The 71,805-nt window shown below is 40.4% G+C and overlaps 2 protein-coding genes across 2 annotated transcripts in view; one reads left to right on the forward strand and one right to left on the reverse strand.

The window, feature by feature from the left end:
- The first annotated feature begins 2,313 nt into the window (after positions 1 to 2,313).
- LOC122159778 (amyloid beta precursor protein binding family B member 1 interacting protein) lies at positions 2,314 to 60,147 on the forward strand. The gene is made up of 14 exons (XM_042817635.1): positions 2,314 to 2,370; positions 14,101 to 14,172; positions 17,181 to 17,268; positions 19,043 to 19,335; positions 23,545 to 23,622; positions 24,396 to 24,555; positions 27,736 to 27,857; positions 35,033 to 35,107; positions 36,360 to 36,503; positions 39,270 to 39,380; positions 51,160 to 51,258; positions 52,189 to 52,306; positions 55,323 to 55,420; positions 59,168 to 60,147. The coding sequence occupies exons 2-14, from the start codon at positions 14,101 to 14,103 to the stop codon at positions 59,699 to 59,701; spliced, it is 1,992 nt and encodes a 663-aa protein (XP_042673569.1). The 5' UTR covers positions 2,314 to 2,370; the 3' UTR covers positions 59,702 to 60,147.
- Positions 60,148 to 63,041: 2,894 nt separating this feature from the next.
- Positions 63,042 to 71,805, reverse strand: part of LOC122159779 (protein adenylyltransferase SelO-like) — a 23,345-nt gene continuing 14,581 nt past the window's right edge. The window contains exons 13-19 of the mRNA XM_042817636.1: positions 71,184 to 71,228; positions 71,018 to 71,099; positions 70,834 to 70,926; positions 68,816 to 68,895; positions 67,900 to 67,943; positions 63,926 to 64,005; positions 63,042 to 63,311 (exon numbers count right to left, since the gene is read on the reverse strand). Coding sequence (XP_042673570.1) covers positions 63,189 to 63,311; positions 63,926 to 64,005; positions 67,900 to 67,943; positions 68,816 to 68,895; positions 70,834 to 70,926; positions 71,018 to 71,099; positions 71,184 to 71,228 — 547 coding nt within the window. The 3' untranslated portion in view covers positions 63,042 to 63,188. The remainder of the gene's footprint in view (positions 63,312 to 63,925; positions 64,006 to 67,899; positions 67,944 to 68,815; positions 68,896 to 70,833; positions 70,927 to 71,017; positions 71,100 to 71,183; positions 71,229 to 71,805) is intronic.

Here is a 71,805-nt window from a genome sequence, read left to right on the forward strand (position 1 = left end):
ATGCCTTAAACTCTGTGATCAAAGTGTTCATTCTTCCAATTGTTTTGTTTCAATAATAACCATTAAAAAAATCTTGCTTTTCATGTGTTTTCGGATGACAAAAAATAAGATTCATAAACAGATCTTTTTTTTTTTTTTTTTTCTTTTTTAACTGTTGGCCAATGGCACAATAGCTTGGCTGTATTTTATGTATCTGCACCTTTCCATTCATAACAATGAGGCTAATTCTGCATTACTCACGGCAGGTAAAATCCCAGACATCATAGTGTCACATTTGCCCTGTGAGAAAATGAAGGTCAGCCTTAAAAGTCACATAGTTATTAGTGCATAAAGTGATGTCAAGAGGACTTAAGGATGTATATCTGTAGTAAAATATAACATTTTTGTCAATGGCATTTGGGTTTCACAGCATTAAAATTGTTTCTGTTCTCTTTCAAAAACAGATGTTCTGCCTTAACTCTAAATTATCCTCTCTTAATGGAAACTTACATTACAAAGAAATACAATCCACAAGAACTGTGCAGATCAAAAATGTCCCAAATCTGAGGGTATATAATGATAGCATATCTACCCAGTGATCTACTCTCCAGTGATAGGAAAAGAAAAGGAACAATTCGTGATTGCATGCATTAAATCTTGAGTCATGCAACTGCTGTGAAACACACTGTTGTTACGTGGGTGGGGAGCGTGGTTTGTCTTTCCATTAAGAAACAAAAAGCTTTTGGAGAAAAGCACAATGCAAGGCTGGAATTCAGGGGAATGATTCTGCTGTAAATTCATTTTAGCTGAGAACTGAGAAAACAAATTAGGAAACACAACATATTTCTACCTGCTCTTGCTAAAACACTGTATGTCACTAACATTAGGACACATTGTTAATCAGGTCCATATCTGCTACAGCATTTCTCTCACCACATTTCTTCCTTATGAATACATGATGGCCTCCACCCATCCCACTGAAGCACAGTGCTCTCATGCTCCTGAATACAGCCCAAAACCTCAGAGAGCATTCAAGCATTCAAGGTCTTCCGGGATTTCCACGATTTTCTCCTCATTTTCCAGATAGGTGCCTTTCCCATCTGCACTGTTCCATAGAGAGAAAGATGCCTACCTGTTACAACCAGGTATAAGGAGAGCAGGAAGATACTACCATTCAGCGTTCCTAGTTGTATTTCAGGACACTTGGAGAGGGCAGGAATGAGCAAAGCTAGACATAGGAAAAAAAAAAAAGGCTCATTTGCATCACCAGAATAAATGTTTTCTGCATTATTATATAAATGCCTCAGTCATGTATTATAAGAACAGCAAAATAAGTGAAAAACCATTGCTGTAACCAGGGTGGGGCCTTATTACTGGTAGATTACATGCAGAAGTGAACTAATGCTTTTTGGCAGCAAAATGCACTATCAAATGTAAGTCTTTAAACATGTGCAAAGCATTCACTGCGGAGTGCTGATTGCAAAATTGACCTTGGGATGGTTTAAAAAACCAATTAATTGACAATGAGCATTTTGAAATTACCTCTCTCATTAGTACCATAATGATCCCAAAAGGCAAAAGAGCAACTGCAAAGAATGTCAGCAGTGAGAATACGCAGTACCCTCGGAACCTGACTCCCAAACTGATGAGTTAATGTTTAGTAACTCTGTGATCAATCAAGAATCAAGAGATGAGGCATATCTCCTGCAGCACTCCAAATTTCATCTTTTTCTCTTGATGCAAACTCACTGAACTAACTGATGCTTGCCTTTTATAGTTTCAGGTGGAAGACCCAGACGTGATCAGGTCTTTTCTGTGCCCCTTTGGATGGAATTTAATACGATCTGTAGGTATTTTTACTCAGTGACTTAAATTTCAGCACACCTCAAACAGTGCTTCACAATGCCACAAAGCAACGGAGAAGTGGGATGCTATGAGGGCAACGTGCTGGCTTGAGATGGATTACAAATAAATACGCAAATAAATATATTTACAAAAAGTGCAGCCAGTCTCTCCAAGATCACTTTTCTGTCAGAAAACCAGCAGCCCGGCCTCGCTGAGGTGGCCAAGGGTCTGGGCGTGCCTCGGGCACCATTTCGCGGGCTCACCACAGCCTTCGGGGCGGCCTCGAGCCGGGGAGTCACCGCCACCAGAAGCGCCGGGGAACGCAGCGGACACCCGAGAGCGGCCGCCTGCCCTCGGGGCTGAAGGCGGAGGGCGTTGCTGCGAGCGCTGGGGCGGCTCCCGCATAGGCAGCCCGCGGGCCGGCCCCACTTCCCCGCAGGCGCAGGGCGGGAGGGTTACCGCCGCGAAGGGAGAGCCGCAGAGCCGCCCCGCCGCGCCTCCTGCTCGCAGCAGCGCCGGGAGCCTCCCGCCCTCCCGCCGGCCAAGGTGAGTCGGGGGAGAGGGAAGCGTCGGCCCCGAAGGAGCGGGCGGGAGGAGGTCTGGAGGCGCCCGGCTGCGGTGGGGTGCAACGATAGCGGTGCCGGAGCGGGGAGCAGCGGCGGGCCCCGTTCCGGCCGGGGGACTCCCGCCTGTCGGAGGGCGGGAGCCGGCTGAGGGGAGCGCGGCCGCCCCACCGTCAGGCGGGTCGCGCCCCGCGGGGCTTCCGACGGCGGGCGGGGCCGCGGAGGGTGGCGGCGGTACGTAGCGGTGGGGCCCCGCGTTCTCCTTGAGGAGGCCCGCACCGCGTGCTGTCTGCACGGGAATGCCGCGGACGTAACGTGTACAGACAGTCCCCACGAGGTCCAATCCAAAGGTTTCAGCTTTGGATGAAATTTGGACGCTGGAATGCCTCCTGCCAGCAAAATACGCAGGATGCCATCACACCGTGACACAGTTTGACTTACTGAGGACCGTTCCTGCCCCACATTGCTCCCATCTGGAATTGATGTGGCTCCTGCTTGTTCCCTCTTAACCTCAGCTTCTGATATTTTGGCACTCGTTTTTCCTCTTTGGTTCTAGCTCCCCTTTGTGAATGATGTGAAACCCATGTTTTGCCATCTGTCCCCAATCCAAAAAAATACCTGCTTCAAATCTGACCCCGTGAGCATCACTGTTAGCTGGTGTAGGTGTGGCATTAGCAAGGCTGGGCACAGTGCAGTGCTCCATCAGACCTTGCAGAAGGCTGTGCTGGGCGACCTGCTCCACCTGTACAGGCTCCCACTTGTTCACCTTCACTGACTTTACAAACTTGTTTTCTAGAAACTTGGTAAAGAATGTGAATTTGGGTTAAAACTTAGTTTAAAACAGAATGTTTAACTTCTTTCTTCTATTTCCCCTCGTGGGCTTGCTAAGGAGACTATTGCATTAAATTGTACCTCATTCTTTGTGCAAGCTTTGCTTAAAAATGGAGATAATGTGGTTAGAAATATGGATTACAAATATCTTTGGGACGTTTAGTCAACAGAATGTTGCAGAGAGCTGAGTAATCCTTGCTTTATGTTCTTAGAGAATTTGGGTCCATCTGGGACCATGGAAAATTGTACTGACTCTGAAAGGGTATTTTTAATCATTTCCCCTTCCTTATTTCTTTTTCAAATACCTCCTTGGGTACTGCAGATACTTCTGGCATTGGGAGAAAAATATGACTGAAGGCTCAAAATAATTATTGGGCAAATTGTGTTTAATTGCTCATGCTGGAATTTGTGATTATTTGCTGTGCATTATCTTCAAGCAGAATATGAGTCCTTTGAAGTACTGGTTTATTTAATTATCAAATATTTATTCCTGCTTAGTTTGATTTTTACTGGTTAAAAGACTAAATCCTACTACAATTGAGCAGTATCCAGTAGATCGCATACAATAACTCATGCATTTATGAGTCAGTGTAGAGACTTGATCTTTCTTAACAAGTAAAGCTTTAGAAACTAATACATTTGGGGGGGCAGGAACTTGCACAGGGAGGCAGCAGCATGAGCACAGGGGGCAGCTAGTTTAGCCATGGTCTGAGGTTTCTTAGGAAGTAACAAATTTCCCAAATTCACTAAGATTTTGTTTTGCTGTTTTTCACCTTTCCTGTTAGCAGAAAAGGAACTGATGTCTTACAGCTATAATTTAGTATGGAGTGAGGAGAGAGGTGAGGCTTGGTGCAGGGATCAGCAGTTGTATCTGATCTTGAAAGTATCTGAGAAGGCTACTGGTCTGGAGTGCTCCAGGAGCTGAGAGGAGGGACTGCTTCATTCAGGAGGGAACCTGTCTGTTTGCAGATCACAAATGTCCATCATTCAAGGAGGAATCTGGGAACATGGATTTTCTTGAAAGAGCAGTTCTATTTCAGAGGTTCTATTACAGGGATATACCTAAATTAGATTTTACTGCTTATCATTCAGGTCCTTTCCAGCTCACTCTGCAAACTATCGATATTTTTCTTTCTGGTAAATCTTTTCATCTTCCATTTCATAACATCTTGACTTGTTTTGTTTTATGCTTATCTGACCTGTAGTGACATTGACTTCACGTTGTCAGGTGCTCATCTGAGGCAAAAGTGAAACTCAGCTTTTTGGTTGCCTGCAACAGTATACTGTCCTTAGCTTGTTTCTTTTTGAAGACTTCTAGTGACAGTGACATGCATCCATACAGATGACACTTCCCACCTCCCAAAGTACTTGCTGGACTTTATAGGCAGGGTCCTCCTCACTCAACTTCAAACATTACCATGTTAGTCACCAGAGGTTTTAGTTACCTTTATGGTCGACTGAGAAAGAGAGAGATGCTTGTCAAATTTCTGAGTTTTGCTGCTCAGTTTTAGACAGCTACTCATCATGATCTGTTAAACTGCCTTTGTTTCTCTTCACTGACTGAAAAAAAAAAAAGTCTAGGATAACGAGATTGGATGCAAATAACGAGATTGGATGCAAATGTTGTAGAAACTCCACCATATGTCTTTTCATGATTAGGAGTGACCCGTTTCTCCTGAAAAAGCAAATTTTAGCCAGCTTTCCTTATCATCCTGCATATTGATTCCTGACTACCCTAGATATTTGTTCATCTGCTAGAGTTGAAGTCATTACACTGTGAAAGAAACCAAGGTGCCTGTGTCCTCCTCTCCTGTTAGGAGACGTTTGCACATTTGCATGAATACCCATTCCTCACCGCAGCTTAATATTAATTTGTAGCATTGCTAATGAGCTGTGAATGAAAAGGAAACAAGTAGTTTTTATCTGACTTACAACTTTAATGTGGGAATTCGCACACTGGTTTGGTAATGATTGTTGAAAAATGATTGTCTGTCATTAGTTTCTAAGCCTTTCTTTTGAAAATTGACCTTTTAGATTGGTGGCAAGCAGTCATAACTTTTGCTACCAGAAGCCACATCAGATGGCAAGCAGCACTTTTTCTTCTTGTTGAAAATTGATACAGCATGCCATGAGTTTAGCTTCAAATAAATCAGTGTAACAGTTATTAAGGTAAAAAGGAGTGTTTGGGGGAGTGGGTGCATTATGAATCCTAGAAGAAAAAGAAGACTCACTGCATATGAACTTTTTTTTTCTATGCAACTTTGTTTAGAAATATATCCAGAGGCATTACTAGTCTAAGTTTTGTATCCTCAGAGTACCTGCATTTTTTACTTTTACCCTGTGTATTTGCTTGCAGTCTAAAGCAGTAGCTGTAAAGCCATGACATGTAACACTAATATCTCACTGTGTATCTGCTATCAGTGATGAGCTGACCCTTTGTGGCTAACAACACTGGCCAAGGAAAGTTCTCAGTTATACTCAGACCATTTAACTGACATAATAAACACAAAATGTTTATTTGGTGAAATTTTTTTCATCTTACCCACACCTGCCAGGAAGAGGGGGAGAATACAGGGAACAAGTCTGCAAATAGCAACACTGCTAGTCCCTCGAGCTCAGAGAGATAAGAATCATAATCATAATGGCACTAACTGGGTGCCTTTACTAACGAGAGTTGCAAATGACTTTCTGAGTCTCCTGTTTTAGGCAAAATGGTGTCTGCTAGAAGGCAGTTTGCCAAGGGAGTAGGAAAGGTCCACAGAACAGTCCCTGTCAGCCACTTGCTGGCATGCAGTCCATAGCAAATGAAAAGTTGCTTCTCAGTGGCCTTTGTTGTTTGATTTTGGTGCTCGTCTTTGGTAGCCCAGGGTACAGACACGTTATTACTTTTCTTCTTCTGAGAAGGATTTTTGTAACCTTTCCAGCATTACAAGGCCTGCCCCATTCTCTTGCTTGGTGTGGGAATTTCACTGAAGCACAGAGTCAAGAAGGATGCATGGGCCCAATAAGTCCTTCTAAATGTGTTTTTGTGGAAATGTGTCAGGAAAGAAAAGAGTGAGGCAGTGGCATTTCCTTATCATGGAAGGAAAACCATACAGAAATGGAACAGTTATGGACATGTCACAAGATTCTTCTCTAGCTACATTTTCTTCCTGTTTCCTCTGTGTGGTTTAGGGCTTGCTGGTCTGTGGCAAGGCAGCCACAGCCATACCAATATAATACCCCATCTGGGTGACTCCAGGCTTCCTCCTAGCCTAGAAATCTTTGTCTGAAATCTATTACTTATTGCTGTTTCTGATCAGAGTGTGTTTTGGTGAAAAAAAAAATACTGTGCTTAAAGTTTGTATGGTAACTTTCATTCCTTTTATTCCCTTTCTAAATTTGTCATATTGTTTCCATTTTCTGATATTTGGCATTCCTTCATTCAGTAGAATATTGGGGGAGGTGGGCAGGTTTTCCCACATTGTGGATCCATCTATTGCTTTCTCTCTCATGTGTGGGCTTCCGTTTTATGGTGGTTAGTCAGTCTGTGAATGCAGGGTCAGTCTGCCTGTGGATTTGAAAGCTAAATATCAAAATATTTGTTTAGTAAGGAGCCACAAGACAAGCCACCTATCACTGGGTGACCTGGGGATGAGGGAATTCTGGGAGTAGCTTAATGATAGCAATTGGGAATGAAATCCTTAGCCATGTGCTCCATTGCTGGGCAGAGTGAGGCTAAGCATCCAGATACGCCGGATCCAGAATATACCAACAATTTAACTTTTTTTACTTGGTGGCAATTTTTAAAAATGCAAAACAGTGTTGCTTCATCGTGTTAGTTATGTACAGCTGTGTTGGATAACTGGGAAAAAAGTTAAAAAAAAGGAAGGAAAAAACAATCCCAACATCAGCAAACATAGATTATGGGAAGGAACATGGAAGGGGATAGATAGAAGTAATTTGTCCAGCTTGCTGCCCTTTCCAGAAGATAAATCGGGGCAGTGGACATCCTTTTGCTGTGTGCCAGAAATTTGGCTTAGAACTAGGAGTTGTTTCTCCAGCCAATTCTGCATGAAGATGGCTATCATTTAAAACTTGGTGGAGAGTTTGTGCCCTCTGTATAGCTCACAGTAGGAAAATCCCCAAGCTGGACCATTCTGCAGTAAATAATTGTGACAAAGGGAAAATGAGATTACAAAGTCTGTGGCTGTATAATATTTCTTTAATGCTGTTAGACCTAGGCCAGACTGAAGCATGTTGTCTGCTGAGAGGACACTATGTAAAGAACAGAAGTGGCACTGCTTCCTAGCTCCATAAAAGCAGTCCCCTTGTGGAGTTGACAGGAGACTCCGAAGTGAAGTCCTGGAAGATAAAAATGTCTATTTCAGGTGCGCAGTCAATTTAGTCAGCAAGTTGTCTCCACAGTGGTTAGCATCATGTATTTCAGAAGAAGGTATAAGAAATCCTTCGCTGAGAGGCACTTTGTTATCTGTCTTGAAACCTTTGCTCAGATTCCAGATTAGTAAAGCCTTTATTTTGGGCCATGAAGTATGAGATTCATCATTCATACCTGTGTTTCTGTGTTGACCTGTGTTGACCTCATTGCCTTTCAGTACCCAAAGGGAGCCTACAAATAGGAGGGAAATCAACTCTTTGAAAGAGTAGGTAACAGCAGGACAAGGGGAAATGGTTTTAAGTAGAGGGAGGGACCTGGGCAGCCTGGTCTATTATTAAATGTGGAGGTTGGTGGCCCAGTATGTGGCAGGGGTTGGAGATTCATGATCCTTGAGGTCCCTTCCAACCCTGGCCATTCTGTGATTCCGTTTCTCTAGAATACTAACACTTTTTCAGCTATAATTGTGTGTAGAGAAAACCAACTCAGCAACTTACTAACTCACTGGTTTTGGTGATAAATTTTGTGGGTACACTGTGCAAATTTCCTGGAAGAGTTGTGCAGAGTTTTGGTTTCATTTAATATGCCATTCTTTTTGTGTTATAAACCAGGGCAGTATGATGCCTCAGTACCTTCCTCTGGCTCTTCATGCACTTTTAATCACACTCCTCTCCTACTGATCTGTGATCTGGGCTACCTGTGGGTTTCAAAACACTGTAGAATTCATTCTGCTCCAAAAGGCATTTAAACATTAAGCATTCTGCTAGGAGAAGGTAGTGGTCACCTGGATAGTGAAACCGCTGGTGTTTATTTTGGTGGACTTAGAACTTTGACATTTGTGTGCTGTAGTGCAGGGACTAGGAGGTGAAGATGTAGTTTCAATCTTTTTATGTGACTTGTAAAAATACAGTTTTGTCTATTTTTATCCTTACTGTTTGCTTGTGTCACAGCTCAACAGTAACAGACAATTCTGTGTCTGTAACTTCTACCAGATGACTAAGTGGTTCCTGACATGGTTCCTCTCACAACTCTCCTGCATGTTTTGTCCTACTGATATCACACTGTTCCTTTATCCTCTTTGTTGTTGTGTAGCCCTTGGTTCATTAGACTGCATCAACTCAACTGAGACTGTGTTGCAGAGATGGTATTCTCATTTGTGATGCCGTTGGTGTTTCCTGTTCAGTATTACACAAGGGCTTCAAGCTTGTTTTCAGATTGCAAGTGCAGAACCTTGTTACCATGTGACTTAGACCACTTTTCCTGTTGAAAGGGGCTGGCTTTCAGTAGTTCTTGCAGAGGTGTTAGTAGCAACTCTAATTTTGCTTGGTACCATGCCTGAGCTGCACAGTATAATCAGTTAGCTTTCATGATTGGTTGGTTTTGTTTGTTTGTTTGTTTTGTTTTAATAGTCTCTTTTTTAAGATGAATTCTGTGCTGTTGTTCTATTGCTACTGTCAGCTTCCTGCCAAGGGATGATGATTCTATCCAACAATTCCACTCCCTGAGTATTGTTCATGGGCACTGTCCAGTTGTCTTATGTAAATGTACACATTAGTTGTGAACTCCAGTGACAGTGTTGGTGGATGAGGGAAGAGAAACAGATCTCATATGCCTTGTCTTGTGCAAGGCTTTTGACACAGTCCCACCCAAAATCCTTCCCTCTGAATCAGAGACACATGGATCTGATGGATGGACTGTTTGGTGGATAAGGAATTGGCCGGATAGCCACATCCAAAGAGTTGCAGACAATGGCTCGGTGTCAGAGTGGGGACCAGTGATGAGTGGTGTATTGAGACTGGTACTGTTTAATATCTTGATTAATAATGTGGGCAGTGGCGTCAAGCACAGTACAGTGGTGTCTGGATGACACCAAGGTGAGCAATGAAGTTGGTACACAGAAGGAAGGATGTCATCCACAGGGACCCTGGACAGGCTTGAGAAGTGGACCTGTGTGAACTTTATACAGTTCAGCAAGGCCTGGTGCAAGGTCCTGAATGTGGGCTGGAGCAATCCCAAGCATCAGTGCAGACTCAAGGATGAGTGGATAGAGAGCAGCCCTGCAATAATGGACTGTTGGATGAAAAACTGGATATGAGATGTGTGTTGTCAGCCCAGAAAGCCAATCCTAAGCTGCATCAAAAGAGGGTGGCCAGCAGGTTAAGGGAAGTGATTTCCCCACCTTCTGTTCTGTTGTGAAACCCCACCTCAGTACTGTGTTCAGCTTTGGGGCCCCCAGCTCAAGAAAGAAGATGGACCTATTAGAGCAGGTCTAGAGGAGGCCATGGGTATGCTCCAGAGGCTGGAGTACCTCTCCTATGAAGAGGGGCTGGGAGAATTAGGGTGGTTCAGCCTGGAGAAGAAAAGGCTTTGGAAAGAACTCATTGTGGCTTTCCAAGACTTGAAAGGACTACAAGAATGCTGGAGAGTGACTCTTTATCAGGGAGTAGAGAGATAGAGTAAGGGTAACTGTTTTAAACTGAAAGAGAGATTAGGATAAGATAGATAAAGGAAATTCTTTATTCAGAGGGCAGTGAGGCATGGCACTGCTGCCCAGATAAGCTGTGGATGCCCATTGCTGGAGTCATTCAAGGCCAGGTTGGGTGGGGCCTTGGGTGGTCTGATCTTGACGGTGACTGCCCTTGCCTTTCAACACAAGCCATTCTATAGAATTGCAAAACTTTCTTCATTCTTAAAATAAATAAAGCAGTGGGTGATTTTATTTTCTATAAAATCTGTGTGGTAAAAAAAAGGTGACCACAGTGCCTTCTAATGGGATACAAGAACTAAAGACCAATAGCAAGTAACAAAGAAGAAAACATGGCTCACACCCTCCAGTTACCAGCAACAGCACAAGTGCATTCTGTCCAGAAAGGTGCTGCTCCTTTGGCTGCTAACTTTAAATGAGGGTGAGGAGGGTCGGATCCAGGCTCCACCCCTTCCAGTCTCTCAGGTGCATTGGTTGCACCTGAGCTCCCTGGCTTAGCCATGCCTTCTTACCTGGTGCTCAACCGTTGGTTCCGGCCGTGACCTCACAAATCCTCTGTAAGCATCTTAACAAATCAAGGTGTTTACAACCATACAGAAATCACACTGGTTAGTGACAGAGTTTGTATTACAGACCATCAAAGGTAGTTCCTGTTCTGCATGTCAGTGCATGACACTGAATTATATTAATGAGGTTCTACTTAGCCTGTGTAGGATTGTGCACTGGGAGACTGAGTGCAAGGACTGTTTCTTCGTTCTTGTATCTTAGCAAGGAATTTCTTTTTGGTGCCCTGGAGTCCCAGATCAGCCTTGTGAGAACAGGATAATGCACTGCCCACAAAGTCTGTTTCTCATGCAAATACAGCAAGTTGGGTAGCTTTCCCTGCATCTGCTGAATTTCTCTGTGGTTGGAGGTTAGATAATTAAATTCCAACTTCCCACCCTATAGCTCAAGACATCTAGAAATTTTCTTTTCCTTTTAAAATAAAAGTATATAGGGAGTAGACATGCAGAAGCTGAAAGCTTTGTGTGGCTCTGTTGCCAAGTTTAGAAATGCAGCACACTGGAGTTCTGTGTTGTTGGACAGGGCTTCAGGCTGCTTCTTGTGGAAGAGTTGGAGGTCCCCTCAGAGGGTCACCTGAATGGATGTGTGTTTTTGGAAATGCCAGCAAAGCCTATGACAGAAGAAGTGTCCCTCAGACTCAAATGTTGAAGGAGAAGGCAGAGCAAATATGCTGAAATCAGACTTTTCTTGGGGTAAACTGAAACACAAAGATGTTAGCAGTGCAAAGAGCTCTGTTATGCACCAGTCTCTTACTTTAGATTTAAATGACTTTTAAGAGCCAAGTGGCTGCTAAATCTCCCATTGAGAAGGTAAAAAAAAAAAAAAATAGGACAAGAAGGTCTGAGGGGCTTGTAGTAAGTGGCAATATGAATAAATGTACTGATGAGTCAAAATGCAATTAGTTGATATTTCTGTTTTATATCAACCTTGTGAGAGTTTAATATGCGTGGAACACACAGTGAGACTTGGTGGTTAAAATAGAAAGCTGAAGAGAATATGCACAGTAGGTAAACAGTGTGAGAAATGTGGGAGTATTAAAAAAAAAAAAAAAAGGCAGCTTTCATCAGGAAATGAGAGCTCAGTGCAGATCTGAGGATGTGAAATTTGGGGGGAATAAACCAAGGGAATACCTTTTCCTGTTATTGGTGTCAATTCAAAAGGGGATAGAAGGCTCAGCTTAAATGTCAGTCACATTAAAAATACGTTTGATTCAGATGTTTGCCTTTCCAAATGCCCCTCCTAAATCTTCTTATTCTTTACTACCACTATTTCCTCTTTTTATTTTAATTCTCTTTTCTCTGCTTGAAGTCTTTTGCATAACATGGGAAACATGGTGAAAGTACTGACTTTTCAGTTTAGTTCATAGTGATTTTAAGAGTTGTTATTAGTAGTGCTATATACAGGATAGCTGCAGATATTTTAGAAGATACAAAGGAGGACTGAGTCTGTAACTCAGTATTCTCCTGGGAGCTTAGGTAATTTTTTTCCCCTTTTTTGTTAATAATAGCTTAATACAGCTGCAAGTTTCACTTTGAGTTTTTGGTTTGAATAACTTCAAGGCTATTTATAAGTAAGTTAAAAAAGAAAAAAAAAAAGATTCTTCTGGTCCTATATGCAGTAACATCTGCCTTGAATGGGCTAGTTCCCGTGTCTGGTTGTTGTTTTGTCTGTTTGTTCCTTCTGAAGCACGGAGAGAAAAGAAATGAGAATGGAGAGGAGTCCTGAATATGACGGAGCAAAGAAGAGAAGAGCAGACAGACACACTTGAGTTCCCCATTCTGGGCATTCATTTTACTGTCTTTTGTTTTTCTAGCTCATGACAAAATCTGCAATGAATTTTGAAAGTTCTTATATTAGTCTAAGAGATCATCCAATGTGTTTTCACATAAAAATATTTTCTTCACAGTTTGGTGATGGGGATGTTTAACTTTTCTTCCTGAAAGAATTTAAGAGAAAAAGACAGAAACAAGTAGGAGGAGTGGCTTGGTGATGGGTTGTCATGATAGATGTCAGCTCATGGGAGGTGACACTTGAAAGGGACGGACACTGACACATTTCCTTCCTAATGCAAGTGTTCTGGCCCATGTGCCTGAGGTGTAAAAAGCCCTAATGTTAAAATCTATATGATTGGATGAGAAAAAATCATTAGTGACTAACTCTGATGTTGAAATGTAAAATTCATAGTGAATTATTTGCACTTAACTTTTCCATACAATCATTTTATTTCCCCATGAATCAAATGAGTCTGAATGTTCAGAAAATCATATGCTTGCAAAGAAGATATGAATTTATTAGTACCTTTAAAAAAGAAACCAATATAATCTGGTTAAACTGTTCTGTAATACAGTATTCAGTGCTCTTTGTTGGTTTTTTTTTTCAGGAAAACAATTTCAGTTGGTTCATGGAACTAGTCTGATGTCTTGTTCCTGAAAGTAAAACTGAAACAGCTAAACACACAACAACATACAAACAGCTACAGCTGATAAGGTCCTCAAAAGTCAGAGAAAACAGAAAGGTGTAAAATATTTGTTACTTAACTACTGATGAGACACTATCAGTACAATACCAGTATGAGCTGCAGCTCCAGTTCTTGTCTTAAACAGATCCAACTTTAATCTATCTGATCAAATAATTGCCATTTGCCTATCTCTTTATTGAAAATTGATTCTCCATGTACCAGATAAGCTGCTACACAGTTATTGATTTGAATATATGAATTAAGATTTAGTAATTATGCACGCAACCAAAATACTGCTGGATCTACAAAAACTGACTTTTATAGAGAAAGCTCTGTAGGATTCATACAGTGAGCCATTCAGTGTGGGTTGGTCAGCTGGAAACGAAGCAGATGAGATGATTTCAGCTTTCCATTTGCTCGCTCATGTGTGACATGCTGTTAACAGCATTCAGTTCCCAAATCTGTAAGTCTTGGATTTGCAGGACCTAAGAGAACTGTGCAAATTCAAAGCCTTGCTTGCAATTGCCTTGCTTGCAGTTGCCTGCACCTCGTTCAAGTGACACTCTTTTACACTACTTCACTTCTTCCAAAGGAACTTCTATAGGAGAAAGAAGAAGGGGATGATAGCAGAAACATTATCTCCCTATGAATGTCATTTGGCACTGTCCTCAAATCCTGACTCATGCAGCAGAAGTCACCATTATCATGCAGCCCTCTACATGCTTTCCTTGTCTCAGTGCTCTCCCTCAGTTGCTTTGAGGTTGGATGAGATGGAAGTTCTCTGAGTCTACTAGTATTTGAAAAAAAATAGTGAAAAATACTGAGACAAAAAGTTGGTTATGTACTTAGTCGTAACCAGGTCCTGAACAAGATTACACCCAGTAAACTCCAGGGGTACTTGGCATCTCCAGTGGAATTCTGCATATCCTCTGGTTTTGACCATTGCTGGCTTTGGAATGAATTTGTGATGATTCATTGCCTGTGGATTTTTTTCTTTCAGATGGAGCAAACATGTGATGATATAGATGAAATGTTCAGCAATTTACTTGGGGAGATGGACATGCTGACCCAGGTAAATCATTTTTTTCCAATCAAAATTCTTCTGAGAAACCTTCAACTGAATTTCTCTGCCTGACATTTAAATCACGTGGCCTGTAGAAGAAGGGAATATCAGTGCAGGCTAGATAGTTATTGACATATAACTGCTTATGAAAGATTCTTTCTCAAAAACAAGCAAACAAATAAATAAGCAATTTATATCCTTCTTGGACTCAGTCCCAAGAAGGTGAAAGATTCGGAGTTTGAGTCAGAATTTTCAGTTATGAATGCTTTGCATACATGGGTAAATGAGATACAGCCTGCATATCATTGTACACTTTGGAAATAAAAACAACATTTAATATTATCTTGAGTGTATTCATGTAGCAATACAAGTCATCTTTAGATATGCCAAAATATTAAGTTACAGCTAGTAACAAGCAGTTCAAGGATTTATGGAGACATTATTTCCAGTGCAGAATACAGTCTTGAGAGGAAACTATAAAACAGCAGGAGCCTATTTCTAAACCTAAATACTTCCTGCAAAGCCTGATGAAAGAGAATTTTTATTTCTAAAAGATACAAGCTCTGTAAATTTGTTGTACTTTAATATATGCTTGTTTGAAAACACTTAAGCTGTTGTCTTAGATGTGATGTGTGAATTGCTTACAGCCCCTGTTTTGAGATATCTTTTCTACTGGTAATTCCCAATCTTGCCAAATTAAATACCAGTAATTGTGAGTCACATAATGGGGATTATGCTTAAATAAGTGGCTTTGTATGAAAGTCAGGATTCTGTATTACTTTCTTAGCTGTCAGATCCCAATACTTTGCTCCTTGATAGCTTTTCACCTTCTTAAGAGCTTTTTTGTGGTCATGTATACTCAATATTTGTGTGTGTATATAAAGAGAATTTCTTTTAGGGTGATTTCATTTCATTATTGTGTTTTGAAAACTGACAAAAGGCTGCTTGTGATAAATTTTACTTCCTCAGACAAGGCATGACATCATGTGTGCAGGGGGGGGAGTAAGAGTGTGAGCTTCTCCACTCAGTGGTGCAGATGGGACAGGATGTATTTCTAAAACCAAGACTGACTCTCCTCCTCCCTAATGTGCTGACATCACCCCTTCCCTAAACTCACATGTGCTTCATTCCTCCCTCTCCCCCTACTTACACCAAGTTGATTTTTATGAGAGTAAGTATTAACACAATAGCAGTGTTTAAAGTCATCAGTGGTTTCCAGCTTTGTACAGCTTGAGAAGAAACCAACATGTCTTGAGTGGGTAATAAGTGAAAAGAGTTCCAGGAAAAACATTTATATTAATTTTCATGAAAAATAGCTCTCAGTTTCAGGCAACTCAAAAATGCAAATGCCCCAGTACAAACTGACAATGAACAAAATGTCATACTGGAGCTTGTTGGATAAATGAAGTAATCCTTCCATTGTGTGCAGTGTTGCTAAGATCTCAACTGGGAAATTCTGTCCAGTGTTAGCAGTGCATTTTGAAGAGAAAGAGGGTCAACTTGAGAAAATCCAGAGGAAGGTAATGGGAATTATGAGTAAAAGAAATATGACTTATAAGAAAAGATTGCACAGGGGTTGTTTAGTCTAGAGGAGACTGCTAACAATCTTAAAATATATAGAAGTCAGCTTTCATAGCAGAAAATTTGTTTCCCCATGTCCACAGAGAGTAACAGTACAGGGAACAGCCTTCAGCTGCAGCACAGGAAGGTTAGCTTAACCTCTGAGGAAAGGTTTGATGACAGGGATAGCAGTCTCAGCAGAGAAGCAGTAGAACAGTGCAAGAAGAGATGCTGGATTTCATCTGATTGGAAACTTCAAAAATGAGGTTAACAGTACTTTTGTCAAATGTGTCCAAGGTATAACTGGCTGGTAGTGGGACAAGTCTAGACAGCTCCTTGAAATTCCTTCCAGTCTTGTCTATGGTGTTTGCTTGTTACAGCTATAATCTTAAAAAATGAGGAATAGAAGTGGAATTTATCTTCACTGTATGCACTTTTCCTAAAATTAAGAAAGTATTGCTTTTATGCTTGTTTCCTAAACTGCAAGCCACAGACTAGAAATTCTCTATTTAACTATGAAGATTTGCAGTTTCCATTGCAAACAGCAGCATGTTTTGCTGTTGGTTAGCTGGTGTTATTTGTTTTCAAACATCAGGAGAAGACAAAACCAAGATTTATATTAGTAAATATAATGCTGGAGGAAGTGGCACTGCACAGCTCAAATCTGTGCGCGTACGCAGCTAAATTTCACACACCTCCACCTCTCTTCCCAAAAAACTCAAAAAGCCTTTCAAAATGAGTCTGGCTTTTCAGTGTCTCTGTTGGAGGCCAAGAGAGTTGGGGTTGTTTGGTTTAGAGAAGGCTCTAGGGAGACCTTACAGTGGCCTTCCAGTACCTAAATTGATCTATAAAAAGCTGGAGAGGTACTTTTTATCAGAGAATGTAGTGATCGGATAAGGGGTGATGGCTTTAAAATGGAAGAGAGTAGATGTAGAGTAGACACTACAGAAGAAGTTGTTTACGATGAAGTTACTGAGACGCTGCAACAGGCAACCCAGAGGAGCTGTGGATGCCCCTGTTCCTGGAGGTGGTTGAGGCCAGGTTGCATGGAGCCCTGGGAAATCAGGTCTAGAGGGAGGTGTCCCTGCCTGTGGCAGGGGACCAGAACTAGGTGATCTTTAAGGTTCTTTTCAACCCAAACAGTTCCATGCAACAGCCCCAGCCTGTGCTTTTTCCCAAACCATGCCCAGCTGTTGCCTGACAAGAGTGGCGTTTGCATGGTTCGACATTGTACTGGGAAGTATGCAAACCACTGAACACCTGGTATGAGACAGTGCTTTGGTCTTGTCTGTCTTCAGTTTATCAGTCTAGGAATAATCTCAGAAACTAGTGCGTTCCATTCTGTTTCTTGAAAAAGAATTGAGTTAAACACATCTTGGTAACTAATTGACAGATGTTAATGTCTGTAATAGTAGTTATATCATTAAAACACTTTCCTTTTTCTTTTACCTTAACAGAGTTTAGGAGTGGAAAATGTACAAACTCCATCCCCCCAGGTGGCCAACAAGGAATTCAGCTTTACTGTAGGTTTTAAGGATTTAAATGGTAAGGAGTTGAATGGACTCTTTCATTTTTTTACTTATTTTAAATACCTCACAGCAACAAATGTGACGAAAAGCTTCAAACACCTCTGATCTAAAAGTATAGAAAAAAGAACTGCTTTGCTGGAGCAGTGGTATGTTTGTGTGTCTCAGTTTAGGAAACTTCAAAGGGACCAAGTGTTTTTAAAGGGACGTTGCTTGGTCTTACAGAAGAATCAGACTTTTTACTATGTCTGAGTGTAGAGGGAAAGCAAAAAAATAGAAGTCGTCTGAAGTATTTTCAAAAAGGCAACCTTTTGTGTAAAGATTAAACTTAATAGAAAACTATCTCAGTGTGAAGTCAGAGCTGCGGAAGCATTTATTTCTAGTGGAAGTACTGGCTTCAGTTTCTTCCAGTTTACATTATTTATTCTCATTTTGGCTTGGACTGTCACTTCTGCTGCTTGCTCCCCTGACAAACTGAGTCAAGGAATTGATCTGAGCTTAAAAATGTGCTCTTGTGCTTTTTTTTTCTTTTTTTCTTTTTGCTGGGGGGCTGCTTGTTTGCATGTTTCCATTTATTTCAGCTGATTTCAACTAGTGTTATTTTGTAGAATGAATTTGCCATTAAGCTACATTATGCCATAATATCTCTACCAGAAAAGTGGTTAGAAATATAAATAGAGGATTGTAAGGCAGCTTTTCCACTGTAAAAAAAAAGCTTATGAAAATACACTGTCAGCACAGCAGGTAAAGCAGAGGAAACTGAGATGGTCCAATGACACATTCACTTTGTTTGATGAATGATCTATTCTTTGTTGAAGTATTGTCATTTTTAATGTGTAGTTCAGAGCTTTCCATCTCTTTCCAAAATTCCACTTAAAATGCTACAATTTGTGATTCTTTTTTTGAACTGGCCTCTTCAAAGTGATTTAGATCACTGAATGCAGTGATTCTTATAGAACCCTTCTCTTCTAGAAAACTAAATTAACCTACAGGATGTTATTCCAAAGTATCTCTTACAACATGCCTAGTTCAAACAATCTAAGAACAAACTGCATATGAAGTTCCATAACGCAGTGTAAGATTTTGTCTTACACTCTGACAGAATAGCAGAAATACTGTAACAAAAGTTACAATATTTATATCTGTTTGATAAGATGATTTCAAAAAAGAGACTGTTTTGTTTGTTCTTTTCCTCAAAGAAAGGATCCTCAAAATCCTGCGTATTACATGAGGTATGACACAGAGGTTGATCACACAACTACAGATGTGCTGCAAACACATCTGGTGATTTTGGTTCATAATAATTTTAAATCTATAGAATAGTTCTAATATATGAAAATGTTCTTTATCCAAGTATCAGTTAAAATGTTTGCTGTATGTTGTAGCAAAACTTGCTGAGTATTCTTGCGTGTACTAAACACTGGGTAAGTAAATAGCGTAATGGGAGTGAATTGGATTTCTTGCATCCGTATCACTAAGCATGTGCCCATAAACTTTGTTGAAACAGGGTCAGATTTCATAAAACACACAGGTCTGAGACAATATCAATGAAAATGAGACTTCCTGTCCTGTTTAATTTGTATTTCTAGAGTTCCTTGTACTCAAAACTTCAGTACAACCAGAATAATATCCATTCCTAAAGCATGTTTGTTTTCTTGAACCTGTTCAAAATCCTTTCCCATAACCCTTATATCTTACAGTAACTATGTCTCCTGTAATTTAATCTTCACTGAACTGGTAACAGATTTTTTCATTGCCTTCACTCTTGATGTATTTTTTCGTTTTCTATACAGAATCTCTAAATGCCCTAGAGGACAAAGACCTTGATGCTTTAATGGCTGACCTTGTAGCAGACATAAATGAAGTTGAACAGAGAACTTTACAAGCCCAGAAAACTTCTTCTGGCAACCAGCAAAGTGTGGCCACTCAGCCTCCAACAGGCATGGATAATGACTTTTATAGTAAATTAAGTCCCTGTGCTACCATTACGAGAGAGTTTAAGAATGACTTGCCCCCTCCACCTCCAGCCCCCGATTTAGACCTTCCACCACCACCACCACCACCTCCTCCCGAGCCACTCAGCCAGGTAAGTCTGAGAGGAATCTTGTTGCAAGAGCTCAGTAACTTGTAATTTTAGAATTGGATTTGCATTGGAACAACTGTGGGTATCCAGTAAAATCCATGTATAAGTATCTTAACTAGAGTCTACTCTAACAAAACAGCTATAAATTCTTTTATTGTGAGTGTGGCAGTTTCTGCCAGTTCCTGGACATACTGCCCATTCCTTTTGCATTTCTAATAGCCATTCTAATAGCCCAAGACAGACCTTAATCACTGGAAATGGTTTACTATAGTGAAAGATTTTTACTGATTTATTTTTTTTTTAATAAGTATTAAAAAAATCAGTTTTATCAGTTAGTGATGATCAGTTGTAATGTGATGATCAGTTAGTAATGGAGTGTTTCACTTTGACATCAGTGCAAAGGATGGCCAAATATCCCATCATTTTGTGAAGCTATCACTTTGTTTACTGCAGTAAATGCTACTGCTACTGATGAGAAGGTTCTGTGGATGTTTCCCTTAGCAGTTGCTGAAATTATCAGTGAGTGCTACTTATAGACATTTGACTTAGTGATATGCTAAAATTTCAGTTATCACAACTTCCTCCATGTTTGTTTTTCTTGCAAACCTGTTTTGACAACTGAAGTCACACATGGCATATTTAGTACAAGTATTTAAAGTTCAGTTCTTTGACATGAGATTGTGGATAGGGAGATAAGAATTTACCCTTTCAGTCCTGCAGGGAGACTGTGTGTGTTAGAATAGTGATGCAGTCCAAAAAATATGAGTCTGAAATCCTGAAAAGTCTTAAAGTGTCTCTTTGAGTATTCGTGAGCACATAAAATAAGGTGGAGAGGAGTTGTTTACACTTAGGGAATGGAAAGGTTTTAGGGAGAGTGAAAGGTACTCTGTCAGCTGGCGCAGAACTGTACCAGTCAGTTTTACCTAAAACCGTGGGCAATTCATTGCAGCTTAAAAGCCTACACAAACTGAGTATGAATTACCTCATTATCACTGCTGCCTCTGCTTTTAGCACAATACAGAAAAAAAAAAAAAAAGCAAAAGAAGCAGAAAATTTTTTAGGAAGAGGACCTTGTTGATTATACTGGATAAAATTTCATCTTATGTACAGGACTTTTTAGTGCTTGGTGAGAAGAATGAAAATTGGAAACATGGGAGGATCTTCACCATTTCTCTGTCTCGAAGATAATAGTTAACTTCTGATCTTAAAGGAGAATCAACATTTATAAGAACAACAACTAGACTTAATTCAGAGGCTGAAATCTTTTATTTAGCTATTCTTCTTCTTATTATTATTATTATTTTATATTTATTTAACTGTTATTGATACAGAAGAGATTCTGTCAAGACAAGCTCTGTCCATTGTATTACAAATATATCCCCATCTTGGTTTAGACTGGTGACCTTTAGGGAAGTACCAAATTTCTGAATAGTCTGATTTGGGAGCTGAGCAAGCATGATCTGAAAGGGTGCTTGGTTAGGAGAGCTAAAGACTGGCCAAACTGACAGGCTCAAGGGGTAATAAATGGCTGGTGACAAGTGGGATCAACTGTGGAGCTTGTCCTGTTTAACATTTTTGTCTGAGCTGCTTGACACCATCAAGAATCATCTGCAGGTGCTCCCACTGGAAAGGAGTTGATGCCCTTCAGCTGCCAGATTGGAAATGGAAAGTGAGCTGAGGTAGAAGGAGCGTGGCCAGCAGACTGAGGGAGTCATGATTTGTTTCTTTTGGCACTAGAGTGAAGCCACACCTGGAATACTGTAGCCCATTGTGATTGTGAGCATCTCCAGCAGAGATGCTCCTGGAACTTTAATGAGGATGTGAAGTGATGAGGTCATACTGATAGAGCTGTGCTTGTTGAGTCTGGCAGAGGGGGGATAGGGAGTGGTGTAGTGACAACCTGAAATACCTGAAGAGAGCTACAAAGCTGGTGGAGCCAAATTCCTTCACAGCAATGGGAGACTGTATAACAAGGGGTAAAAGCTATGTTTTGTTGCTTTGTAGCTTCAGACAGGGCATTAGAACTTTTTTCATTCTAAGTGCTGGTGTAGGACTGAAACAGGTTACCCAGAGAGTTTATTGGTTCTCCATCTTTGGATTTTTTTGCTGAGCAAAGCCATAGCTGACCTGATATAATGTTGGTAACACTCATGCGTTGTTCTGGGAGTCGAACTACAGACCTCCAGTGCTCTCTTCCACTGACACTTGCATGATGTGTTTTAGAGGTCACTGAAATCAACTGTGCTGTGCTGTTCCATTCCTTCTGTGTTGTATTGAGCTCAGCTTTTACAGAGTCAGGTCCCAGGTTGCTCTGCTGAAGCTTGTTTTCATAGCTGTTATCCTGTGTAACCTGAGGGTCAACCAAGATTTCTTGACTGAAAAGGGGTTACACTTGCTGAACACAACTGGAATTTTAAATGCACAAGTGCAGCTGAAACTCACCTCTGTCTTTCTCAGTTAAAATGTTACTCTGGGACTGTGTACTGAGTTGAATCTCTAGTAGCATCTCCTGGTCTCTTTTCAGGTACAGGAGGAGGGCAGAGAAGGATGAGAACAGGAAACAGAGGCATTTCTAAGGAATCTCTCTGCAATATTGGTTTTCCTCATTAAGGCACTGAATCTGCTTTCTGTTGCAGTTCTTGCCTCATTTTCTGGTACAGACTGTGTTGAAATACTGATGTTGTTCCTGCTGTATGGCTTGCTGTCCATGCAGAAAATTACCTATAGGGCTATTACACAAGCTGTAACGTGAATGATGGAGGTTATAACCATTTAAAATAAGTGTGAAAAGGCCTGATTTCAAATTAGTATTTACTGTCTTTGTCAATGAGTATTTGTTTTGACATTATATTTCTGCTCCACAGAATGATATGCCACTGTAAATGGAAAATTTTGTTTCATCAAAATCCACGTCTAGCCAGGATTCTTGATAGGTGATTCCTGAACAAATCAAGACTGACATTTTGTTATGGTTTTGTGTAGTCAAATGAGCAGTGTTAATTATTCCCATTACGTCTGTGATACTAAGGCTCTATTCTATAACCTTTTACTGTGACACAATTAAAGGTATACCATTTCTTTCAAAGAAATGGAGAGCTGTCTCATGAGTTTCCATCAACTCTGACGTATATTTTTAGAACTGTCTGTAAGCTAAATAAAGCTTCTACATTTGTATGTAGAACGTGATATTATCTGGATAACTTTTATGTGTTTCTATTTGAAGATCCAGAAAACACTGTGACAACATCGTAGAGGGAGAATAAAACTTCTAACCTGTCGAAGCGTTTCTTTAAAAGTGCTACAATTTTTATCTGGTAGCTTATTTACTTTATATAACTTTCTTCATATTGAAAAAGATGAAGGTTGTGAAACTTCCTCACCTCAGATGAGAAGTCTGTTTGTTGCACAGATTTGTACAATGTGTGAATTCAGTTCTGTACAGGTCACATGCAAGAGAAACCTGAATTATACCTGCCTAAATTTATCAGCAGAAAGTCTACCTGCATGGTGCTTGGACTACTTTAGTTAAGATGCTTTTCCTGCTTCTTGCAGGGTAGTGTTTCTGAGATGGTAAGAGGAAGACCACAGTGCAAAAGGCTGTTTACACTTCCCCCTTCTGAACAGTGGAAGAACTGTGGAAGCCATTTCTATCCAACGGTTTCAGTTCAACCACAGAAGCTAGTTTGGGATTCTTGAAATTTCAGCATCTCTGAACTGTAGGAGTGCAGATTTTCATGCCCTTGGAGAGGAAAACACATATGTGAATTCTTTGCCTGGCATTCATAGTGGAGGATTTGGCAACAGTAAAGAGTCCTGAAGCTCTCTTTCAGGTTGCACATCTTATCTTATGTTTCTGATCTCTTGTGGAATATTAGGGGAATCGGTGATAAAATAAAGAATCTTTAATGCATCAAGAGGGGTGTCAGTCAGGACACATAGAACAGTCCCATTCTCAAGCATTCCTGTATCATTTGAGGAACAGCTCATTTAAGGGTGCTATGACTAGAAAACTAAATGGAGAACTGCACTTGTAAGTCACAGCTTTGGTGGGAGGATTTTAATTCAAGAAAATTGGGAATTCCCCATAACTATGCAATTTCTCACGGTTTTCCTTATGTTCTGGATACAAATAACAGGAAACAACTCTTTTCAGGTGTATGTAAATTGCTGGCCTTACTTAACAAGTATAGGAATTATTTTGTGTCTTTTCAGGAAGAACAAGAGGCGCGAGCTAAAGCTGACAAAATTAAACTTGCATTGGAGAAGCTGAAGGAAGCTAAAATTAAAAAGGTGAGCATTAAAATAGTGAAATAAGAGCTACCAATTACCTGTTATCATTGTTCTCAATAATGAAGATCTTAGTAAAAGCCATTAGGCTTTTTTATATTTTGTCTTGAACTTGAGACATCAACAAACTTTCAGTACTAATGGAATATTTGAAGTACTTTGTAATATATTTGCAGTGCTTTATCAGGTTTTACATACTTCAGCATTTTCTTGTGTTGTTCCTCTCTGCAAAGATGCACACAGTTTCTTGTTTAACAATTGCTTCACAATATAAAGGGACAATGAGTGTCTTTCAGCCAATGTAACAAACTAATCTATTCGCTTATTATTGATTTCAGGTTAGTCAGTTGGCAGTTGGAAAAATTTGTTCTTCTCATGTAAAACTGAATTATATCTTTCCATACTAGTAGCTTTCATTAAAGACTCTGTGTCCTTTTCTATGTGGGTTTCTTATCAAGCATTTTCCTTAATTAGAGATACAGTAGATTTAGAAAAGAGATTAACTTCTGCTTTTTCTCCATAGCAATTTCACTTTTCGTGTAGCAATGCACAGGGTAAAGTTCAATTTCCTTTTTTTGAGAAAAGATCTTTATTTTGGTGGCAATATAATGTCAGAGCTTCCAATCTGTTTTATTCTCTGGTCTCACTGTGCCACAGGATGCCTTTGAACCAGTAATAACCTTCAGCCTTAATCTTTCTTATTTGCATTAGCAGATTCAAGTTAGCCCGTTATTTGCTTCTGAAATTAACTGAGCCTTCTGTGACTCTGTCCTCAGCTTGTTGTCAAGGTGCACATGTATGATAACAGCACAAAGTCACTCATGGTGGATGAACGCCAGGTGACACGGGATGTTTTAGACAATCTCTTTGAGAAAACCCATTGTGACTGCAGTGTGGACTGGTGTCTGTATGAAGTCTATCCAGAGCTGCAGATTGGTAAGTGGTGTAGCAGTAGGGTTATTTTTGAGCATATATTAAGTAGATACATTGCATCTTATGCTAATTTTGAAATGTAATAACATTTCTTCTGCCTGTGTGTCTGCTGGTATGGAAAATCCTAATCTAGAAGCTGAAGGAGGATGCAGGAATACACTTGGGCCATTCTTACTCTAAAATCAAGCCTTCCATTTGTCAGTGGTGCAGGCTGCAGAAGGCTTCTCACTCAGCACTATTTCCACTGTTCAGATCTACACAATCTGAAAGGATCACCTGAATTTTACAGTGTTTGTTTGGGAGTGACAGACCCAAACACACAACCACTCAATTCTACTCTGCGAAGAGAAAATGCAGTGCTGAAGTGCTGTCAACAGACTGCTACATACCAAACAAACAAACACTGTCATTAAACAAAACTCAGAAGCATTTCAGTCATCTCTGGTGTTTTTCTCATCTGATGGTCCTTTTTTTAAGCATTGTTGTGAACAGAATATTGCTCTTCTTTGGGGGTGTTGCTCTGCTGATGATACCTTATGATTTAGGGAGTAACTACCCAGCCCTCTGGGCTCCTAACAGACAGCTGTGCAAAGCATGTACATTATCAGTTGCGAAATAAGGAGTTTTGTTTCAAAAAGACTTCAGTGTTTGATCAAGAATGGAGTATTCTCTCACTGTAAGTTAATTCAGAATTTTTTATTGTCTAGGCTGTGAAGGTATTTACATCAAAAGAAAACAGAAAATCGCCACAACTTTCTTTAAGAGTAGCATTCGATAGAGAAACTGGAAATTGTCAAACAGGCTCTAGCATTCTTGGTTTACAGACTCACAGCAAGTATACAAAAATACACAAAGAAAGGTGAATATCAATATTGCAATTCAACAGAACCCCAGGAAAAATCAACCTGCTGAACTAAAGCAAAGAAATATAAAAATAGCTGGAAAAAGCCTGACTGCTCATGAGCAAGGAGGTACTCCTCTGCTTATAAGAACAAAAGAGGCAGTAACTGCCTGTCTGTTCTTTCTACTCCATTAAGATGATGCATGAAGATTGCTGCATTCTTTTGTACCAGCCTATCTTAATAAAGAAAAGACTGGAGGTGGCATTAGACCCTAGAGGTGTCACAAATTTCACTGTGAATAGTTTTAAAGTGCTTTCTTATCTTAGACAGTTGCTTCCTCTTGTATTTTGTAACTTGGAAAAATGTGTCTGAGTGTTAAGATGACGACATATATTATTGTATTTATGTTATGAATATTACAGAGAATGTACAGGGGTGTATTCAAGGTCTTGATAGACATTTTTTTAAATTCCTCGTCACACAGTTATAACCAGAGATACCAGGGAGAGCAAGTGTTACAAACATTGAAGTGAGAAGACCTTTTCTTTAAAAGTAAAAATTGATATTGCTTTAATCCCTGCTAAATCTGGTGCTTTGCGCCCTATTAATACAATAAAGAGTTGTTCTCATAATGAGTGAAAACTATTCTAAAATCCAGGACAGAAGAAGAGTAGGAAAAGAAATAAATCAGTAGTTTGGAAAAAGTCTGTGAACTGCTGAGGCAGAGGCCTCTCACCAGGTCCAAATGAACTGGGAATGAAGCCTTTCTGTTTGCAATTAGAGAATTTCCATACGGGTGCAATGGTACACATTCTTTTTTCTGCTTCCACTGTATAACAAAGTTAGTGTTAAATAAGGAAAAAATGATAAAAGTATAAATCCCCCCCACCTTACTCCTTCTATTTGCCTCTCTTTGGTACTCCCAGTGCAATCACAGCAGGTGAGTAAGTTCTCTGTTATGACTTAGAATCATTTTGCAGTTTTCCTGTAAGACAATGTCTACCCTTCAAAAGGTTACTTGGGTTTAAAATCTGTAATAACTAATGCCTCTATTTTAATATATATTTAATGTATTGTATTATGTAATGTACATACATGTTGTATATTTAATAAATTTATTAAGTATACAAGCATTTTATATATTGCAGAAATATCAGTTGTATTGTGTAAAGTATTGTGGTTGCTTTTGTGCTAACAATTGTGTACTTGTGAACTGGCCCTGAAACCAATCCCAATTTGTGATTTTTTTATTCACAAAATTTAGTCACACTGGGGCATACTGACCTCTTTCCAAAGTAGAAGGAAATACTACTGAAAGTCTATATAATATACGCTTTCTCCTCTGTGCCAGCCAGTCTAGGCCATTGAAATATGTAATCATCAAAGACCGCTGATGTGGGGATACAGTTGTTCTCAGGGAACTCCAACTTAAAAAATGAGAGCTGGTTGAATTCACTGCCCGAAAACTGAATTTATAGAAAAATGCAATTTGAGTCCTTTCAAAATTACCTGTCAAATTATGCTGAATTCCTTTTCCTTCCGAAGGGCTTTCTGTGTCTGTTCAGTTGCTTTATATGTGAAACCCTGGAAGGAGAGATCAAATATTACCTAACCTCAGCTTGGCAGGTGGCTTTTATGGGTGGAGGCCCTGAGTTCAGATCAGTTCAAGAAGGGAGAGATCTGACGGTATGTCATACATCTCCAATAGATTACTGCTGAGATGCTGAGTGAAACAGAAGATCTTCACATCAGTTTGTACTCTGCCTTTCTATTTCCTTTGTTTTGACACTTGTTTTTAACACAGTTGCCTGAAACAAAAGATTTCAGTTTTAGCACATCAAATTTTTTTCTGGTGACAGAAAGCTTTCCTTTTTCTTTTTTTTTTTTTTTTTTTTTTTATTTCAGTTAGTAAAACAATGTGAAAATAAATTTTTAGGGTTTTTTCCCCAAATCAGAAACTCTGGTGAGAAAACATCTCTGGTCATACTGAAAAAAAAGCAATAAGAAATTAAGGCTAATAAACATGAAGGGCACTGAGAGACATGAATGTAACCATCCACTCCTAGTGGATCACTCTTTCCGTCCTTTGCAGTCTTTGGGCGACAGCACAGAATGCAGGAGGACTCCAAGTCATGCTTGAGCATGCTAGACTTCCTCTGTAGCTGATTTGCACTTCCACATGACACTATTTCCATATGGATTTGCTCACTTCTGTGTAGAGGAAAAAAGAGCCAATTCTGAATGAACATCAGATAATGACTCCACTCTGACATAGGAATTTCAACAGCCTCAGCAGAAGGGAGAGTCTGTATGACTTACATTATCCTTTTTGTCTCTCCAGAAAGGTTTTTTGAAGACCATGAGAATGTTGTTGAAGTGTTGTCAGACTGGACTCGAGACAGTGAGAATAAGATTCTATTTTTGGAGAAAAGTGAAAAATATGCTTTGTTTAAAAATCCGCAGGTAAGATGCCATGGTATTTGGATAATGATGTCATTTTGTCTTTGTGCAGCCTATTGCATTACTAATTTGTTTTCAGCTCTGTTCTAAATTACTTATTTCAGCTGAGTTCTAAATCAGAGATAACTAAACGTGTGTTTTCAGGAAAAAAAAAATATTGAATGCAAGGATTTGAAAACCCGTCCTTTCTTTTCTATTCTGCTACAAGTTTTAAAATCATGTCTGCACGGGTTAAAAAATAAGAATTTTTTAGAAAAAAAAAAAGAAGAAAGATGTGTGTACTTCACCACTGGTGAAGTTGACTTGTTGATATGGAAGATCTGCAAAAACCCAGCCTTTGTCAGTGCTGTAGTTTCCACCGTTGTTTCTAATGATAAAAATCAGTACTGCCTTGAAGGCCCAGTCTTAGTCAGTTATGTGTGAAAATTCTTAAGTAGTATACTGAGTACCAAAGGGAATTATCTATATTTCGTTTAGACTGGGAAAAGGACTGGGTAAACACTACCATTCTTTGTGCACTAACTTTGCGAAGTGAGGATCTGTATTTCACATAGATTTATTCACAAATCATTTCTTTCTTGCATTACTTGGTTGAAACCATGTTTACAAATACCTCAGTACATACAAGTGATGGATTCCGTCCTGACCCTGTTATCTTATTGAGCATCCTGAGGGCAGCAAGAAAAAATGAGAAATTTCAGCATTGCTGAAAAAATAAATACATAATTTGGCAGCAAATCTCACCAAGGTACCCGTTAGGAACGTTTTTTAGAGTGAGACAGTGCTTCATATAAAATCTGCAGAGAGGAAGTGCATAAGAATTATCCACAGTCAGGGAAAGAAAACTTATCCTGGAATGTATATAGATTGATATTGATTTTTAATATGAAACAGCAAAGCAAAGTTTGAAAGTAAAGCATACAAGATGACTCAAGATGTCATACTACTGCACATAAACATACTTAACAGTATGAGCAGAGGTTCAGTTGTATATTGTTGTACTGATGTTTGCTGTGGCTAAGGGCAGGGCCACCTGGGAAGTAAATCTTAGATGAAGATTCTAGGTATTTTGATTGCCATGACTTCTTAAAATAAACACGACCTAAACCAAAAGCAGAATATGAATCTTAAGTCTGCCCTCCTCAGGACACACTGAGCTTGATCTGGATGGGTGTAGTCTTTGGGCTCCTGCATCTCTGTGATAAGTTCAAAAACAAACAGCCTAAAGAGACTGTATCAGTTGTGGCTATCATACTATTGAAATATTTTGCCAGTAATGAAGTCTAACCATCTGTCAGGCTCAGTAAATTCAAACACTGTGGGACATGCAAAATAGTACAGTCATATCAATAGTTTGTCTTTCAGACAGAAAGTAAGCAGTATTGCACAGAGAGAGCTCACGAAACATGGTAAAATATAGAAGTATAGTGTATAGAGGAGTTTGGTTGAAAGGGACATTCAGTGATCGTCTCCATGTGCCTGACCTCTGCAGAGCAAACCAGAAGTTAAAGCGTATTTTGAGGACATTGTCCAAATATCTCTTGAACACTTATTATATATGGTACATAATCTGGTCTGACTCCCTGAAAAAATAAACCAAATGGAGGGGAGGGCAGTGTATGTGATTGTGTAGCAAACTACTTATGGAAATTATGATATAACCACCGAGAAACTGAAATCCAGTGCTCTGATACAGTATTCTCAGTACGTTCAGCCTCATCCCCCTAGCTCAGGCTATCTCAGTGTTGCTTCATTCTGTGAATACAGAAATTGCAGAATGCTTTTTTTATATGAAAAGTGATAATGCTGCAGCAGCAGGATTCTTTGTGTTATTCTTGTTTAGTGCTTATTCTGTCAGAGGTTATCTGTAGAGATCTGTAACTTGCAGACGTTTTTTCTGGGGGAAAAAAAAAAAGAAAAAAACAGCAAAAGAAACAAATTCCAAAGTTGCTTAGATGCATACAGTTTATTCATAGACAAATTAGTGATACTAAGTTTTAATCGCAGAGGTTTGGTACAATGAAATGATTTTTTAAAATCTAGCTATAAAAATGTCCAGATGTGAGCCTCCAGAGAATGTCCATGACCTGTGCTAATATTAATTCTTTCTGCAAGCTAGCCTATCTATCTGGTGCAGATTAAAAAACAATCAATTAAACGTGTTTCATTCACAAAGGAGGAACTGAGGTTTTGGAAGGCGAGGTTTATCTGCTGTGTCTCTGCTAGCAACCTGCTAGCTAACGCTGTTGGCTGTTTTGGGAGATTGCCATCTTGTCATGCAGTCTTCTCTAACATTTAACTACAGCTTTGTTCCATAAAACAATTTTTGAAGTCTTCAGAACACATTTTGGAAAAAACATTTGCAAAATCCTCAGGTCTCCTCCCCCTTCTTCATCATGACAGACACTTCTGCTGCTTCCTCACTGTGTTATAATTCACCCTGCAGAGAATTCACAGCAAAAGACTGTTCCACTAATGGCACTGGTGATTCATCTACAGAGATGGAACGTCATGACTCTATGACTAAAGAGTGAAACAAAAATACATACTGGTACATGTACAGATAAAGAAAACCTTTGTGCTATAGGAAAGGCTGGCCTTTGTCATGCAGTTGAGTGATGCTCTGTGTGATGCTGCATTTGACTCCTGAAGGGGAAAATCATCAGATTTTAAGACTATTTATTTTTTAAAAAGTTCAAGGAATTATTCTTAGCTAATAGGGACTAATGTAGGAAGTGTTTTTGCTTCACTGTGACAGTCTAAACTCTTGAGTCACTCCTAGAACACCGCATTTGATTTTCTAATTAAATGGACTGATTTTCTGTGTGTCTATGTTGCTGATAAAAACTGCCAGGAAAATATTCAAATGATCCAAGTGACACCACGTGCATGTTCCTTCTGTAATTTCTGTAATTTGGGGACATTATTCAGGAAAATGTAAAGAGATCTGGGTGCAGTAAGTGCTTCGTGCTTCTGCTCCCACATTCATAAGCCAAAAGCAAGAAACCTGCCCTTCAATGGAAAATCCATTGAATTGAATGAGGATTTTACTTCCTCAAAGCAATATTAAACAGCACAAGGAGATGCAGTAAGAAGTTGTAATATCTTTCGTATCTAGACATCTGTAATGAGCTTCATTCTTGAGTATTTATTTTGAAGTCTGTGAAATTGGACTGGTATCCACCAGGTGACAGTTCTGTTTTTTAACCACTTTGGCCAAGCTTTAAGAATCATGGTTTCTCTTGCTTTTTTTTTTTTTTTTTTTTTTTTTTTTTTGTCTCCACTGTTGACCCAGGAAGGAAACATAGAAGGGTGGCAGAAACCTGACTGTTCAGCATGCTGGCAAAGGCATGAAGAAACAGAAGTGAGGAAAGGGAAGTGTTTTTTTTTGCCGCTCTCCCAGTCGTTAGTAATCATAGCTTCATTTTCTTCTTAGTGTATTTGTGACCATAGTGTAGTTTCAAGTTGACCATAGTGTAGTTTCAAGTTGAAGACACTACGTAGATAAATATTGTTCTGCCTTGGGACAGTTGCATAAGCAGACTTTGCACAGTTTAGCTGTTTTACAGGCAGCTTTTAATCAGCCTGTTCAGTGCTTTGTTAGCTATATCTTTGGTTATGCGCATCTTTCATTTGTTCCATGTTCCCTCCTCCTAAAACACTTGAAGGTCATCATCCTCCAGGCATGAAAAGTCAGATGGAGACATTTCTTCATATTATAAAATCAAGCAGAGTTTTGTGGGCTTCAGAAGAGCTTTGCCTTTAGCTTCATTTCTTTATTTACATTTGTGCTCTCCAGAGCAATTATTGGCATATTCTAATAATTTTTATGTGCATTTGGTTTAGGGGGCACATGTATCATGATACAGGTTGCAGATATGACCACCTCCTCATTTGTATTTTTATTCTGTACAAACCATGCTGCGTTCTGCACTCAGCTGAAATAGGATACGTGTAGCATGCCAGTGTGAGCTCGCCAGTTCTTGATTCACCACAGGTGCATTTTGGATGAGGGTAATCAGGCAGCTCATTGCATGAAGGAGATAGATGCGAGTACAGAGCAGCAGCTTTATTTGCTGCATGGTGTCTTCCATCTTTCATTATCACGTGATGGTTATACACACAAGAATAATCTGGCATGAATTTTAACTACTTTTCCACAAAAAAAAAAAAAAAAAAAGATGACTGTATTCCACAGTGGAAAGGTTGTATGCAGTGCAAGGCACAAAATTAACTTAGTCTGGCCATAAAATCCTTACAGGAGTTACTTTTGTGCATGTGGTCATCAGTTAGTTTTGCCAGCTTCCTGTGTGAGCACAGAGGGAAATGTGAGCATAATGTCCCCTGATTATGTCATTCCTGGCTGTCAGTACGTGCTGAGACTGCCCCTGTAGCTCTGCATTAATCTGACTCAGGTAAAAGGGGATGGCAGAGATCTGGCTTTGTGTCACATTCAACTGATGCAGTATGTGTGGGCATGGGGAAGAATTCTTAAAGAACAATTGATTACTCATCTCTAATCCAACAGTAGGAAAAATTTCTTTTCTTTGAGGGTAGTTAGACACTGGAAAATCTTCCTAGCAAGATAGCTGATGCTCCTTGCTCAAATGTTCAAGATGCATTTGGATAATGCTCTTAGTAACATGCTTTATGTTTGGGTTAGCCCTGAAATGTTCAGGCATTTGGACTTGATGATCTTTGGGGGTACCTTCCATCTGAACTGTTCTATTCCATTCCATTCCGTATTCATAATCCAAACAGAACAAAGCAAAAGCAATGGCAGAATGTGCCTTTATTATAACCACTTATGTTTACTTTCTTATGTTATCATTGTAAGAGGGTGAATCCATCCTGTTAACTAAGCTCTGCTTAAGTTTTTTCTGTTGAGAGAAAGACACTGTCTTTTGAAGTAAAACGTAATTCTCAAATTTGTAGACATATGCTGAAAGCTACCCCGTTGCCACATCTTGTCCCATTAAGACATGACATCCCAAGCCAAACATGCTTTTCTCAGTGGTATCCTCAGCCAGGCAAGAGCTTGCCTTTTATCATGCCCTTTGACTACTGGACTTGGAATGATGTCTTGTGGACACATGTGCTTGCCTCCCATGGGATGAGTTCTTCTGATGAAAAATAGGAGACCACACAGTGGTAAAATAAGTACAGTGTACAGTCTGCTCCTCAGGTCTTCAACCACTGACAAATAAAAAGCACCGTGCCCTCTCAAATTCCAGGGCCAAGACATAAAGGAGGTAATCAGTAATAAATGAAATTTGTATTGACAGGTGAAAGATGACAGTGTACATCTGTGTAACGTTGATTTATGAAAAAGGAGCCTTGTTAGAGATCCTGCGTGGATAATGTTACAAACTTTCCATCTTTACCACTGATTGTCAGTGCTGGGTGGTCTGTGTTTCTGCTAAATAAATGCCAGATGCTTGAATATGAATCAGTTATAATCAGAGGAGCTTTGTTTCCTTATTACCAGTGTGCTGGGGACTTGACTAAGCCAGATGAATACTCTCCCCACTCGTAGTAGAGTTGATGACTCAGGCTTTGTTGAGACAGTGACAAAGTGTACTTACCTTGACAAATTGTCCATGTGTATGCTGGGGGGGGTTCTACAGTGTCTTTACACTGATCAGTAAGAAAAGAAGACTTTCAGCTTGCATGTCCTTCTGCTTTCTGCATCTATGCTAAAGTCCAGAGGCCCAATCTAGCTTAACGGTGCCCTCTGAGGTTTCTTTTCGTATCTTCATCAGTGAAGAAGCGTGTGCCCACATCAAACAAGCACGCTGTGATAAGGCCCCGGAGGGAGTGCTGTTGTATATATGAAGGGCTCTAGGCTACAGCAGCTCACGGTGGTATCTTTCTTCCAGTGGATTGGGTGGAATTGTTATTCACTCAGACCTATGGTTTTGGGCTTCACAGGCAGGCATCGCAGTATGAAATACACTGAGAATACACTTCCAAGCAGATTTTGTTTTGAGTTGTTTTGTGCTTTTTTTCTGCTATGAATAATGTGTTCTGATGCAGTCATGAAGCTGTGGTCTAAAATATGCTTGCATACCTTCATCTCTGGACTTGAAATGTATGTAGGTATTCTGGAGCCAACGAAGTTTTGTTGCATATCCTGCATATAAATATTTATGTATTTCCTAGTCTGTCAGTGGCACTGAATGTTAAAAGTCTCTTTTCTGTTCACATCTTGACATCTGCATAGGCTAAATTGCAGGGTGTCTCACTTTCTCATGTCCCCTATCTCACTTAATGTGAATTTTTAGTACAGCAGTTTTTTTCAAAAGCTGTCCTTGAGGTCATCCACACCTCTTTCTCTCTTGGTGCCCCTCCAAAAGCCATCTGCTGTGGCTTGCATTCTTGCAGACTGTTCATGACACTGCTTGAAAAAGATGTGGTTATGTGGAAAGGCAGGGTTTCATCTCAGATAAACTTTTTTGCTATAAACATGGTATGATGGCAGGGTAGATATGCTGCTTGTTTGTTCCATATAAAGTAGAAACAGCATATTCCTTAATGTATGTATTTCTTATTTGTCTTTTGATAAGGCTTTGCAATCATGTTGTAGCTTACTCTTTGTTGATTTCTGTCCATGTAAATACACTGCTACGTTTTTGTAATTTTGAGACATATGTATTTCTGATAAAACAGTAGGTAAATTCTCATTTTTCTTGCTACATAATTATGCCTTCTGTTATGTAAACTTAACTGCTTGACTAATTCAAGGGAAATCAGTAAGACTGTCCCATGCATCCAGTGTTTTCAAGTCCTGTGTGCACTTCCGTTTAGCAGGTGATCAAACACGAGAGCTTTGAGCGTTATAATTCTGATCACAGATCCACGTGCTACTTGATGCATGGCATAACTCCTTGACCTATCTGCTTCCTTTATGCATAGTTGCCTTACTATCTGTAGGCAGCTGGTGTCTGTGCTCTTGAATTACCATCAAAATGAAGAATTAAAACTCATCAGCAGGCAACTATGATTAAGGTTTTGTGTAAGAAGTGTCCAGATAAGAACTGTCCATATGCATCTGCTGAATTATTAGTCTGCATATTCAGTATCAGAAGATTGAACACCTATTGAATGGGTTTTATCGAACTGATTACTTGTATTGATATCTTTTTAAAGAATATGAATTTTGTTTATGTCTTTATCAGAATTTCTACCTGGCAAACAAGGGGAAGAATGAAAGCAAAGAAATGAATGATAAAAGCAAAGAAGCTTTACTGGAGGTAAGCCAGCTTTCTAGGTTGATAATGGAAAGGCCACCAAAACTGCCACCAACTGTATTTGCCCTGTAACAACAGTGTTCAGCTCTTTGTGGGCAAAAGTGTAGAAACAGGAAGTTCTGTGATACTCAGTAATAGCAGCTTTGTGTCTCAGGTTTAGTATTTGGCTTTTTCTTTACATCTGCTGTTTGCCACTAAAAATGCTTATTTTATCTTCTGTCAGAGAAATTAGTTTAGTGGAGAAATGTATTTGTTTGGTGTTTCTTTGAAAAGCAATGACACGATACCAACCAGTAAAAGCAGTATTATACAACTACCAATAAAATAAACAACTGCACCACACCCTTGTGGCTTTCTATTAGTAAGGCTGATCAGTAGCAAACAATTATATTTTGCACTAAAAACAGATGTACTTCTCACTACCTCAAATCATGAGCTGTACTGCAAGAGAAGGAGAACCTCTGCAGTTTTACAGGAAGTCTGTTTAGCCTGTTTAGCCTTTTGCCTTTCTTGCTAAGGTTTTTCTTCAACTATATGCTTTGTGAGAAGGAAATCCAGAGTTATGTGAAAGTTACATGAAAGATTACCACAGTTTTACTGGTAAGCATTTTGGCTTAAGTAAAAATTCAGAAAAGATGCCTTTCTTGGTTGCCTGAGGATTCTCTTTTTTAAAATTAGTACACCAGGTGCCAACCAGCAGAAGTCCTGGTAAATTCTCTTAAGTGTGTTGACATTAAATATTGCCCAACAGTAGGTACCTCAAGCAAACAATGAAGTGTATTTCCTTAAACAGTGTAGTAAATTCTAGCATGTATTTATAAGTGAAAGTGATGATAGATGTTTTTTCCTAAGTGATTTCTGAAGATTCTCTTGGCAAGTATATTTCTCTACAAAATTTATGGATAGAGCAATAGAGAAATAAAAACAGCATTACCAAGTGTTCTGTTTTATTGCGTCCTCTAGGTGCTTCTAAATCCTTTGTAGTTGTTTTTGTGTAACCCTTTGGAGAACAGAGGGTTTACACATCTTCTTTTCCAGTGTGAGCACCCCCAATCTGTACGGCTGAGTTATTGCTTGAGCTTGGAAAAGTTTCCCGCCTAAGGTGTTTATCCCCCTGGTAGCTGCATTCCCCATGTTAATGTGTTCACTAACCCAGGAAGTGTCTTTATTTTTCAAGAGAGCATTTTTCTACTGTTTATTATTAGGGTAATGCTTAAATCCATTTATTTTGTGTTATCTTATTCTTGTTGCACAGGAAAGCTTCTGTGGGGCATCTGTCATTGTGCCAGAGCTTGAAGGGGCACTTTATTTAAAAGAAGATGGAAAAAAGTCCTGGAAGAGGCGTTATTTTCTTCTGCGAGCTTCTGGAATTTATTATGTACCCAAAGGAAAAACCAAGGTCAGGAAGCCAAATAATCCTTTTAGCAATAAAACAATTAACAGAGGTGAAAGTGAAGAACTCCCAGGGTGGCATATAAGAGCACTGGTGCATCTGAGAGAGAACTCTTTTATTGTTTTGTTGTTTATATTTTTGTTTTATTTTTAAATTTGACTGCACCACTTGTGCAAATATTAGAATGTAGTCCCTGGTTCCTCTCACGTTTCCCTCCTTCTGATTTCCATGGAGAGATAAAAGCATTAAAGAAATAACACTCCACCGGAAATCAGCAGGGGGAAGAAAAACAGTGCAGCATTCTTCAGCTGGTGTTATGCTGCCAAAGCACTTCACTGTTACATGAGTTCCCCGTGGAAGAATATTTTAAAAATTCCGAACTAATTTCTTGTCACAAAAAAGTGGAGTCTGACTTTGTAGGCTACCGACTTCTTATGCCAAAAAACAGCATGAAGAAATGGCATGCATTTTTTTCCTACAGTGATCTTTACCTAGAGAATGTCGTGCTTTTTACAACTGTGCTTTGAGTTGAAGGAAGTAAGGCAGAAGCTTCCACCTGAAAGAACTGATTTGCTGACATTAAGCATTGCCAAGTATTTAAAGTGTCTGAATTGCCAACACTGAAGAAGTGGGGGAGTCCTGAGCATACTGTGCTTGAGGGAGGCTGGCCTCTTTTTTCCACAGGATAAGGTAGAATGGCAGCTTCTGGGTCTAGTAGGTTGTTTTTGCCTTTTTTTTTTTTTTTTTTTTTTTTTTTTTTTGTATTCTGAAAAACATTTCTGTTACCACCTGCAGCTCTGCTTATACTTAATATTTGGAAATTCTGATGCTGATGACAGAGTTTTACTATTACAATTTGTGCTGTAAAACTAAATTCTCCCATTTCATGACTAGATTAAAAGGAAAAAAACAAAAACAATTGATAGGTTGTAAAGAAAGTGCTGCTGCTCCAGTGACCTGTGCTTATAACCAAATCTCAGTGAAATACAGACCTAGATTACCTGGCTGCCTTCACAGCAATTTATTGTGACTTTATCTGACCCTGAGATAGCAGTTTTCCGTCCTCCAATTTTCTTGCACACACACAACTTTCTATCAATTAGGACTTAGAATTCTATGTGAAAGTCACTTGAAGTAGACTGAGTGTAAGAACAGTCAAATGAAAAGTCCATTTGAGGCATTTCCTTGTAGCCTGCCTCCATCAACAGCCAGCAGCAGGTTGAGATGGTATGAAGAATGTTCATGCGACTTGCTGCAGTCATTCAGTTTGGGTAAAGTGTTTTTTCGGAATACAGAAGCAAACCCTTAATGGGCAATAATGTCTTCAGCTGGTGCAGCTGTTTTGAAATCCAACATGTAATCGCATTTTCACTTGTTATAATACTGAAAAGCAAAAAAATCACTCATACCTTTCTTTGGCGCTTCACTTTAGCTATAAAATACCATACAAACCTTCAAAAATGCAGGAACAATTCCAGACACTTTAATACACGTGTCTCCAGGCACCAGTCATCACTACCATTTTCGTTCCTTTTTTCACTGTTACCCTACCTATCCCATTCAAAATTGTGCTGCTAATGAGTATGGCCGCAAAACAGCAGAATCAAAACCGTAGATATAATTTTGAAATGTTTATGTTAGTTATGTTTTTTTGTCTGATCACGTTAACACTGGAGAAATACTAGCAGTAAGTGACTTTGTCCCTTGCATGAAAATAATGAATGCATTTGTGTTGGTCTTAATTGCCTAAAGGAAAGGAACAACTCCTTATTTATACTGTGTGGATTTGAGCATGTTTGTAAACTTGCAGTAATGGAAAATCGTAAGTTTATACAGTCAGTGACAAAATCCCTGACATGAACTTTGGGAAAGAGAGGGAGAAGTCATGTCTACATACCATATGGAGTGTTTTCTCATTAAAAATCTTACTTGCAAACTCAGTTTTTAAATGCACTATCATAAATAAACCCAACTCAAGGGCATATTGTAGTGAAACAGTAAAAATGAAAACAGCGTAGAAGAACCATCACATGTGGAAGTATAACCCCATTCTTAGGGGTAGGGAGGGTTTGTATTTTCACAATTTCCTGATTTCTCAGTTTAACCAACAGTGTCTGTATGACATGGCTATTTCTGCATTTCCACTCAAAGTATTGCAAAATGTATGCTTTTTATGCAGAATTCTGTACAGAAAAGTGTACCAGTAACAGAAACCTTGTTACTTAAGCAACATATTGTGCTGAACAGAACAATAACGATGCCAGGAAATTTGAGAAAATTCAAAGTAAAACAGATGAAATCTGTTTTTATTTCCTAATGAGAGCTTACATTTGTTACATGTATCAAAGAGAATCAAGCTCCCAAATCAGTTTAGAACCCCAAACCATCGTTCTCCACTTGGAATTATAGGGGTGTGGTTGCAAGATCTGTGTGCATTTTACAAAAGTTGATTCTTACTATGGTCTTCTGTTTGTTTTGTTTTTTTTTTCTTTAGCCATAAGCCAGAATCTCCACACAAAGCAATAATGCGTAGCAAAAGAAGAAAAAGAGCAAAATGTTTTACTGTTATGTGTTATTCCCAATATGTGCTGACCTTCTTCCAAATGTCAGTTTAATAATGCACGCTCTTAAAATTAATCCTTCTCCAGTCAATTTTATGACAGTTAAAAAAAATAAAAAGCATCAGTGTTCATACACTTGAAAGTCCCTTAATGAGTGTCATGTCAAAAGTTAATTTGTTCTAACAATGCCATGCTTGGTTTTTATTTATAGACATCCCGGGATCTGATGTGCTTCATTCAGTTTGAGAATATGAACATTTATTATGGCTCTCAACACAAAGTGAAATATAAGGCACCTACAGATCACTGCTTTGTCTTAAAGGTAATGTACAAGAAAAATAAGTTCTGCAAAGGTCATACACAAATTATTGCAAATTCAAAAGTACTTAAGTTTCAAGCTCCAAGGAGCCTTACGAGATTAAAACAACCCCGTGATTTTGCAGAAGGTATTCTCTTCTTCATTTCATCCTCAATCAGCAACATGTCTTTACAGTCTTCTGAATTGTAGGGATTGGTAGTCTTGTGATGTATGTCTACACTGTATCTGTAAACTTTTCTTCAGAACAAGACTGATTGTGCTTCCAGTGACTCCTCAGGTGACTGAGCACATGTGGACAAATGACTCACGAGGCAGTTGTATGGTGAGAAGACTGGCAGTTCCTAATGCTGACCTTATGACCACTTTTATGTCTGCTTTTTATTTGCAGTGTAGTCATACCTGTTGAATAGGTTGTTGATGTGAAATCTTGGCTGAATAGACATCTTCGGTGGCATATTTTATTGCAAAGTTACTTGTAGCATCTAGGCGAAAGGCACTGTTCGTGCAGTCATGAATTTATTGCTGTTGAGGTAAGAATCACACGGCTGCTTCTCCTGATAGTAACACTGCAGATAGGCTGGGAATTCCCTGTTTGTTTCAGGAACAGAAAAGCCCATGTTTTTCACATAATTCAGGTGGCAGAAATGAAGCCTTGAGGCTGCAGTAGTTAGGGCTTGTTTTTGAGACAGAAGATAATATTGTTGGTTCTTCTCTGTTTAAGGGCCTGTGTTGCAAGTCAGATACTAAAAAACGCAATATCTTGCTATCTCAGAAAGAAGGCACAGGAAGCATTCACATCATAAGTTGCTTAAAATACTACATTGCTGTCTGTAACTGCAAAGGTCATAAAACTGTAACATTTTTTTGGTTCAGCTTCAAAATATCTACTAGCCTAATTTACAGATAGTGAAGCAGAAGTGGTTTATAGACTCAGACTTGTTTTCCGTAGCACACATAACTAATCAACAGTGCTGGAAAGTTTTAATACTTAAGTTCTCTATAAAATGTATGGGGAAAAACAAGCAACATGCTTTGCCTTTCTTTGTAAAGTAGGGAGAGTCAGAAAAATTTAACTTGTAATGGAGAAAAAAAAAAAAAAAGCGACAGAAAAGAGGAGGTGATTTAAAAAAGAAGGGAAAATAGAATTTCAAAACCCTTGAGACCATATTTGTATCTACCTATCTATCTATAATTTTGTTACAAGATTCAATCCAGAACAGATATCTGGTCAAAGGAATATCTGACTAAATTAATAATAGTTACTCACTTCTATTCATATGAGAATAGTAGCATGATTTTTGAGGTGTACGTAGCAATATGTTTAACTGTTCACAATGGGTGAGAAAACTTTCTGGATTTATTGCCATCTTTTGTGAAAAGAGGGATGTTATGAATAAGAACTTAAACAAAAAGTAAGTTACTGGGGTGAAATACTTGCTTAATTGGATGTGTGATATTAGCACCTTACCCTCAGCATGAAATGTGAGGAACAAGATCAAGGGATCACTGGCGAGGTTTTTGTATAACAGGCTTGTAAATATATGAAACATACCTAGCAAAAGTGTTTGCTCTGGTGCTTCTTAAATGTGTTTGCAGTATACTAGAGTAAGCATCATATTGATGAGATCATTATATCCAAGCAATTATGTTATGCTGATTGTTCTTCATTTTAATTCCTGTAAGTCAGCATTTGGTAGATTCCTGACTGGATCAGTTTCAGACTTGGCTTCTACTAGACTTGTCTTGCAGTGACTTAAGTTGCTAAGGAAGTATAAGCAAGCTTTGGTATCTTCAAATCTTCTGTTATTTCAAAAGTGAAAGCCTCCCACCTGGAGTGGCTCTCTTAGAGTGATGAAATGGAGAGTTTCGTATTTCTGTGCTTCAAGTTCATTTTATACCATTTTGAAGACTTTCAGCTGTGATGAGTTCTGTCATATCCTTCTCTTCAGTTGGAGCTGAGGATATAATACAACTTGAGGTCTGTGGACTGAGGGAAAGATCAAAGTTAAATGTTGATCTCTCTGCTTGGTTGTTTGGCGATACAGAAGTATGTAGAGAAGGATGTAAAGCCATTTATTGCACTTAGTCACATTTTGTTTCTGTCTATTTTCACATGGAAGTCTGCCAAAATATTTCCCTTGGAGGAGAAGAGGAGACACCTCTTCTGAGATGTCCAAGGAAAACAAACCATCATCCTTGCGACACTTCTCATCCTGTTGTATTTCAAGAATGAAGTTCTGAGTATGGAATACAATACTTGGGCACACTGGTGCAGTGAGCAATAGGGAAGAGATGTAATAGGTAAACATTTGCCTTCGTTTTGCTTCTAACCTGGTAATTCTGAAGGAATGTGCATGCTCAGCTCAATCTAATCCAGATAGAAATTCCTCCACAGCGCAGTTGCAATGCTATCTCTTACAGATCTTCCATTCCCCAGAGTGTGTCTCAGGGCAGTGAGGTCTGCAGAGGTTCTCTTCCCGTTGCTTGTTTGTGTTGGCAGCAGAAGATTATCTTTAAAGCAAGTGGAGGAAAGTCATTGGAAGGGCAGCAGCAACAGCCCATGCTAGCTGTTTATTGAGGATGGCTGTGAATCAAAGGAGATATTCAAATTTTGGAAAATAGGTTAATCCATAGTCTTCAACATGCTGTAACATCGGTCAAAATGTTTTTGAATAGCAATGTACTACTGCATTTTACATAGGATTGCTGCTTACTGAGGATAACGAGTAGCTCTTTAGGAACCACTCTCAAAGCAGTAAGCAGTAATCAACCAAGTTAATACTTCTGCTGTATTTCAAACTTAATAAAAGAAACTGCCCAGCTTACAGGGAAGAGCCCAGCTTATACTTTGTAGTTCAGGAGAAGTACAGGGACTTAGCAACTTCAGCAGTATATTGCTTCTGTGCTAGGTGGAAGGTTCTGGTGAATTTTAAACCTGACATAATCTCCCTGATTTGAGCACTGAGCTGTAAAGCTACTGTATTTATTTCTGACCCTACTGCTTAAGCTTATTTGCTTTCTTACTTAAAGAGGAGGAGAAATGCTGCTCTTTCATTCAGAGGGCAGTAAATGAGAAGTGGTCAGATCTGGGGTTGAATATGACCTCATGCTTGAAGGAAGCATCCCTTCTTTTCCTCTAGCCCCTATTTGAATGAGACCTCTTAACAAATAACTGATCTAAAACCAGTACCATTTGTACTTGCCTCCATAGATCCTGTTTCATATTATCAGGCAGAAAAGAAAGAATATTTCTTTTGACTAACTCCCAGCATTTGTCGTTTATATGTGTTTGTGGAGAGAAGAGTCCTCAAGAGATATCATGAGAATGAGCACAGCATTCCTGTCATTTTTGCAGTGCAAGGTATAATCAGAGTTTCTGGGAAAGAAGAGCGCTGGAAATAATGCTAAACACAGCTAACACTAGTAGCTTGGTTTTGTCTAGAATGATGAGATCTCCAGTGTCAGGGATGTCTGACACTGCCCTGAACTACGTGGGCTTTCTCCCCAGTGTCTCCATTTCTTTGAATACTTTGAATACACCTTGATCTTTATAAACAGGATGTGAGCTTTTTCTCTAGTTTCTTTGTAGGCTAACAGTCAGGTGAGAGGTCTCATATATAGAGTGAACCTTTGGTTTTAGTGCCTGTCCCAGTTAACAACACACAACATGCGCCCATAGTCACAGAGCCTATAAGCAGGTAGCTCCCTATGTCCTGTTTACTCATTGGCTTGTTTTTAATCCAGCCCTCTAATTTTAACTTCAGGGGTTCATACTTGAGATGCCAGGTGGGGTGAGATGCTAGTGTAACAACAAGGAGACCATGCATATCATGGGCAGGTTGCTTTAATACTTAAAACAGAAACCAGTGTAGATTTTGCAACCTCTGATGTTGTATCTAGACAAGGTATTTTGAACTAGCTCATATATGTGTTCTGGGCTGCAGATCTGTTCTGTAGGTTGTTCATCTTACAAGCGGAGAAGTGTGATGAATTCTGAGCATTCCTGGCCTATTGTTTTGTGCTGTTATGCCAGCTGTACCTCAGACTTGAAATGCAGAACTTTTGCTTATTCCTTAACTATAAAGACACTAAGGAGATGATGGTGCAACAGAACCAATTCAAAAGCACACCATGTTGACCATCAGTAAAAGACAGGGCACTTTGCTGAACCTATATGGGTGTTTTTTTTTCAGAACCACTCAGGAGACAGCTGCAGCAACTGAACAAAGCAGCTGTTTCCTCCTGCCAGCTCCTTTGAGGCAGTGGAAAGCCCAGCTGGGAGCAACTGAAAAGCACAGTTGGCTCAGTGCTGTCAGAGAGAGGGGTCACCTTTGGCTGTTCCTGTGCAGCAAACCAGAACATATGCGGCTGAGTCCCCAGGATGAGAGCACGGCCTGGCATGGAGGCTGCAACGGACTTGGCTTTCAAGAATCATTAGATGTTGGGGCAACTACAAAGCTTGAAAAACTGTGAGGTTTCCCAGTAGCTACTTGGTCTGTACGGATTGTTCTACGCTGATCCCCCAAAGTCCCATACATAGAAAAAACAAACCAAAAGACAAACCCCTCAGCACACTGAAAACAGTTTCTGAGCTTCCCTCATTCTCCACACGGCTGTCTGCAACCCTGCAGAGAGCACTAGACGCTGCTGGAGAGAAGCAGAGAGGGAAGAGAAACCTCCCTCCTTCGCAGAAAAAATAATCTGCCACGCTGTGCACAGCAGGAGTGCTAGTTGGAGCCATTTGGTTCTTCACAGTATCCTCTGCATTTACAAAAGCCAACTTTTATACATGGATTCCCAATAGGTCTTCGCTTTCACTGTCTACTATGTTATCTGGAGGATGCTGTGGAAATAGATAAGACCTTTTGGGATTGCTTTTGTATTTTGAAGTTGAAAGCCCTCAAAACCATGAAGGAAGGAGTCTGTTCATCTTCCTCCTAACAGCATCCATTGCACTGAGCAGAAATTCTAGCATAATCTCCATTTTGTGCAGCATGTGTGTGTACACCAGTCCAGGAGCTGGTTTTGTCATACCATATTGAAAAATCTTTCAAAGACAAATAGCAAGGTAATCTATATGTAAATTTGCTGGTTTAGTCAGTCTGATGTGCCTGTGACAAAGAGTGAATTTAATTATAGTTTATTGGTGCTGGTTGTGCTTGAGTAATCTGGAGGTAATGGTGCATAATGCTGAATTAATCTAGGATGAAAAAAAATTGGTTTCCTGGGGATAAACTGAGACAAAGGCAAATCATTTTCTATTTCCACAGCTGGGTACATTTTTCCTGTGCAGTCTAAGCAGCTAAGTTTTCCTGGTGTCATTTGGAAGCTACTAACCTTTTTAAAAAATGAATATTTGACAGGATTTGGGAAGTGAATTTTCAAGAGGAATAGCTTCTGTTTGCAGCAGCAGTGTCATTCCAGCAGCTAATTTAGAATTTAGTCACTCCACTGCTGATTCCTTCCTCTCTCAAACACTGTAAGCTGCAGAGCAGACCGAGTCACGTGCATGATGCATTCAGCACAATGACAGTTAAGAAGGTAGAAGGTGAGCATTTTCAGAGTACACTACTCAGAGGCAGTAGTGTAGAACAAATGGCTAGCATGGAAGACAAGGATACAGAAATTTTTCTTTATGCGAAAGATTACGAATCTGTTACGTGAGTGAGAATGTTTAAGGTATTTCAGAGTAAAATTAGTTGTTAGATAAACTAAAAAGAAAAGCAGAAATATTTATTACAGAACACTTTCAGATGTGCAGATTTCCAGTCCTAGTACATGTGAACAGTTCTGTAAGATAAATGCAAAAATAGCAGCAAGAATGAGAATGGGGAAAGGACAGTGAAGAAAGGTTTATAATATATTTTGAAAATATGATTTGCTGTATAAAGCAATATTTTTGTTACAGGGCTATTAGACGTATTTTTAATGAACTAAAAATATTGCCTTAGTCATTAGAGAAATGGAGGTCAGAAGAATAGTTTCCTTACAGCGGGGAAGTTTTATTGATACAGTTCACATAGGTCTTCAAAAGCTAATTTAAACCTGCTCATCTTAGTGCAAGGAGTGCATAGCATCAGAATTAGGGCAAATTTAACAGCAGACAAATTTAACAGCAAATTTGAAGCACTCTGGAGTGGTTTTTGAAAGGTGCTGAGTATTAATTCTGCTTGCAGTCATTTGAGTTAGGAACAACTCGGCCTGGCTGAGAAATTAAGGTAGCACAAGTTCATTGTCAGAAAAGAAGATATTAAAAAACATGGAGTGTTTGGAGAGCTGGCCTAACGCCAAGGCTTTTGATCCAAAACTAGTTGCTGTTTTTATGCTTCTGGCTGCTGCTTCTGCCTCAAAGACTAAGCAATGATCCATATATTTTGGGTCAAAAAATCCAATGAGATGCCTGAATAACTTCAGTTTACTTTTCATCTTTAGTGTTGGAAGGTGAAACAAAAAAGAAAATTTTATCAGGACAATCTCTGATTTCATCCACACGTGACCTGACCGCTTTTAGTCATTTGCTTTGGGATATACCCATAGAAACCACATTTTTCAGTTCCCATTTCTTCAGGTTCTCAATATGTTCTTTTTTTTCCTAAAGCAAAGAATTTATATCTGAAAATGCAATATCTGAAATTGCAATCTGTGTACAAATTTTTTAAAATGTCTCCAGGAAATAAGCTTTTTGTATTCAAGTGCTTCTTTCTTTGTCCCTGGCAGTGGATACTTGGAGACAGTGGGTGAGGGGAGAGCACTAGATTCTGTTCCAAACCCATTCAATTGCTTTCCTGGGAGGAACCTGGCACATCTTTTTGCAGCCTGACATTTGAGGTGCTCAGTCCTTATTAAGTGTCTGGACAAGCATCCAACACTTGTAAAAACTAGGCCAGACCTCTGCCTTTGTCTGTTTCTCTAGCTATGGAGAAGCTAGAGATGCTGTTCATTCATCATTATTAAGAGCTTTGACATCAACAGAAGAAAAAAATACCTTGGTGACTCTGTATTTCACCACATTATTTGTTGGACAATTTTTTTTTTTCCCATAGCTGAAATTTTGGAGTCTCTTTCTACGTGTACATTTCATTCGTACTGTGACTTCTGGGATGATTACTTCTTAAACAATTGTCTTTTCTAATTTGCTGTGGTGCTGCATCTCTCAGAGGCAAAAGTGATAAACCTTTCCAGAGATGTTTTCACTTTGCTGTCAGACGATTTTAGTGACCTTTTCAGGACACAGTATGCACCGTGTAACAAGATTATTGATCTTTCTCTACGTGTGAAATATGTAAGCTGTGGTGTACTGAGGTTAGCATTACTTTGTCTGAAAATACAGTATTTCTCACATGGCTCAGCCATGATTGATAGTGCTGTGGCCTCTGTTATGCTCACATGGAGGTTATTACAGGGTCTGTGAAACTAGTTTTGCAACAATAGGCGCGTGTTGTGACCAGAGCTCCTTACCTCTGTGTGCTGTACTAAAAACTGTCCAGAAATGCAGGAGCTGTGAAAGGAGGAGGAAACTGGCTTATTTGGATCTTCACACCAAATTTTCATTTAGAGGTGTTCTTGTTCATTGAGTTGATTGCCATGAGTCAGCAATGTACTCATTTGTACTTTTTCTGTACTATCTGATAGATACTGTGGTGACCTGCAGAAGCTGCAGCTGAGATTTGAGCTTGTAAAGGTCGGTGTCAGCAGCAGAGGCATCTGCCATTTTGTGCTGCCAGAGGAATTTCACTACCCAATTCTGCCCAAGCTAGCAGGATACTGTGGTGGTTGTGGTTGGCTGAAACACTGTACTTTCCAGTCCAAAGTTGCCTTTAGTATGGCTAAAAAATGAAGACAAATGCCTCCAGATGGGCCACTTTCTAATCAGCTTTTACAGGTGGCACCTTTCAGTATGAAGCTTGGCGCTGCTGTGTATGATCCCCTGGTCAGGCCTTGCTCACAGCAGCCTCTGCACTGCAGCATGCAACAGTTCTCCTTAGACCTGATCCAAAGCTGAGGAAAAAGAATGGGGATATTTCCTGTCAGCTTCAGCAGGCTATGAAGCCGCTACAGATTTGCATTTCATATGTCATCTGTAAAGTTACATGTGCAAAAAGAGCTGGTGTTGATGTACCTGTTCTTCTGAGAAAGTGAGAGCCCTTACAGCCCTTAGCTAATCTTACAAATCATAGAATCATAGAATCACCAAGGTTGGAAAAGACCTAAAAGATCATCCAGTCCAACCGTTCTCCTATTCCCAATAGCTCCCACTAAACCATGTCTCTCAACACAACATCCAGCCTTTCCTTGAAAGGAAAGCTAAGATGCAGACTGTCTGCAAGGCTTTGAAGTGTTTATCCCTCCTTGTGAGAGATGGATGTGAAGCAGCTTGCTAGTGTGGACCCTAAATACCAGCATGTACTTGGGACTGCATTTAATCACAGTTGCTGATTGGGGTAATTTGGAATAAGTCCCATAGTAGATGTCAGTAGTTATGATGAATTGCACGGTGGAGGTGATAGCTAGTAAAGGGATAGGTTGGAAGTAAATAGCTCTCATGTTGTCTAGAGCCAGACTTGTTAGCTTTGTCCACTGACAGTTCTTTCTCAGCTTCTCAAAGCAGCGATAATCCCACAGTTCCAAAATGTTCATAGAGTCAGGAAGTTGTGAGGTGAGGAAGTTTGCTGATGGTGTTACATTACTCTGAGTGTCAAGGAAAGGGCAGACCAAAGAATTCTGGAAGGACTATATGGGACGGAGGTTAAATAATGCAGCTTAAATAACACAGTCTAAATGATATAGACTAAGTATGCACAGTGATGTGTATGGAGACAAAGACCAAAGCAAACAGAACTTCACTTATGAAATTACTGGCTTTGTGCTGACTTGTGCCATTCAAAAGCATCATTTCAGTGTTCGGTTGCATTTAGGTATGTAAAACAAATGTTAGGAATAATTAGGAGAGGCATAGATGCTAAACAGAGCACAATGCCATCCCATAGTTTTCCCTCATCTGTGCAGTTCTGGGTCTCTAAATTCAATGAGAATGCAATACACATGGAGAAGAGTGAGGAAAGGAAGGGAATGCCTGACCTGAAGAATGAGCACCATGTAGGTTATCAGTCTGCAGACTGGAAAACAGGTTACTTGCCAGCAGTATGGTGTACATCTCTTGCTCAGAAGTGGCACAGAGAAGTGTGGCTAGGGCTCAGCTATTTGGTGTCTCTTCCAAAGCATGAACAATAAATGAAGCTGGTTTGCATTAAGATTCAGAACAAAAGGAGAAGGTTCTTCATCAGGTGCACAGCAGATCTGGGAAAATTATTGCTGAAAGGTGTTGCGGATGCCAGAATTCCACCTGAGCTTGAGAAGAAGCTGAAGTAGTAGCTGGAGGGGAAATCCCTTAAATAATCTAAATACAAGGAAGCCACGTTCTGCTCAGAAAACCCCTTGTTGTGAAAATACTTGCAGCTAAGGATAGTCTGGAGAAGGATTATGGATATGTTCTTGTCTTGCTCTTCCTCTTTCCTCAGCATCCATTTGTGGCTGGTGTCAAACCAGGATACTGGGCTCGCAGACCTTTAATCTAACACTGTGGGTGTTGTTGTGAATGGGGTTTAGGCAGGCTGCCCAGAGGAGAGGTATACTGCAGCCCTTCAGAGCTCCCCAGCTGCACATCCTTTGGCAGGTCTATGCAGCACCTTGACCTGGCTTGCCCTATGCCATATCCTCCTCTGCCATGTTTATATAGTGTGCACTTTCTTCCAAATATTTTTGCATGTTGAAGTGTAGGTGTTTATTTTATTTATTTTTTTCTTTTAGTAAAAGCCTGTTGAAGATAGGTGTGGTGTTTGAAAATGTCAGGAGTCACATAGACTCATTGGATTTAGCTGTCAGGAAAAGGGAAAAGAAATCCTTGTCTTCTCAAATTTGAAAGCTTTGGGTGCCATCTACTGGACTCAGTAGGACCTTGCACACTGGAGCAAAATTGCTGAGTACTGTTTAAAAGGTGCTGGAGGAGTTGAATTTACCGAGGATTGCAGTGTTTTGTTGGAATCCCCCGTTTCTCTGTTGGTGGTAATGTAACCTGCCTCCATGGGATGTCTGGTACTGCACAGAGAAGTGCCTGCATACAGTTATCTTTTTGTGATTGTTCCTTGGGACACATCTGTTACTGCCAATCCCCTTGAGAGTAATATCTCTTTGTTTTACCTTCTTCACTTACCTCCCTGATGTATTCACTCTTGCTCCATGCAGTGATGACACAGGGCTTTGGCAGCAATGCTGTCCAGCTCTGTGGGCACGTACCACAGCCTCCCATGTCCTCACGCTGCATGTGAGGCCATACTGCATACTGTTGGGTTACATGGTAACATGGCTTCAGTTCCTTTTTTGAGTCATGTCAAGGCTGGTTCAGCACAAGGAAGGGAAGCCTGGTGTCTGCATTGCTGAGGCAGGAGCAGGGGTGTGTGGCTGAGGAGCAAAACCTCTGCGTTCAGCTCTGCTTTTGAACCCTGGTACCACCCAGCCATGGTCAGGGTTTGGCATCAGCCCTGGGGCCAGCCCTGCCACCAGCAGACATCTGCTAGTGGACATGTGTCTGCACCCTCTGTGCCACACCAGCACCTTGCCAGCCTGAGCTGGTGGCTGCTCTGCCTGTGCTGTGCTGGTCCCACGGGGCTAGAAGCTCTGCTCCAATCTGGGGTTTAATTATGTGTGTGTGGCAAGTTGTGGCCACTGGTTGGAAGGGACATATTGAGTGTTTTGACTGCAGTGAATCCTCAGAGCATACTTTGCTGCAGTCTTGTGTATTTGCAAGATTTCACTAACTGTGCATTTACAATTTATGGCAATTTAAATAGAAATGAATGCAGAAAGGAGGGATAAGGAAGCCTCTTATCTCTTTATTTTCCTTGTATATCAAGAGATGGCAATCAAGAGATGGCAGTAGAACATCCCATTCATGCTATTGAAGACCTGCAGCCATCCCTGCTATAGCAGATGAAGCAAATTCCTTCCAAGTCCTAGAGAAGATGTTCAGTCTCAGGCAGGCAAACAGCATGGCATTTTGGGGGTCTATGAGTTGCAGCGATTCATCATAACGTATCACTGCTACACTGAGCAGTAAGGGGAAGAGAATCTAGGTTCTGTTCTGAAAACTGTTCAGTTTTCTGATACAAACAAATGGAAATGGTTACTTCTGATAGTGTTGTATTAATAATCTTCTGCCTCAAGCATGTGGCATTTTGACAAAACTATCAGCAAACAGAGAGTAAAGCAGAATAAAAATGTGTAGGAAGCTCTGTCTAGGCCTAAAGTAGGGCAGTGAATTAGAAGGAAAGATCTGTTTCTGCTGAGAGGTTATGCTTATCCAAATTTAACATGCCCTGTGGGATCTAATTATGTTCAGTTTCTGTCTGGATGCTTTATGTATGACAAGCAGCAATGGAAAACATACTTTGTTCTGGTGTTTGTACATTGAGCACTAGACCTTGAACCATGGCACTTCTTCACTACATAGATTTCTTCACTATTAGATTTCTGTAGCCCTTATGTTCATGCTACAGTACATTAAAGTTCTTTCGGTCAAGTGTTGCCAATGGTAATTCGTGTATAGTTCATGATTGCCATCTTTGTCATGTTTTCTTACTTGTTCTTTTTGCTGCTTCTTTTTCTTTCAAGTAATCTTCATGTTAACAGGATGCCTACAGGCAGCGTTTTCAGTGAGGTCACTGTGTAGTTTACACTGTGACGTGATGTTTGCATTTGTATCATTTTGTGAACTGATATCTTACAGCATCCCCAGATTCAAAAGGAGTCACAATATATCAAATACTTATGCTGTGATGATCGAGCCACCCTGCATCAGTGGGTAACAGGAATAAGAATTGCCAAGGTGAGATTAAAAGTATATTTACTTAAATATATTTTCTGTGAAATCCTGTGTCCTGTTATCATCTCAATTGGAGATACTGTGACAAGAGTGGACGTGTGTGTTCATGCTGATTGTACGATAGGAAGAAAGGGCAGAAGGGCATTACCAGCATGGCTTTGCTGAATGTTCCTGTATTCCAGCTATCAGTGTGTGAATTCCGCAGCTGTAAAGTTCCTACTCATAAAACTCACTCCAGTCATCTGGTCTATAATGCCATGGATCAAGTTGTGTGAATTCTGTTCAGTCCAGCTGTGACGTATTTCAGACACTTCTACCCAAATTGATGGCCCTCCTCGCTTCTTAAAGATCCTAACCCACAGCCAGTTTTGTTTCACACAAAACATTAAGGAAGATGGATTTATACAAAGCCCAGTGTAGTGGCCATATCTGAATATACAGACCTGCTGTTTTGGGTTGTGTATTGTTTTCTGCCAGTTCTGCTGCTGGGTGACATTTAACAAAGTGGGATGGACATAAAATTATTTTGTGTTACACAGCACAGACTTTGATCCATGATTCAGCACTCCAAGTCCCCAGTCTGGAAATGTAACACTTGAAAAGCGCTGGAAAGAGATAATCTATTGAGCGTGGTTGGATTTAAAGCCAAATTTCAAGATGTTTACAGAAAGTGAAATGCAAAAAAAAAGAATGATATCAGTATGACTGCATTTGATCATAGTGATGGGGATTCCTGTTTTATTGTGATGTTAGGGAGATGCTTTCCGCATGGTCCTGTACAGAAATAGGGGCTCCACTTGCTGAAAGGTGCTTTTTAGCAAAACTAAGCAAGGAGGTAGTGGAGTTAGAAAAACTGTCAAAAAGCAAAATGAATGGTTGACTTATTTCAAGCCTAATGCCGTGCTTGTTTGTATTGTTTTGATTGTTTTGCAGTATGGCAAGACATTATATGATAATTACAAATGTGCAGTGAAGAAAGCTGGCTTGTCTTCTCGGTGGACAAATCAAGGGACGGTGGAACCAGCTGCCCCCACAGGATCCTTATCAGCAGGTACCATGCTTTCAGAGCAGTGGAAATTGCATGTACTGCTCTCTTAATTATCAGCATTGGACATAATCTTTGTTCAGAAAATCGTCCATGGATTCAGCAAGATAATACCTAGTTCTAGACAGCTGAGTGTAGCTCTGACCTATAACCAGCTAGCTGCAGAGCCCTCATTTTGAAATTACAATTGGAAGAATACAGACAGCCCAGTAAAGGTCAATTTAAATCTGTACAATTTAATTAGGTATTTTTCTTTTTGCAGCTTTTCCTTCAGTGAGTAAAAGGTGTGAGAGGGCTGTTCTGAGAACTGTCATTTCAGAAAGGGACTGTCAGGGTGAACCCTTCTTTTTCTTAGCCTTTTGCTCATTTGCCTGATAACAGACTGGGTGTGAAGAAGAGGAGACAAAGGAGGAAAGTACTGTGTTATTCTCTACCTTTACTTTTCTAGTAGCTTCATCAGTTTACTGTTACCCATTGTATTATTGCACAGATGAAACAGTGCATGGTACTAGCTGTAACTTGCATTGATGTTTTAATGATTGCTTTTTTGGAAGGAGTACCTGCGTCCATAAAGACAGTCAAAGTCAAAATCAGTGTTGGGCACTACTTATGCCACTAGTTATCTGGTATCTAATGTGTGCTACTATAGATCAAAACCCTGTGAACACCTCTCAAAGGTCTCAGTTTGCCTTTTCTCAGTACATGGAAGAAGTACGTTTGCTTTGGAGTCAAATCAGGCTAATAAATGGCCACTTGTGGTAGAAAGAGTTAGTGACAGACTGTTAGCCACGCATGTGAGAATGGGTGGGACAGAATCTTGGAGCACATTGTGTTCTGGTGTTGATGGCAGAAGAGAGGTGGCCAGCCAGAGGAGCTTCATGCTGGTGCTGTGGTCATGCTGGATAGGGACAAGATCAAGGTCTAATATTGTTCATGCGTATTTGTATAAATTGAGATCTTGACTAGAATCCAGGAAAATGACGTGTGGCCATAAAATATACTGCTAATCTCAACTAATGGATCCCATTAGGTAGTTAAGCAGCCTGGAAAGATCTTAGCCATGTATGTTGTCTCTATGAAAATGTCTTTGAAGGATCATTAACATTCTAATGGAGGCAAATAAGTGTGATTCTTGCTGTCTTACAGTTGTCATTACTGCTTTTTTATGAAACCTGATTCCCAACTATCATGTTATAACCTTAACTGTCTGACTGTGAGCAGTTGTTGGCTCCTGTTTAAGAAATGGAGTTTTCTAGTATACTGTGTTTGCCAGGTAAGGCACTACACCTTGCAGTGTCTAATGTGGAGCTCTATTTGCCTCATTTCACTGAGTTAAATTTCAGTATCACTGAAGGCAAAAGTGTCTTTGAGCAGCGTGGAACCCAACCTCCTGCTCTGCTACAGGCAACAGAAGAACTGCAGAGTGATGATATTTCACTCTGCTTGAGAGCCTGCCCTCTGAATCCAGGGATGAGCATCTCCTTCTGCTGAGCACTTACAGCCACAAGATTGATTTCACCTCGCTATTTAACTTCCCTGCCAGTCCTTCAGCAAACTGAGACTGCAGTCAGCATGATCTAAATGGTACTTAGGATTAAATATGCTGGATGGCATGTAGGCACAGGCATGAAACACAAGGACTTCAGACCTGTTGTCCCCTGAAGCCAATGTAACCCTAGTAAATTGAATACAATGCAGAGTTTGTCTTACTTTTTTGTCAATTGTGTGGTTTGCAAGCATGGCAATGAAAATAATTTATTGTATTTCCTATCATAGTCACAGAACCTCTTTGCTAATCAGAAAACTACATGTTAATATTAAAACTGCTTGTACTTATACTGCAGACAGTTAAGGGTTCATCTGTGTCCAGAAATCACAAGAGTGGAGCTTTACTGGACCTCAGAACTGTAAATTATGATGGAGTTTAAAGCAGTCATTAAGATTAGCAAATGTGCATATTTAGACACCAAACACTATCTACTACTTTGATATGTTCGGCTTCCATATAGCCCAGACTAAACTGGAGAGTTTATTTAATCCTCATCAGACTATACAGAGGCTGGGGAATTTCTTCCTTAATTAAAACCACAATTTTTATGTTTTTTCACATTCAGTTACACCATCTGACAAGGGTCAGATGTTTATATACAAGCCATTTGTTTATATCCTTTACAAACACATTAATAGTATGCAGAAGTTTTGCAGAGCTTTAGTTTAGCAAGCTTCCAGAATTTTGCTAATCTGAGAATTCAGTGAGGTTCACAAACCTTCCATGATTCCAGATGGGATGAAAGGCTCAGACCTGTTAGCTCGTTTAGGAAAGAAAATAGATCAGCCCATCTGTAGTACTTCAACTCCTCAGCAGTCATAACTCTTACTGATAGGAAACGATGGCACTTTTAGTCTCTAATCTAAAGGGAAAAACGTGATAAAAAACAACAATGTAGTTAATAGTACAGCACACACCACAGATTTCAAAGTGCTCTTCTGAAATAGATAGATATTTAAACAGCTGAAGGCTGGAGAGTGGCTTTAGCTATGCCTGTTTGATTTCTATGTAGCTTCTCTTCCAAAGCCAGCTCCCCAGCTCCCCAGCTCTACTTCTGTGTCAGCCCAGGCTATCCTCCTCTGAAATCACCATTCACAGTAGTCAAAAGGAAAGGATCTCCATTTGTAGTTATGCACCATGGTAATTTCTGCCACATGTCTCCATAGTTCCTCTACTTGTTTTTCCTATAGGTTTATCAGCTACAATCATGGAGACATGTGGACAGGTAAAGCTAATATCTGTCATGTTTATTTTCCTAAGGAAATGAGTTGAGTATGAAAAGTTGCAAAACAAGCCTGAAGTAGAAAAGACATCCTCATGGATTTTACTGAATTACTTAACACCTGTAATAAGTGGTTCCTTTGTGGAAGTTGTAAAGGCTTTTAATAACCTTTTTCTTAGTTTGTTATCCACTGATTGTGGGTAGTACCACAACAGTGTAACCTTTCCCCTCCCTCCTCCATTTTGTCACAGGAGCTGTTCAGGCAAATGGACAGATTCCCCGGGTCATTCTTCCCTCCAGTGCGGAAGTTGCAGAGACTCAGAAGAAAGTGGATCCACCAGAGGCTCAGGTGAGCAGTTACGAGCAGTGCACTACTTGTGTATCACCTATGAACCAGTTCTCCAAGTCCGGTTTTCTCTACCCAATGTCTTCCCTTCTCAAAGTACCTATGTGCAGTTGTGACAAGGATTTGATTTTGAGCAGGGCAGCTGGCTCCTCCTTGTGCTTTACACCCTGCAAACAGTGCCCTTTGCACAAAAGCCAAGGAGCCATCAGCTGGAAGTGAAGGGACAGCCATCTGCCACTTTTATTCTGCAGAACAAAGCTGCGAGTTCATACAACAGGAATAGGAATGTGCCTGCTAGGATGGCCTCAGGGAGTCCGCACAGCTGAGGATGTGCATGTTAAAAAAGAAAAAAGCTGATGTGTGAAGAAGGGAGGTGGTGTTGATCTGCCTGAGGGTAGGGCGGCCCTTCAGAGGGATTTAGACAGGCTGAACCGCTGGGCTGAGGTGAATGGGATGAGGTTCAACAAGGCCAGGTGCTGGGTCCTGCACTTTGGGCACAACAACCCCATGCAGCGTTATAGGCTTGGGGATGAGTGGCTGGATGAGTGTGAAGAAGAGAAGGACCTGGGGGTGTTGGTTGATGCTCCGCTGAACATGAGCCAACAGTGTGCCCAGGTGGCCAAGAGGACCAACGGCATCCTGGCCTGCATTAGAAATAGTGTGGCCAGCAGGAGCAGGGAGGTGATCATCCCCCTCTACTCTGCACTGGTGAGGCTGCACCTTGAGCACTGTGTTCAGTTTTGGGCCCCTCACTACAGGAAAGATGCTGAGGTCCTGGAGCGTGTCCAGAGAAGGGCAACAAAACTGGTGAGGGGTCTGGAGCACAGGGCTGATGAGGAGCGGCTGAGGGAGCTGGGATTGTTCAGTCTGGAGAAGAGGAGGCTCAGGGGAGACCTCATAGCACTGTACAACCTCCTGAAGGGAGGCTGTGGTGAAGAAGGATTTGGCCTCTTCTCCCAGGCAACGAGCAGGACACGGGGCAATGGCTGCAAGTTGTATCCGAGGAGGTTTAGGTTGGACATTAGGAGAAACTTTTTCTCTCAGAGTGGTCAGGCACTGGAATGGCTGCCCAGGGAGGTGGTGGAGTCGCCGTCCCTGGCGGTGTCCAAGAGGCGTCTGGATGACGTGCTGCGTGATGTGGTTTAGTGCTGGTGGAGGCAATGGTGATGAGGAGACGGTTGGACTGGATGATCTTGTAGGTCGTTTCCAACCTTGTGAGTCTATGATTCTATGATTCTAAGTAAGGGAAAACATGTTTTCAGCAAACCCTAACAGCATTCTTTTGTTAAGTTCCAGATTTTACATGCTTGCTCCATTTCTGTCTGTAAAAAATATCAGCAGAATAGAGCATGAGGATTTCAAAAGTATTTATGTGTCGTACAGAAAAATGCCATTTGTTTGATGGAAGGTTACTAGTGATATCCTTACATCATGCATTAAGTGCATAGGACGTGTGGAACCCTAGAATTTTTGCCTCCTCCTCTGTGTGTCATATACTTCTTCTTTCTGTCTGACTTCCTCCTTTCAAAAGATCTGTTTCTCTGCTCTGAACCTTACTTCCTCTGGAATAGATTGTGTTCTCAGAACTCAGCCAGTGGTTCCCTCCTCCTCCTCAGTGTCTTGTTTACTTCCTTCTTTTTAATGAATGAGTGAGAGCAAGAGAAGGCAAGCTTGTTATGTATGGTTAATGCCAAAATTAGGACTGCTGACTGCTGGGCAGTAGAGTGCTTTTCACTTGCAAAAACTCATAGCTTCTATAAACCTGGGATCGGAGGGTTCATTTGAAATCTTTAAGGGTAGACTGAGCTGGAGCTGGAGCTCTAAGCTTGCTGGATTTAAACTAGTAAATCAGCATAACTAGAAGTGAATGGCTTGAGCAGTGTGCCCCAGAGAACCTCATGAGGTTCAGCATATCCAACTGCAAGGTGTTGCACCTGGGTCATGGCAACCCCCACTGTCAGTACAAGCAGGGGGAGATAAGGATGGAGCACAACTCTGCTGAAAAGGACCCGGGCTGGATGGCAAACTGGACATGAGCCAGCAGTGTGCTCTCGCAGCCCAGAAAGCCAACTGTACCCTGGGTTGCATCAAAAGAAGCGTGGCCAGCAGGGTGAGGGAGGTGATCTTGCCCATCCACTCTGTGCTGATGAGGCTCATCTGAAGTACTGTGTCCAGATATGCATTCCTCAGTACAGGAGAGATACAGACCTGTTGAGGTGCATCCAGAGGGATGGAACAACTCTCCTATGAGGACAGGCTGAGAGAGCTGGGGCTGTGCAGCCTGAAGAAGAGAAGGCTCAGTATCTACAAGGGAGCTGTAAAAAAGGAGACAGACTCTTTAGCAAGGTCTGCTGTGATAGGACAAGGAGAAATGGTTTCAAACTAAGAATATATAAGTAAGCTTTTTACAGCAAGGGTGATAAGGCACAGGATGCCCAGAGAGATGGTGGGTGCCCCGTCTATGGAGGCACTCAAAGTCAGGTGGACAGGGCTGTGAGCACCTGATCAAGTGCAGATGTCCCTGTTCATCCAGGGGTGCAGGGCGAGATAACCTTTAGGAGTCCCTTCCAACTCAAACAATCTGTGATTCTATGAATGTGGTGGAAAGCTTATGTTTCCAGGGAAGCACACTTCTCCCCAGGTTTACAAGAGTAGACAGCATGTTTGTATAGTAACTGTCAACAGCTACTGACTGCCACCTAAAAAAATCAGAGAGAAAATTATGTTCAGATATTGCCAATTATTTATATATTATTTATATTGCCAAGGCTTTATTTATCTTCAATGTTAACTAGCAAACACAATTTAAAAGAAAATCTACATCATAATTTGCCAAAACAAACATAACCATAACAAGCAGCTATTCTGTTTTTTCCTTACTTGTGTGATGGATGGTTTGATTCGTTTTTTACTTTAAAAAGTTATTGGAGCATTTGACCTTGCGAACACGGCTGGAACCCAGTGGCCTCAGGGACAATTTGGCTGCTTTTGGAAGGAGAGTGTGAGTGTTTTGCCCAGCCCTTCCCAGCCCCTTGCCTGCTCCCCACTGGAGTCCTTCACTATAGCCATGCACAGAGCTGATGCAGGCAGCTTTCACAAGCACTCTGCAGTACTCTCTCCTGCACAGAGGTGCAGTGCTCTGCAGGTGGGTGCCTGTCACACCGTGCTCGCAGTGATGGGCACTGTGAATCTGGACACAGGAACCTTGAAATCCCAGGTATGTCCACCTTCCTCCCCTTCCACTCCTGTTGTGTGCAATGAGTTTGGTACAGAGAGGTGGCTTCATGTTTTTAACTTTATCCAGAGACTCCACAGTCACAGTTAGAACAGGAAATGGTAGTACAGTGCTGACAAGAAATAAAGCTGTATCTGCTTTTTATGTCCTCAAATCTTGTTTGGTATTCCCCAGGATGTAAAAAAAAAACCACCACAGAATTTTCTTTAAGGTTTTCATGTTCTCAGAGAAGGAACAGCCGTGGGGAACATTGAAAAAGTATTTTTATGTCTCACTAACTGCAATTCTTTCAAAATTTAAAAGCACTAATTTTCTAAGGACAACATTCAAAGAAACACAGTGTGTGCTGCCCTAAACATGGAGGTTTCCACTGCCAGAGCTCTGTGGGCAACTCCCGAAAGGGGAACAAAGCACGATTTGCATTCCTCAGGCAAAATGTGCCTCCTTTCCCTGTCTGGGCAGTGCCATTAGTTTACACACCCACTGACTTTGTTCTTTTATTCCTTCTGCTTAAGGCAAATGACATCAGTGCAGCCGGCCTGGCACCGCCAGCACTGAGGCACAAACAGCTGAATAAGAGGAACTCGCTGCAGCCTCCTCCTCCACCTGAACGGCGGTCATCGGCTGTTAGTGCTTCACCAGTCCTACCCTCCAAAGTGAAACGGGACAGCGGTATTTTCCTAACAGACCCAGAAAGCTTTCCAGCACCACCGCCTTCCCTGATGCTCAATTTGCCACCACCGCCAGCACCAGCTGACCTCTGTGAACCTCCTCCTGATTTTGTGCCTCCGCCGCCACCCCCATCCATCAGCAGCAGCAATGCAGACCTGCCGCCACCCCCTCCGCCTCCACCCGTCTCCAATAAGCCTCCAGCTCTGACAAAGAAACCCGTGCTGCTTCCCCCAAAAAGGCAAGGGAACGCGGTACAAGACGGAGAGCCGAGAGCAGCTGGGCCGCCTCAGCCTCAGATCGGGGGTGGAGGCAGGCAAGCAGATTTCATGTCTGACCTAATGAAAGCTCTTGAGAAGAAAAGGGGCGGCAGCTCCTGATGTGAGGACAGGTGGACTTTAAGCCAGAGCTGCTGTTGCATCACCGAAGGTCGTGCTGGATCAGGCCCTACCACCAGAGGAATTCTCTGAGAGTTCCCCCTGGGGGCTCCAAGAAGTGAGGAGGTGCCCTCTGCCCCCCACTTTTCCCCACAACCTGCTCCTTCCTCACCCCACACACCCTAATGACCCCCCAGCAGCAGGATGTCAGAAATTGGCTGCAGCCTCTTTCTACTCCATCGTGTGGTGGAGCAGCACTCAGTGCTGGCCAGTGAGTTGCATACTTCTGTGGCTCCTCTTCTGTAGAATTAGAACCAAAGGAAACCACACAACAGCAGTCTTGTGCCTAAGAAGTGGGATCGTCCCTTTTAACAGATTTCCCCTTAAGGGTTCTCTTTTAGAAAACCCCACACTATTTTATTTTCACAATCAAAAGATACCCCCCCCCCGCCCTTATGTGCCCCAAAAGCAGCCTGTCTTTAAATAAAAAAGATAAAAAAAAGAATTTTTTCCCTCCCCTGTTGCTGCCTTTAAATTTCATTTATTTGATTAATTTTCAATAAAGAAAAATTCTTACCTCAAACCATTGCATCCCCCCAGTAGCAAGGTTGTCATCTCTTCGTTAACATTTGTCTTCAAAGTGTACCTAAGAGTCGTCTGTCTTCATAAAGACTTTATCTCATACCTGAGATGAATACATCTCTTCCTACTTTTTTCCCCTTTGTTCTCCACTTCAATTCTCTATTGTTCATTTAGATAGCAGTCACTCTTAGCGCTTAAATAAAAATAGCTTCTGTTTTGTAACTGCAGCGTGGCAGTTAATTACCTGGATTTGATTCCTTGCAGGGAGTTTTTGCCTCTCCCTTTTTGGTCCCCTACTTCTGTTTCTCCCAGTCTGTCTCACGCACAGAGCTGGATGTGTTCCTGCACAGACGGGTGGATTGGGTACAGACTGCCAGGGCACCATGTGGGGATACATGAGCAGTTTAAACAGGGCTCACCTACCCACTGACTAAAAGGAGGAGGATTAAAATTAAGGGTTAAAATAACAACATAGGATCCATATCTCTCATTTGTTTTCCATATCTAACTGGTATGAACATTCTGCAGAACCACTAGATGCAGAGGGGCTGGGGGTTTTGTGCCCAGTTATTGAGAGTACAGAGGTTTGATTCAGACAGGAGAACAGCTGTCTGCTATCCAACCACTTTTAAACCAAATGAATTTTCTCTTATGAAAAATATACTCAGTGTCAACTTAAACATGGCTGCACAAAAAGCCACTTTCCCTGTTGACAGAGCACTGAGATTTTCACACAGCTTTCCCAGCATTCACTCTTCTCCCAAGAACACTCAGCCTCCTGCCCCATTTCCTCCTTTTTCTTTTGCTTCAGCACAATAAACTCAATTTTATACATTTCACATTCTCAGTCAATCACAACCCACATCTTAACACTTCACAAGGAAAACCAGTTGAGCTGTCTTCAAAACAAGAAGAATGAAAGCCTACACAAAACTCCAGAGATCGATGTCTGCATGTGAGGCTCACCGCTGCTGAATCTCCTGGCAGCCCTCTGGTGTGGAAAGGACAGCACAAACACCTCAGCCAGCCTCAGTACTGCTACTCCCCATCTGCTTCTGCATCACTGTCATGTTTACATAATGTGAAGCAAGAGGCAGCTCCAGAGCATCATGCAAAAGCCAATGTAAGAATTTCAGGAAGTATGTCAGGAAACCCAGTATTAACACTTACACTGTAATCACTAACCACCATGAATTAAAACCCAGATATAGAAAGTCAGGTGGTACAAAATTCTGAGCAAGATGTGGGCTCACTTCTCTGTGGTAGCGTTGAGATAATTTCATGTGTTTTTCAAGTGTTCTTTTTCATGCACTTTGAGAAAAAAATAGAAACTTAAGATGATCATGTGGCACAAGTCTCAATCAGAGAATGACAGAACAGTTGGGCTGGACAGGACCTTACAGCCCATCCGGTTTCACCTCCTGCCATGGGCAGGGCTGATCCCCAGCAGATGCTGCTGCCCAGTGCCCCATCCAACCTGGAGCTCTTCCAGGGATGTGACACCCACAGCTCCTCTGAGCAGCAGTGCCAGTGCCTTACTGCCCTCTCAGTGAAAAAGTACCAAACTCTTATTTACGAGTTACCATTAACAGCCTCATACTAACTGGGAAATGTGCATTCTCTTTGAGAGAGACAAGAAGAGCAGAAGAGATTCAGTGTAGTTAGGACTTAGAAATTGTCATGGTCTTGCAAAATACCCTATGGCAGCGTGATTACCTGCAACAGTTCAGGTGATTTTTATGAAAGCAGAACAGTCAAGATACCATTTCACTGGTATTTTCAATTTCAAATTCCTTTCATTTCATTTTCAAATTCCTGTAGAACAGCTATCAGCAGCAGTGTTCCCTCCGGCTGTGAATGCCACCAGCTGCAGCAGGGCTCCTACAGGAGCTCCCACCAGCCCACTGCTCTTAGCTGGGGTAGTGCTGCCTCAAATGCTCATCCCAGCTGTTGCAGAAGAGCACTTACTGCTTGCAAAAGGAGTTAACTCAGGCTGAGCAACCATATAGCCAAGGAAAAAACATCCCAAATAACTGTGTTGACTGTACTTAAGAAGCAAACACATTTGTATATTTTTTTTAGTCAGTGGAATATTTCTAATAATATATTTTTCCCTGGCTAATTATATTTGTATAGAAACCAGATTTATGAATTGCTAATCATAGCACAGCCTTCATTTCAGATGCAAGCAGCAGTGAGGACAGTTGGATCTTCTAAAACAATCCATTTTGGAACTGGGAAGAGCTGAGATAGCATCAAGAAGTAACAAAGCCCCAGATAAGCGAATTTTGCTATAAGCCTTGTAGCATTACACTGCACCTGATTGCTTATATATTAATTTTGTTTTAATTTATACACTTAGTTTCATGATCTGGAATTGCAATGTCAGACAGACACTGGACTAAAACAAAGATGAGCCCTGCTGTTAGAATTCAAGGTATGCTGCTAAGTAACAGCTTGGAAATACGTTTGTCAGATCAGCAGGAAGCTGAGTACAAAAGGTGTATGAACCTGAGAATACACGTAACAGGATACTTGCAAGGAAGCCCATTTCCATGTGCCACCTGTGAAAATTCCCTGAGTCATTCTATCCATGCACCTATCATCTCCCTCATATGAAGAAAGAAGAGAGGAACGGAGAACGAGAGCAGAGCAGCAGGCTTAGCACACACCTGTCTCTGGCGAAGGTACTTTGGGTAAGTCACTCCCAAGACGGCCACAAACACCGGAGCAATTTGTTGATGCAAACACACAGGGTCCATTTCTTTAATCTTTAGACTTTATAAAGTTGGTCAAGAAGTTGTCTAGCAGAGCAGCAGATTCCAGTCCACAATGCACGAGGGAGTGCGGCTTCCTCGCTCCCATCAGAAGGTCTGAAGTCCGACAGTTCTCCTTGTTCAAGCTTCCCTCAGGACGAGCAGCTCACTTTAAGACCCCTGGCCCAAGCGGGCGGGCGCAGGGCATAGCCTGCCTTCTCTGCAGCCTGCTGCCTCTGGAAGGGACGCTGTAAGACCTGCTGCAGGAGCTGAGCCTAGAAGCAATTAAATTGGGCATGTTTTTATACAAAACGTTTTCCTGCAAATCCGAGCAGTCTCTGCCACCTCACATTATGCACCCTCCTTGCTCCAGAAACAATTCCACGAGTTGATTGCTATGAGTAGTGCTGCCGTTATTATGGTAAACAATTTAATTAACACTCCTCATATTGCTAATATTAGCAATAGTATTAATAATAAGTTATCGTTAGGACATAAAACAATGTTGGCCATGGTGTACTATGCATTCAATGAGCAAATGCAACCGCCTTTTCATTAACATTCACAGACATTAGGACAAGGGGGAATGGTTTTAAACTCAGACAGGGGAGATTCAGGTTAGGTACCAGGAGGAAGTTTTTCACATAGAGGGTGGTGACGCACTGGAACAGGCTGCCCAAGGAGGTTGTGGATGCCCCATCCCTGGAGGCATTCAAGGCCAGGCTGGATGTGGCTCTGGGCAGCCAGGCCTGCTGGTTGGTGACCCTGCACAGAGCAGGGGGCTGAAACTAGATGGTCATTGTGGTCCTTTTCAACCCAGGTATTCTATGATACGATTCTATGTCAATTATTAGCTGATATCTCCAGAAAAAAAGCGGACTAATTTTACCTCTGAAAAATCATTCAGGTTAGCTTTCTGCACTGCTGATTCTGCCATCCAATTCCTAAGCACGTATCTAGGATTAACAGCTGAAACCAAAAGTAAATCATGTTAAATTTAGTTAGCAAAAATCAACAGAAGCAAATCACAATCATTGCAAATGTCATTGAAACCTTCAGGGAGATTTAATTTGCTGATAAAAAAAAAAACTGCATAAAAAGGAAAAAAGAATGAATGTATTTATCTGTGAGCTGCTAAAAATAACTTTTTAATTTGCACAAGGAGCAATGCCGAAGTCACATCACCCACATGTAAAACAAAAAGTAGAACATCAGAGTGATTCAAAGAGGCTTCCCTGCTACGAGCTCCAGCAGCTTCTCTAAAGCGTTTTGTTTGCCACAGCTTACATTCCTGCCACACTGCTGGAAAGCAGATTTTGATGTTGCCACTATATTCCTGGAGATCAAAAAAACAAATACTAATATTCCTGCTTTCCTGGTGGCTGAACATCTGCCTGCTAAAGGGAAGAAGCAAATGATCTTTTTATTTTGCTTTGCCACTTTCACTGTACCTGTTAACGTTGTCTTTATCTCAATCCACCTCTTTTTGTCTCTCCAGCACAGGAGAAAAGGAATTGGGAAAGCAGCCCACTTGCATCTCCTTGTACTGCTTCATCCTTGTTGACTACCCAAATAACTGACGCATTTGAGAAAAAGTGTGGCCTCACTCCTCCAAAAGCTCGGTGGTCAGACAAGCACAGGACTCAATTCATGTTCCATAGCCCCCTGCAGACAGTCAGTGCTGAGCACAGCAAAGACTTCTCTGTAATACACACAGCCTCTAAAGAATGCTCCATTTAACCAGCTAACAAACTAGAATTTACTGAAGCTATCTAATCAGCAAAACAACACTTAGTGATTATTTTATGTATCGCAATACAACTAAATTCTTTATGTTTGGAACTGAATGGCAGCCATTTTGAGCCACCAGATTTGAGATACAGCAGTGTGTGTCTTTACGTCATTTAAAAAAGTAAAGGACAGAAATCACTTTCTTCTGTAAGTACTGAACTCTGACCACTCGTGGTCCTGCTAAAATAGAGGTGAAGCTCTTTCACAAAACAAGAATGTGGGCTAAAACCAGATGCACTCCATCTCCACCAGCACAAAGCCAGACAAAAGGAACATTCCTCCATTACACAGGCTGCCCAAGTCACATAATGATATGCTGGGACTAAGGGATGTTCAGACTGAATATAAGGAAGAAGTTTTTTACACAAAGGGTGATGACAAGTTCCCCAGAGAGGTGATGGATGCCCCATCTCTGGAGACACTCAAGGTCAGGCTGGACAGGGCTCTGAGGACCCGATTCAGTGTAGGTGTCCCTGTTCATTGCTGGGGGGTTGGACCCCATGGCCTTTAAGAGTCCTTTCCAACTCAAACGAGTCTATGATTCCATGTTCAGGTCCTAACTTCCTTGAGAGTTAAGACTGAAACACAGTCCATTCAAATACAGGAATTCTTCTTCACATCAGCACGCACATTGTGCTACATGGACTTACATAAATTAAATGAAAACCAACAAATAGGACTGGTTGTTGGGAATCTCAATCACTCCTACACAGTTGTAACAACACCCTGCCCTAACCACTAAAAAAAATAATCTTTTGTTACCACTTGGTAAAATAATTTGCTGTGGCTGAGAATTTTATTTAATCCAGTAAATGGTTTTCAGTTAAGTATGAGAACAATATAAAAGAATATTAAGGAGGAGGATAATTTAACGTGACTCATACAAAAATGATAATCCACATTAAAGCCATGACTCATACCAGCAGGAGTATTTGTCCCAGAAATATTATCTTAGAAACTGCAAATTGACAAGTTTCACAGTGGAGTTAAAAATATCTGTAACTAACACAAGAGACGAGATAACTTTGAAAGAATAAGAAGAGCCAGATAAGAAAAGGACAAAATATAAGAAAATTTGTGCCCTTTCACGTGTTTTATGACGTGGTCTACAATTTTTTTCCTCTTTTTTTCTTTTTTAACATATTGCTTTTATAAGGAAATACAGTGACAGACTTTATTGGGATTTAGATTGTCAAAATTTTTTCATCAACTCCTAAAGGAGCTGAGGCTACGCAATGCAAGACAAAGTGCTATGAAGAACTGGAAACCAAGTCAAGGGAGAAAAAAAAATAAAGATCATGATATGTGATCAATTTAAAGCACATTACCTTGAAGCATTTGAAGATATTCCTCTACACTTAGTAATAACAAGGGAAAAGCAATGAATAGAGAGCTGTTAATGACAAAACGTTCAAGGGCAGCCAATAGTTAGAACAGCAATAAAAAATTTAGTGGGACTTAAAAACCTCATATAAAAATCCAGAGAAAAGCTTGACAGTTTTGTTTTTAACATTAATTGTTGTGTAAAAATGCACAGTTGTATTGGGCTTATATGGCAAGGATTTCATGGGAGGGGTCACAGCAGGGTGAAGAACCTTCACTCACACTTTAATACTTAGAAGCTAGCAGAAACGTTACAAAGTGTGTTGATCTTTGTTTAAAAATACAATTTTATAGAAAACAACAAATTGCTCTCAGTATCCCGTTAGTAAGCTCTGCTAGCTGTGCTGCAGGAACATGGCCAGTTACACAGAACACAGCTAATTCATCCACGAATCTTCACATATCCAATTTTGGTCTCTAACAAAGCTGAGACCAAAACCTTCAAAACCTCCCCCTTCTTTGTCTGCCTCCTATCCCATAACATCCTCTGAGATGTGTGTGGAAAACACAGTGCTGGTTTACAGAAGATCATCCCCAGACTGGGAGCTTTTCTGATTTGGAACATTCCAACAACTGGAATGCCAGTCCTCTGTAAAAGCAGATACACAAAAACATAGAAACATAGCAAGCATTGAAAAACTGTGTTTAGACAGTTCCCAGCCTTAAATTTTAGGTGAGGAAAGCTGGGAACTTCAAAACAGTAGCTGAGTGAACAGCCTCAGGGTCTCAGCTGAAACTTCCCAACCATACCAGAACACAACCAGTAAAACAAGCCCTAAAGGTAACTATTCTCATATCAACTTTCTTAAATTCTTAAAAACAGATGGAACATTAATTTGAAAACCTATCTTATTGTTGAAACTTGGCACCATCTCCTGCCTCTTCCAGCTAAATCAATTCAAGCTTCTGAACAAATCAGCCAATCAATACCTGATGAGAAAGGAGAGCCATTTCTGCTAGAGATGCAAATAAAGCACCTGCACAGCAGTATGACAGTAAAGCTCATACAGCCTCTTATGCACAATTTGGCAGATCCCCCTTTTGGCTTCACTCTCTTTTGTCCAGAGATTTTCAGTTGCTCACTGTGGTAGGCAAATCACACAAATTTACCTCAGATAATTGCAGACCAACAAAAAAAAGTCCAATTTCATAACCACTGTTTCTGTTGTGAAGACACCTATGCATCTTTACCATTTTGGATTTAAAGTAACTTGGAGGGAGAAAATAGAATATTTAATCTCTGAGAACCATGCCTTCCTCTAAGGACTACTTTCCCAATTAAATGAGGGTTTTTCTCCCCTGCTTCACTAAATTAATCAATCAATCAAAAATATGAATCCTTTATAATATACAAAAACAATATGGACACGTTTGAAACTCCTACAAATCCCAGCCCATGGAGCCAGCACAGGATGGCTACAAAAACATTTCTTGATGTTATCAAAGGTTCTTTACAGGAGAAGAATAATGTTCTTCTGAGCAAAGCCTCACTTGAGACATCACAAAATACAGTGAGCACGTTCCTATGGGCCAATAATTCTCAAGTTCTTTAAAGGTATCAAAAGGGAAAAAAAAATGCAGTCCATAAGCACCAAGTCATGGAACAAGCAGGAGAGCCAGCAACAAACCTATATAAGAAGTTGGTTGCCATCTCTAAGTGTACTACTTCCTTTGACTTATTTTACTTACTTGTCATTCTTCTTCTTCTCTTGATGTCTGAATCACCCTTGTTACTAAATATAAGAATAAAATTCAAAAAAAATTTAAGAATTACTTGTGAAAGTTCCTTAGATTTTCCTTACTCGTGACACCTTTCAGCCTTTCTTCTGTTGTGAACAGAGTCAGTAAGCAGCTAATTCCATCAACTGATTCACAATGATTCAACAAACACTGACTTGTATATTCATTTCTCTTTCATGTCACTCCTAACCCTTTCTCAAGCCATCAGCACACAACAATTCAATTTCCACCTTCTCAGAATTTGGGTTCTGACTAAAATTTCCAAGTGTCTGATATGTACTTTTCACTGCTGTCAGCCATGCATAGCAGATATGACTGAGAAAAGTGCACTGATTTTTTCTGATCGACTGAAGATAAAAGAGCTGGTAGGAAGTTCTAGCATGAATGTCCCCATCTACACAGTAACTGTGGTGTTTAAACACAGCCCTTATACACAGAGCCATCCAGCTTCCATCCCTGTCATCCCAAGGCAATACTATCACATTAGTATGCACTGTCAGCAATGAAATAGTACCCATCTCTATGCATTTGCACAGCCTGACTTTCTGATTCTTGGAATGAACATACAGGACTCCTATTTTAACAAAACCTATTTACTGAAGAAATTTAATCATTCCCCAAAGGAGAACAAACACAGACCACTCTTCCCTTTCCATTTTTATGTACTTCTGTGTCAAACCAGAGTTACAATAGTAATTATTACAGAAGCTAGCACAATCTAAAACCACAAAGACAAAAAAAAGAAAGGCATTACAGTTTAGCAGTCCGACTAAAGATCAAATGAATCACTGCAGACTAAAGTTGCCATCTTCTGGCAAACACACAGCTGGTTTTACTTTTACACTTGAAACTTCTTCAGACTCACCCATCTAACCGTGAGAGGTACATAGCAACCCATTCTGAAAATAACTCGTGTTTTCCCAGATCCTGCAGGGCCCAGAACTCCTAAGGGGAAAGAAAATGTTAGTGACAGGTAAGCAGGACCTGATTCCTGTTAAGCAAAAACCAAAATGAGCAATCAGAGAAAGCATATAAGGAGAAACACACAGTGAACCTTCAACAAATTTTCTTCCCTAAACTCTACTTGCATCTTTTCCTCTATTTAAATTACTCAGTTTTGACATCCATATTAGCCCATCTCTTACAGCAAATTCTACCTAAATACCTTCAGCACTTGTCCCCTATTTTTCCTTAGCTTATCTTTTGACCAATTTTGTTTTTCAATACTTAAACATTCTGCTCTTCTGCTCTTTGTACGTGCGTGGATCAGACGTATTTGCAAATAAGGAACAGAGTCTTTTATTTTTCCACAAAGAATAAGGAACAGATATTGATTAAAAAACAAAAAAAAAAAAAAAGAAAGCATGGGGAAAGAGGGCAACTTAAGGCTCCGGGCATAGGAGAGCATTATGAACAATAGGAGGGAAGAAAGGCAAGGAGACAGAACAGCTTGGGCTTCTCACTTCCAGTGCTGGACCACCACCACAAACTGGGCTTCCCTGACTGAGAACAGCTGCTTCAGATTGCTCAGTTGAGAGAAAGCAGCCAAAGCATAAAGGCAAAAAGTAAACATCAGAGAAAGAACAGATTAGAAAGTAATGGACAGAGATAAAAGGAAATAAATAGCAGATACACAAGGAACAAAGGAAAAAGAAAAAAAAATGGTAACAGTGATGTTGAGTGTGGGAAATTTAAAGCAAGAATGAAACAAAGGTTCAATTACATCTGGAAGTACAAAAATATAATGAAAACCCCATTTGAGTATACAATTGAGTTAAAATTACATTAATTACAAGCTGAGGGTCAGGGAAGCAGGTAACAGGTGAGAATGGGATCCAAGCACTTGTTATAAGATGTGCAGGGTTCAGCTGCTTTAGCAGGAATTTCAAATATTATTACTAAATGTAAGGATGCCTGCAGTGTTCCCAAAGGTTTTGAACATTTTTAGATCAATTTTGGATTACACTTGAAAAAATAACATTAATAACATATAAATCAATATGAGAATGTACTTTGCTACCAACAAAGTAAATGAATCAACAACATGAGAGCACAGTTTCATTTGAAAAACTTCAAAAAAAGAATTAGAATTTTCACCTGCATCAGATTTCTGCTGCTGTACCACATCAGTTTGGGTCTCAAAATTTGTGAGTTGCACCATTAAAGTGTATGGGGAAAAAAAAAAAAACTGAACACAAAAGAAAGTCACCTTCTATCAAGTGAAGGCTGCAAACGACCCTCAGCATAGCAGCAGTGTCACAACTGCATCAGGATTGATAGGCCTTGAGCCTGCAGCTTTAAAGGGGAAGATACATTTGCCAAAAATGGCACTACTTCCATAGTCTGAGTGGCTCCATACTGTATGAAGGAGGCTTCCTTTCTTCCTTTCATACACAGTTCGCACTGTCTGTACAAATGATTAATTGCACAAATATAGCTCTTTTCATTTCTGTTCTTTTCTTTTTCTGGTTGGTTGGTTTTTTGTTTTGTTTTCTGCTTTCCTCTCAAAAACCTACACTTTTTAATCACCAATGGCTTCACATTCACAGAACAGGTCAGATTATACTTCTTTCTTAGCAGAAGACTAAAAACCACAGAACTTGGTCAAGATCATTTAATTATCTATAGCACAACTGGAAAAAGAAACAGTAACTCGTTATCTTCATAGCATGCTCCACGCACGAATTCCTTCTTCTCCCTAAAAAGGCCTTTTAAGTTTCCATTCAATGATAAACGGAAGTAAGTCAAAAGTTAGGGAAAGACAGTGGCACTTCCCAGGGAAAGTGAACAACATTCTCCATATTATTTCAAGGTTTTCTCCAACCTGATTCACTCATTTGATATTGTGTGTTCCTAAAATGGGATGCCTGTATTAATGAATACCTCAGGAATATGGAGCTCCTTTAATTGGTCTGCAGTAATTTCACTGAGCTGTCGAAATGTCATTGTGAAATCAGCCTTTGTATCTTCCATGAGCTAGTGAACCAGAGAGATTTGTATCAGTGCTTTTAAAAATGGAGTACATCAGTTCAGATGTTTGATAACAAGATGAGCAAAACAAACTCACTTTTAGAAGAAAAGCAATCAAATAGTTATCATCCTCACTGTCCCCAAGAAGCCCCAGTTTTCTCTTGAACAATTCTGTAAAACTGAAAATAGCAACACAGTAAGGAAGTTGTCACATGGTAGTTTGTAGTATTGGGACTGTAGGGTGTGAGTCTGGACCTGCATACCGGGCATTATAGGTTTGGCCATACTCTTCCAAAATCTGGGAAGCTCTGCAAAGAAAAAAAATGAATGTTAAATTCTCTGGAACTACAACTCTACTGTGGGCATAACCCTATTGCAAACTTAGGATGGAAACTTCTGATATTTCACAAACATTGATATTCTGAATCAAAAGAGATATGTGTTATGAAAAAGTCTGAGAGGAAACACCAAATACAGACAAATCCATAGCTGTTGCAAGGAAAAAAACCCACAGTCTTTCTTTCATTTTCATATTGAGTAAGAAGTCAGGAGTTTAAACTGTAGACAAGAAGATTTACATCAGGAATCTTTACAAAAGGATGCTGAAACACTACCTCATTATTTCAGAAGGATGGTCTTCATATGTAAGCACCTTAAAAAACACGCTAGGAAAACCCATAACAGGAACCTACAGGCAAAGGTCCTATGTTAGGACCTTAGGAAGAAGGGGCCCCATGACATCTAGGACAGGCTTCCAGATAGATTTTGCTATTATTTGTGGTTAACAGAAAACACTCCCCTTCCCTCTTATGCTAGCCAATAACTAGTTCAGGACCAGTTTCCACCTAGGAAAAAAAAAAGATTTTCAAAGCTCATCTCTTTCTT

This window comes from Centrocercus urophasianus, unplaced genomic scaffold (assembly GCF_019232065.1).
Source record: "Centrocercus urophasianus isolate 14NV4802_14NV808 unplaced genomic scaffold, USGS_Curo_1.0 seq_16, whole genome shotgun sequence".
NCBI lineage: Eukaryota > Metazoa > Chordata > Aves > Galliformes > Phasianidae > Centrocercus > Centrocercus urophasianus.

Coding starts and splice junctions, on each gene's coding strand:
- LOC122159778 (XM_042817635.1), top strand. CDS start 14,101: ATGGAGCAAACATGTGATGATATAGATGAAATGTTCAGCAATTTACTT. Junction 51,259..52,188: donor CAGGAATAAGAATTGCCAAG/GTGAGATTAAAA, acceptor ATTGTTTTGCAG/TATGGCAAGACATTATATGA. Junction 55,421..59,167: donor TGGATCCACCAGAGGCTCAG/GTGAGCAGTTAC, acceptor CTTCTGCTTAAG/GCAAATGACATCAGTGCAGC.